We start from the raw sequence: 71,618 nt of genomic DNA on the forward strand, positions 1-71,618 counted from the left end.
AGTAAGCCGAGAGAAGAATGGGGAGAGAGGGAGAGAGGGCGTGTGTGAGTGTGTGTTGAAACTTGATCGCTGTCTTCCTTCGGTAAAGTGAGAGAGAGAAGTTGATATGCCAGGCAGTACAATAGAATATTTGTCTTTATTGTATATTGAGTTATTTTTATAATAACTTTAACTGAAGATAGAAGAAGGATGGTTGTGGAGTAAATTATAAATTTGTGTTTTTAGTTTTGTGAAATAAATTAAATATTTTTTTTAATTTAAGATTAATTGATTTTTTAGATCTATTTATAATTTGATTCTTATGTTATTTTTTATTTTTTAAAAAGAAGTGAATAGTATAAAAAAATTAAAAATATAATTTTTTAGGATAAAATAATATTAAATTAATTAGTATAAATTAAATGCAGTTAATACCAGTCAATAAAATAATTAATTAATTTTTTTAGGTCCCAGTCAACAAATATAAAAACCATATGCCTTGGCAGGGGTTCAGTTATTATCTCTATTTCAATCCTTGTTACTCGAAGCCATCAATGAACCTTTTATGCTGGACTCGGGGAGAGTTGTAGAGATGATACTAGAAGAAAAAAAAAACATATTGTGTGAATATTATCGTGGTGTAAATATTTAAAAAAGAGAATATATTAAAATATTTAATTATTTTTTAAATTATCATATTAAAATCATAAAAAACCATTAAAAAACTAATTTTATATTTTTAAACTAAAATACACTTTTAAAACAATTCTACACACGTGTTTGGTATGGTAATTATTTTTGCAGTTACAATTTTAAAAACATATTTTTAGTTATGATTTTAAAAAATATATGTTTAGTTAAAATTAATGTAAGATAGATTTTTATATGCGAAATGATTTAATAAATTATTTTAATTTTTAAAAAATCAAAATTTAACACCCGAAATACAATATAAAAAAAAACATAAAATATTCAACTTACTAAACAGTTTTTTTTACGCGCTCTATACCAAGAGATCTTTTAATTAACTACCATTACCACTAACTGGTATTTTTAAAAGGGCTTGAAACAACCATCTAGGTGGTGATCCAGTGGTAAAAACTTAGAACCAAGAGATTTGCTCCCTCTGTGGTCTCAGATTCGAGCCCTGTGGTTGCTCATATGATGGCCACTGGAGGCTTACATGGTCGTTAACTTCATGGCCCGTGGGATTAGTCGAGGTACGCGCAAGCTGATCCGAACACCTACATTAAACTAAAAAAAAACAGGACTTGAAACCTTTTCAGTAGCTATTGGATTCTCCTTAACTCGAGTGATGTTGGTAGGTCACCACTTGATTCAATTTAGCTCGTGACAATATTATTAAACCTGGCTGTTTCACGTTTCAATTTCAAATTTAAGGGAATGTTTGGGAACGCGGCTGCGGCTGCGTTCCTAAAAAATTTAAATTTTTTTTTATTAAAATTTAATATGTTTTGTACGTTTTGGATCGTTTTGATGTGCTGATGTCAAAAATAATTTTTAAAAAATGAAAAAACATCATTGGCATGTATTTTGGCACGAAAAGTTATTTGAAAAGCACCCGCAACCACACTGCCAAACACGCTCTAAATCATGGGTTAACATGAATTTAATTATATCAATTTAAAATAATGTTTGATTTGTTAGAAAAAATAAAATGATTTAATTTTAATTTTTTAAAAAATCAAATCAAATTTTAACTAGATTAATTATATAGTATAATTTAATTTAAAATTTTTCCTGGATCTCGTTAATGGATCATTGGGTTAACTTATCGGGTTGGCGAGCCAGGAACAATTTTATCAATATTGGAGAAGAAGGGAGAGGCAAATGAGTGATGTTATTATTGTATAAAAAATATATTTTTATGTTTCTACTTAAAAAAAACAAGACACCGACATGATAAAAGCTTAAAAATATGTTTGGGGACGCGGTGTTAAAAAATTTAATTTTTTTTTATTAAAATTTAATATGGTTTGTACGTTTTGGATCGTTTTGATGTGCTGATGTCAAAAAAAAATTTTTAAAAATATAAAAACATCATTGACATGCATTTCGACATAAAAAATTATTTAAAAACCAACCACTACCACACTGTCAAACACCATCTTAGAATTTGCAGACCGAATAGACACCCTCGTTAAAAACTTGTGAAGACAAACAATAGTTTCAACGTGAAGAGCATGATTGAGCATTGTGATTTTACGATGACTGTAAGAGCTGGTTTATTACTGTGTTTCTAACTATGTATGAGTACTGTGTATTTTAAAAATGTATTTGTTACTGTGTTTCTAATTATGTTTGAGTGTGTGTTTTAAAAAATCATCAAATTATATATTTTAGTAATTAATTTTCAATGATTTTATTGTCCTGATATAAAAAAAATTCTATTTTTTATATATATTTCAAAGTGTAAAGTATTTTGTATCACAATACTAAATATACATTAAAAAGATATTTGAGGTTGCGATTGGATCGTGTTTTTAAAAAATTTTGATTTATTTTGCTTCAAATTGTTATTTTTATATGTTTTTGAATTATTTTGATATGTTGATATTATAATTTTTTTAAAAAATAATATTATTTTAATATATTTTTAAGTAAAAAATACTTTGAAAAATAATTTTTATCATACTTTCAAATATACACTAAGTACTTGTTTGTTTTTTATATTGCATCAAGTGCAAAATATTATTTTTATGTTTATGTGTTTATTTTCTATATTGCATAGCAGATTGAGAGATTTGATGTGTTTGTTTTTGCATTGAAAAAATATTTTAAAAATATATTTGTTTTTTTTGTTTCAAAATTATTTTTTTATGATTTTGAATTATTTTGATGTGTTGATATTAAAAATATTTTTTAAAAAATTAATAATAAAATTATTATTTTAATATATTTACAAAATAAAAATTAAAAAATAACCACAATCATTATTCATAAATTATTTTAATGTTTTCCCGTCTAGATATAAGGCCGCCCCACATATAAAACTTTTAAAACAAACCGTTTCTGAAATATCGCTAAGGATACTTAAAATAATTTATAAAACATTACAAAACAACTGAAACATAAGGTAAAAATATTATAGCTCTCTTCGTTTTTTTTTATTCACCATAGAACGTGGTGATTTTTTTGTCATTCTTAAGAAAATTGAGTGTCTCCAAACCTTGAGTATTTTTATATTGTACATTAATTATTATAAATTTATTTAAAAATATTTCTATCTATTCAATACATTTATGAATAATTAAATATAATTAAAATACATTTGGAATAAAACAAATTAACATTGTGAAGTAAAGATTCTATCTTTTTCCTTTTTAGAATACAATAAAATTATATATATGACTCTAATAACCAAAAAAAAAATGTCATTGATAAGGGCATTGAACTTTTTTTCTCATGAAATCTAATCATGAATTTATCAAAAAAATCATCTCAACCTAATAGTTTGAGTTGTTAGGTAAGGTTCAAAGATATGATTTATATTATTCTATAATACATTCTCTCAAGTGAAAGCTCTTTTAGCTTGAGACATGCATAGGTGCACATTACTTTGTGTTTAATTTTTATGAGATGGTGAGATACGAACTCGTGACCGCTTAGTCATCAAGACTCTGATACCATGTCAAAAAATCAATTCAACTCAAAAACTTGAGCTTTTAAGTAAGATCTCAAGATATAATGTATATTATTCTAAAAAAAAAAATTTTGATCTTTATCTTAGCATGATAAAATTACCATGAAGAAACTAACTCTAAGAAGTTTTATGAATTTTTAATGACTTGTGTTTTCCAGTACTCAAAAACTTAAGCAATATCTATCTTGACTATTTTTTTTACAAAATGGATAAACCCTCCTGACCCACTACTCTGGTTTTGCTCCGGATTGAACCACAAGTTCGGTTTTTAAACAACGCTTTTTATGGCTCAATTTCGAGTCGGGTCTGGCAAATATGCCCCTCAGCCAGGACAACGAGACAACAGAGTCACTCGACTCGAACTCTCAGCTTCCAAGTTCCATCCCTCAGAGAAATGCAGTCTCCTCTTTCGAACTCTTAAATGGCCAAAAAATTGCTGATTCATTCACTATGATGCTCTCTCTCTATACATCTCCAAACCTAATAACCTTAAATTTCAATGCTCAGGCACTCTCCAATCCCTTCCCCTTCTCCCCTCCTCTCCTCTCTCCGCAAATCAATCCACTGGAAACCCCGCCACGAATCCAACCTCTCCCGACCCGAACTCCACGAGCGCATCTCTCGTCTCCTAATCCTACGTCGTTTTGACGCCCTCGAAAACCTCAACTTCCATTTCTCCGATAGCCTTGTAGACTCCATCCTCGTTAAGCTCAAGTTAAATCCTGAAGCTTGTCTTAATTTCTTCCAATTAGCCGCAAAACAACCTAATTTTACACCGAGCGTTAAATCTTACTGTAAACTTGTTCACATTCTATCTCGAGCTCGAATGTACGATGAGACCAGATCGTATTTAAATGAACTGGCTTCTCTTTGTAAGAATAATTACACTTCTTTTCTTGTTCTTGATGAGCTTGTTAGGGTTTATAAAGACTTTAAGTTTTCGCCGTTAGTTTTTGACATGATTTTGAAAGTATATGCAGAAAAAGGAATGGTAAAGAATGCACTCCACGTGTTTGATAATATGGGGAAGTACGGTCGTAAACCGAGTTTACGGTCTTGTAATAGTTTGTTGAGTAATTTAGTTAAAAGGGGCGAAAGTTATAGTGCAGTTCTTGTTTATGATCAAATGAGAAGGTTGGATATTGTGCCTGATGTTTTTACTTGTGCAATTATGGTTAACGCATATTGTAAGGCGGGGAAGGTGGAGAGAGCGGTGGAATTTGTTAGGGAAATGGAGAAGTTAGGGTTTGAATTGAATGCAGTTAGTTACAATAGTTTGGTTGATGGATATGTTAGTCTGGGAGATATAGAGGGGGCGAAAGGGGTTTTGAAGTTTATGAGTGAAAAGGGGGTTATGAGAAATAAGGTTACGTTGACGTTGTTGATCAAGGGTTATTGTAAACAATGTAAGGTGGAGGAAGCAGAGAAGGTGCTTAGAGAAATGGAGAAAGAGGATGGAGTGGTTGTTGATGAGTATGCTTATGGTGCGCTGATAGATGGGTATTGTAAAGTTGGTAAAATGGGTGATGCTATCAGGGTTAGGGATGAGATGCTGAAGGTAGGATTGAAGATGAATTTATTTGTTTGCAATTCTTTGATTAACGGGTATTGTAAAAATGGTCAAGTTCACGAGGGAGAGAGGTTGTTGATGTGTATGAGAAAGTTGGATTTAAAGCCAGATTCTTATAGTTATTGTACTCTTGTGGATGGATATTGTAGAGATGGTCTCAGTAGCAAAGCTTTCAATGTTTGCGATCAGATGCTTCGGAAGGGGATTGAACCAACTGTTGTAACTTATAATACTCTTCTCAAAGGCTTATGTCGTTTTGGTGATTACAAGGATGCTTTGCGCCTTTGGCATTTGATGCTACAGAGAGGGGTCACTCCTAATGAGGTTGGCTATTGTACTCTACTAGACGGACTTTTCAAGATGGGAGATTTTTCGAGGGCTTTAACCCTGTGGGATGATATTCTAGCTAGAGGTATAAACAAAAGCATATACGCTTTCAATACAATGATCAATGGGTTGTGTAAGATGGGTGAAATGGATGGCGCAAAGGAGACTTTTAAAAGAATGGAGGAATTGGGCTGTAAACCTGATGGAATAACATATAGAACCCTAAGTGATGGGTATTGTAAAGTTGGAAACGTGGAAGAAGCTTTTAAAATTAAAGAGAAAATGGAAAAGGAAGAAATTTTTCCTTCCATTGAAATGTATAATTCCCTAATTGTTGGACTTTTTACTTCCAAGAAAATAAGTAAATTGATAGATCTTCTTGCAGAGATGGACACTAGGGGATTGTCCCCTAATGTTGTTACTTATGGAGCCCTTATTGCTGGTTGGTGTGATCAAGGTAGACTGGATAAAGCTTTTAGTGCATATTTTGAGATGATTGGGAAGGGGTTCGCTCCCAATGTAATTATTTGCAGCAAAATTGTCAGTAGCCTCTACAGGCTTGGTAGGATTGATGAAGCAAATATGCTCTTGCAGAAGATGGTGGATTTTGATCTTGTTTTAGATCACAGATGTTTGGAAGATTTTCAGAATGCTGATATTAGAAAACTAGACTGCTGGAAAATTGCTGATACCCTCGATGAAAGTGCTATTAAATTTTCTCTCCCCAACAATGTGGTGTACAATATAGCTATGGCAGGGCTTTGCAAGTCTGGGAAGGTTAATGATGCAAGGAGATTTTTCTTGGGCCTGTCGCACGGAAGCTTTACTCCTGATAACTTCACATACTGCACCTTAATCCATGGCTTTTCAGCTGCTGGTTATGTGAATGAAGCTTTTAACTTGCGTGATGAGATGGTGAATAAGGGTCTTGTTCCAAACATAACTACATACAATGCTCTACTGAATGGCCTTTGTAAGTCGGGATATCTGGATAGAGCACGGAGACTTTTCGATAAACTTCACCTGAAGGGATTAATTCCAAATGTTGTTACTTACAATATATTGATCGATGGCTACTGTAAAAGTGGCAGTCCTAGAGAAGCCTTGGACTTGAGAGGCAAAATGTTAAAAGAAGGGATTTCTCCTTCTATTATTACTTATTCATCCTTGATTAATGGTTTTTGTAAGCAAAGTGATGTGGAAGAAGCTATGAAGCTTTTAAATGAGATGAAAGCATCAAATGTGGACCAAACTATAGCCACATTCTCCAAGTTAGTTGAGGGTTGTATTCAACATGGAGATGTTAAGAAGATGTCCAAGCTTCACAATATGATGCATATGGCATGTCCCTCCGCTGGCATTACTTCTCATAAACAAATGGAGTTATCAGAGCTCTCAAACGCCAAAGAAACGCTAGATTCATATACCATCTCTGAAGCTGCATGTTGATGAATGAGTAAACTAAGATTTTCTATGAGGAAATTGTTTCATTTAATGGGAACAACTTTAACTCAACCTTCTACAAGGGAGGCTTTGGTAATGTGTGTTACAAATACAATAGTTTGTCTCTTGTTTGCAAAAAATCCAGGGTACTGATGGTGGTCTCATGGTGCAGGTTGTAATCCATCTGTTTTATAATGCTTTATAGTTCCAAACGTTGCCTGCTCTGACCATCTTGGTAAGTAATTGCTTGGGGAGCGTTCTGGCTTTACTTTCACATATTTCTAGCCAAAAGCTGGCATTAATTGAGGGAAAGCTGTGGGTGGGCCTTTCATTGATTCAATCAGTCTTTGAAACCAGTTGTATCTTCCCATAATTGTGTCATTGCCCCAGGCTCCCAGCCACATTTATATTTATGATTTTTTGGTTTGCTTTTAACACATGCATTAAGATGCTGATGTTTACTCTTAAAACTTGCATATTGTAATAAAACAGTATCTTCTTTCACAGGATAAACAATGGTATTTTACATGTGGCAATATATCCATCACGATCAGGTCAATTAATGGTTGGACCAATGCTTATTGCAGAAGCAGGAAAGATTGTGCTCAGTGGGAGGGTCTTATGCAGCAGGCTGGAGGCAAAATCTGTCACGCCTTGTGAATATCTCAGTGGTAGCTACTAGCATTCTTTTGCAATGACAGTTAAATGATGATGGAAGTCCAACTTCTGTACATTTTAGTTGAGGTCGGTGAGAAAATTCCTTTGCCATTGTTTTGTGTGCTTTGAGAGGAAGACACAAATAACTACTGAATTAAGTGGGAAAATGGCTTCACACATATTTGTTGTCCTATAAATTGCTGAATCAAACCATACAAGATGTCTATGTATGTATGTATTAGAATAATGCATTATAGAAATTCTTTGTGTTCATGTTATTCATGCATGTTGGTTGGCAGATGCACATAAATGCATGTAGATTACAATGGCAAAGGAGAATTCATTCCTCATCTTTTTGGTTCTAGCAATCAAACTTGTAGCCTGGTAGGAGTGAACTTGAATTAGAAGGATATGGTTTAAAAGTAACTATTTCTGTTTTCATGTCACTGGGCTTCTGCTTTAGCAAGTTTCTTGATATTTTTCCTTTCTTATCATTAGGGTGTGACTCTTATTATAGGTTCTCTTGGAAACCAGAAACCGGAAACCCACCTCCAATGTATCATGAGGTACCCACTATTTTCATAATGGTGGGATTTGCAACTTGGATCATGCCTCAAGGTCAACACCTGAAAATTGAAAATGCCCTCCACTGTCATCTGCCTGGTAACCGGGACAGAAATCATTTGGGATGGACACTATGAAAGTTTATTTCTTGTCTAAAGTTGATGGATCTAAGAGTGCAATTAACGAGGTAAGTCCTTGCAACAAGGAAACACCAAGTGGTTTTGTAAAGAGCACTACCATGAAGTTTAAAGAAAATGAAAGATAGAAATGTAATTATAGCAAAGATATTTTCATCAAATTTTTGCTCTCAAGCTACTTACAATTAGGCTGAGTGGGGTGCATTACAGATATCTATTATAGCTATTGCATCCTTGTATTTGATGGTAGTTACAAACTACAAAGCTTGTGCAAGTAAAATATCAGATCAAAGAGAATATTAGTAAGATGAACTTTGTTGTGGAAGTGAAGGTTTCTTTTTGGTGTTTAATTTATTTATTTATAGTCTATATGCTATGGCCTATCAGAAAAACTCTTCCATGAGATTCACACTTTGCTTATTGAAGAGGAGACGCTACTTCTATGAAATTTTAACGCTTCCGTATATGGAATATGACGCATCCTCTTCCTACACCCGCAAGAGGTCCCCGTAGATTAGCAATTTAATGGACAGTAGCTACAAAATAGGTTCTCGTGATTTTTAAGTAACTTTTCATGCTTTTATCAACATAAATGACGAGATCAGATTTAATGCTGTCGAAATTAATCACTAATTAGGAAGATTACCTTTTTCTATCCTTTCCTCTCTTTTGGAATACAAATTGGGAAGATCTGGTTCTCACTAATGGGAAGATTTGGTTCTCATCTAAAAAACCTTATACAGGGACCATTGCAAGAGAAGGCTAATCAATAGCTCCCAAACCAAAAACTGGCAGCCTCGGCAGAAAGGCAGATTAGGATTGCAAAGCTGCATCAAGATAGATGCGAGGAAACTATGCAACCATGCATCAAGAGATAAAAGCAGGCAGAATGGGGTTGCTCATGTCTAGCTTGGCTGTCATGGATGTCTGTTTCTATTCTTACAAGCAATTCAACTATGGATACAATTCTAATTGTTTGACTTGTGTTCTGTAAGTTTGTTTACTGTCTTTTTTATGTCTAAATTGTTCAAGCCAAGCTAATATTTTCTATGAATGACATGTAGATAAGCACATGTGTTTTTGTGCATGAGATGTATAAATATACAAATTGCACTTTTTTGGCATTGGCAGGATGATGGTGCAGGATCCATTTAATGAATTTCCTGATTAAATTCTTGTGAATATTTTTTCCTACTTGAGTACGAAAGAAGCAGCAGCATCTCAAAGTGGTGGAGATATATGTGGACATTTACTGCTGGAAGTTTGAAGTTTGACGAGTCTAAAACAGCATGTAATCATACTTCTTACTAATGAATTCAGGTCAAAGAGTTCCACCTGGTAAAATGGTCGAACTAATGGGATTTGTCAAGCAGATGAAGTAACCTTGTCTCGGATTATGCATCAGTGTCCAACGACAGGTGAATTAATAATTTGCTATGAACTTGATGAATATTGAGACTTGGACAGGATTTGCATTGAATAGGAGAGTTAAAGGGCTCAAGCTAGACTTGACTCCACTTTGGCGAGGCATCAGCTGGCCTTACACTCTTACAGCTCGGTTTCTTTGTAATCAGTCCACATCCCGTAAGAGCTTCTCCAGTTGACTGGTATGCAAGAGAGACCAAGAGAAGTTGTAGACTAAATTTTTATCTAGTTGTCCATTTTTTGAGATGCTATGTTCAAGAAGCTCACCAATCTTGGCTGACTTCTGGCCCTTCATTGAAGCTGAAACGCCAGGAGATACAAAGCTTGTTCCACTTTGGAATGGATTGAGGTATCTGCGATAAATCTTGTTTCATTTGAAAATTGGAGAAAAGACAAACACTCTTCTTCGCAAACATTGCCAGCATTTGCAGAGCATCTTTTGAGGACTGGTATGGTGGCTTTTCCTCTACTATCTCTAGTTATGTCCCACAATGGTAGAATATCTTACATTAATATTCACTCCAACATTATGTTTATGTAAAAACACATTAAGTTCAGTTTTATTTTTTATCTTTCACAATTTTCTTTCAAATAATATTTAATTTCATTGTTGATTTGTCCAGGACTATATATAAACACCAGCTATGGCGCCTGTCCAAAGTTTCGTAATCCCAGACAATCATTCTCCCATTATCAATAAAATTCTCTTTTTCTTCAATTATCGTAGTTATCATTTTTATAAATGAGGTTGAGTTGGTCAAATCCAACTTTTTTTTATATTGAAACAACTTTTTTTTTATTAATTTAGGCTAGCATGACGACCTGTGACACATTAACGCAAGAAATGTACAGGGAGGATTGTGGCACTCAAAATATGATGAAGATTTCATATTAGCCATAAACTTCCGAGAAATTTTGTTGAAGAGAATGTTTACATTTTCCACCCAAAAAGAAAAATTGTATTATAATAATTTTGACACCCCATTTCTAAAATTCTAATTCCAGCCCCTGGAAATGTATAAAACTGCCGTCTTTTCACTTTGTTTATTTGTGAAAAAATATTATTTATAATGAAGAATTTATTGCATAAGCATGACATTGGTGTGATGGGGTGCGAGCTATAACTATCTCGTTTAAAGCAGTGCTGAAACTGAGAGTGTCCCTGTAGAACGTGATGCCTGAAAGAGATTGTTCAACCCGTACTTGTTTGGAATCTCCCCCTCTCCCACCCTAAGCTAGAGTGACACTAGGCTTGATGTTATCACTTAGATCTGGTTTGTTGTAAGCGGTATAATCATGTTTTTTATAAATTTTAATTTTTTTTTTATGTTTTTAGATTGTTATAATATATTAATGTTAAAAATAAATTTTAAAAAATAAAAAAATATTATTTTAATATATTTTTAAATAAAAAAATATTTTCAAAAATAAAATTTACCACACACCCTCAAATAGACTTTAATAAACCATGTTGTTGATCCAAAACTCATTTAGGGTAAATTCTTAATTAAATAAAACAATATATTAATTTAAAGAAACTTGATTAATTTGATTGAATTTTTAGTAACATAGTTGACCCCATTAAGTCTATCAAGAAAAAAAATAAGATGATATTATTTTAATAAAAATAACTAACCTGGTAGCTCTTGTGTTGGTCCAATAACTCAATGACTTGGGTTTTTTTTTTCTAGATTAGTCTTTAAAATGGATAGGAAAAATAACAATTTTATTGTTGTAATTTTTTGGACCTAATGTCTGAAACTTTAGGGCTCTCTTCTTTAAACGAACCAATTTCAACCTTGATTTAAAAAAAAATCATGAAAAATGGTGCTAGGCGCAAAGACTGAATCAAAGAAATCGATTTACATGGGGTTGATGGAGTTTTTAATTAGTTAATGTTGCTTCCTGAATTACAATATGGGCCTACAAACAAGGCAAAAGAGCCTTGAGAAATCCATTACAAGCCACCTCACGCCAAAAGAGGCATATGAAATTTATGTTATATATAAGCCTCCTTTTTCATCATATATAACATAAATTACGGTAGCAATGGTAATTTTGTAATTTTTAAAATCTTTTACTATAGTCATGGAAAATATATAATTATCTACCTCTATCTTTTTATTTTAGAATTTCATTTTCATTAGCAACTCTATCTCAATTTATCATTCATCTGTTTTATTTTATTTTTGTAAATAATATTTTTACATGTCTCGATTAAGAAAATCAAGTTACAATGAAACGCACTCGCAATATTATTTTACTATGTTAAAAATTAATATGGGATCCTACATGTATTTATTAACATACATGATTTTTGTTTTATTTTACTATATTTACGCATCAGCTTTTTAATTTACAGTTATATTTTTTACTCGATGTCAAAAAATACATTAACAACATCTACGTATTCATTATATATATATATATAAAAAGTATCTCAACTGTAACGAAGAGAGTTAAATAGATATGCCAACTTTTTTTTGTAATTATTGATATAAATAATTATCAGTTTATTTAATTAAATATACAAATATGCTTTTTGATCTATAATTATATTATTTTTTGTCAAAAAAACAAACTTACATGTATCATTTTTTTTGCTGCAAAAAAAATAATCTATTCAATTAACAGTGAAGCATAATCAAATAGACAGTAAAAACTATGATTAAAAGTCTAAAACCCACAGTTATTTCAATTAAAATCCAAAAGATGCCCATAACAAACGCAATAGCTTCTATACAACACAGTTATGAAACTTGAATAGGCCGGTGGGTCAACTCAAAATTCAATTAATTGTGTCACCTAACTCAGATCTAGTTCTATAAAAATAGAAGGATTTACATAATATAATCCGGTCAAAAATTAAGATTGATATAAAATTTCAAAAAATAATTTGTATATTTTAACTTTTTAAAAAATAACAGAGAGTCAATCCATCTCATCTTCCCTGAACTCTGCTGAGGGTCTGACCCCTGCAAGCTGAGCATGTGTGCAGAGCAATTATGGGGGTCATTATTATCTACTTCAATGATTAGAAATAGGAAGAAAAAATCCTAATTTTGGAGGTGGTGAAATTTCTTGGAGAATGGTCATGCTGGCAAGCACGAAGGGCTCTCTACAAACGCGTTGTCAGCGTCATGATTTCATTACTTTCATGGATCACAGGAGCTCCACTGAAAAATTATTTCTCTTTTTTTTTTCTCTTCTTGATCAAGCACTGCTTTTAAAATAAAAACAAGACAACATCATTTCTTAATACAAGTTGATGGCTGTGTACTGACTTTCGTATCGATTTTTTCAGTGCGTCTCCACTCGAGATTAGTAGACTTCGAGCCCGTTTGGTGCTGATATTGTTGTTGTACTGATATTGTTGATGTTGCTGATATTTTTTTAAAAAATATATATTAAAATAATATTTTTTATTTTTTTAAATTTATTTTAATATTATTATATTAGAATAATATAAAATCATTAAAAAATAATTTTATATTTTATATTTTTTTAAACACACTTTTAAAATACAAAAACAAACAACTTTGAAATAGTCTACAACATCTATAAAAATTAATCAAGAATCATAGACTTCATCTTAGGCAACATCTATGAAAACTCAGAGCAAAATCTCTACCAAATCTGGATCACAATTTATAAGTTTTGTGGCGCCCATCTTTGAATTCCACTTTGATCAGCTAATTAATGCTGTATAAAAGTAAGATGGATAGCAAAAACAATAGAGGAAGGACAGGGAAGGGCTTTTTTCTGATTTTTCATAACAATTTCAACACCCTGTGTGTATCTATCTAATCCTACAAGACCATCCTTTCACCTTTTTTTTCCTTTTTTTTTTTTTAACTAGATGAGGTATCTTCAGTTTAATTCTTACCCATAAAGATTAATCCTCTATTGTCCACGCAGAAATAAAAAAAAATCATGAAAATTTATTTTTTGTAATCTAATTTGAGATTCTAATTCCAAGTTGTCTATCTTGAACAAGACAAGACATACGACATGTCAAATCTTTCAACGAAAAACTAGCATCGAAAATCGAAGGGCAGGCAGGTCGTACAGTTTACAAGCAATCCAAGAGAAGTCAGGAGATTTAAGAGCCGAACCCGAAAAGGTTACACAGAGGTAGGGTCCACGTATCCATAGTCTTTGTTACCTGCCCAGTCCGGGATCATATGCCGTACACAGGGCTCGCCGATTTATTTATGCCACGCGTCAGTCAAGCGAAAAGCCGCCAAGATCCAGCTATTTGTGACCTTCCGTAGTCTCTAATTTCTCCACCGACACTTTCCTTTGGACAAATTATTATTCCGATTTAGTATTAATCAAATAAGAAAAAAGAAGAAAAGAAATTCTTACAGAGTGGCGTTTTGAAAGTTGTCAGTTGACGACATGATTATAATTGAAGCCACGATCCTTAACCAATAAGAATAAGATCGTGTTTAATTAATGTTTTAAGTTTATTTTTAAAATAATTTTATATCTTTTTAAAATAAAAAAGTTATATCTTTTTGTGTTTCGTTGTCTATATCTCTGTTCCCATACCAAAATAAAAAAAAATCTACAATGCAATCCATTTTGCTATATAAAATAATAATAAAAGAATTTGAAATTTATTTAATTAGCTTTGTTTCTAAAAAAATTTAAATTTTTTTATTTAAAATTAATTTTTATATATTTTTATATTGTTTTGTTATATACTGATATTAAAAATATTTTTTTAAAAAATAAATAAAAACATTAACTTTAATATATTTTTTAAAAAAAATACTTTAAATTAAACTAACAAACACCCCCAAATCATCTCAGACATAAAATCTTTGTCAACCGGACTGTGTCATGACAGAAGCATGTGCACTGGTTTTTCTACTCGGCAATCATGAGAAATAGCTGGCAAGAGACTATTTTTAAAATGAGAGAGTGATTTCCGAGGAAGGCACTTGGAAGCAAGAGCTTCTACTGGCTATTTCGTTGGCAAATTTGACGTTGCCATATTCGGTAGCTATCAAACCCGCTTGGAATCCAATTTCAAGATAATACGGCATCGCTTCTTCGATCACTACCAAATGCCCAGTGTAGGAAAAGCCGTCTAAATTTGACTCGGTACGTGTAACAACAGGTTTGAAACATTTAGCAGATCGTTGGTGAATCATAATTGACTGGTCATACTTCAATAATAAATTCAAACATGTTAAACTAAAAACTGATTGGATACTTGTCTCCGACTAGAATTTAGACAATAAATTCTACTTGACATCTTTTTAAACCCGGAAGATTTTTCAGATTTTTTTAAAAAATTTTCTACTTATTTTCAGATTTTATTTTTATTTTTCCTGTTATTTTAAGATTTGTTTTCCAACTCATGTGACTTAACAACTATTTAATCAGTTTATAAGTTATTTTCAAAACATTTTTTAAAATGACTGAGTTTAATATATTAAAAAAAAGTTTTTTTTACCGTTTAAGAACTCATTTTCTTTCTCTTGTCATACAGTACTTTACTACATCAAGATTAACCTTTTGTTTGATAATATAAAAACATTTTACCCTACGCGTTCTAATACTTATCCCACTTAATTAACTAAGGACTATATATATATATTAATTTATTTATTTATTTAATAAGTTCTAATAACACATCCCTCCATCTGGTGAAGTAACACGTGTAGGGCAAATCCTTGATATATTTTACCCAAGTATGGACAAAATTATCAGTAGCTATCAATTATTTATCTGAAAATCTATTGCTTAATGGCTGGCCTCGAACTTATTTGTCGTCGGTGAAGAGTCGTATCAGTAGGCAACATGTCTATCCAGCCTAAGCAGTCACCTCCACTTGAAGGAAAAAACCTTACAAAGTACCAGTACTACACTACTACGTACTAAAAGTATATCAAATAGCAAGATTGAAAGGGAAGTTCTTGCTAAGAGTGTATTTTTTTTTTTGGTAAATTTTTTTTTTGTAAATATATTTATTTTAAATTATTATTTTTATATAATTTTAAATCATTTTTATGTTAAAAATTATTTTTAAAAACATTTAAAAACAAAAAAAATATTAAAAAAAAACCATTCCAAACACTAACTTCTTTAGCTTCAAGTTTCCAGAAGAAGAAAAAAACAATTTATTTCATTTATAACAATAATGATGCTTCCAGCCTACCGAACCCGCATTATAAAATCCTTAATGGTGCTTGAAAGGGAGAGGTAGAGACTGCTGAAAGAGATGAGACGTTTCAATCAAATTCTATAACCCCACCAGCATATCTAGTGAGTATTTGTTACTGTAGTGCAAATTGATTTTTAAAAATATTTTGATTTGATATTATTTCTAGATTTTTTATTTATTTTTAATATTAACACATTAAAATTATTAAAATTATTAATTTGATATTTTTAAAGGAGTATAAAACAAGCTCTCTGGCACCGCAAAATTACAGCTTTAAAAAACTAAATTTAAAAAAAATATAAATTACATTTTTTCTCAATCAATATTTTAAATTGAATTTTTAGTGAAATACATGTAAAACTACAGTAAAAAGTTAATTAATGAAATACTTTTAATTTTAAATATATTATTGTAGCAAGACAAAAAAACACATCACACCGCATCACAAAATAAACAGAGCCTTGTCCCAATGGAAAAGAATCACTAACTTAATCAATGATTGGTAAACAATATTAGCCCAGCATGTCCAGGAAATAATTCCCAGTATGAGTCTCTTATCAAGTTATCGCATAGAACATAGATGCAACTTACACAAACATTTATCGACTGAATATTTTAGCTCTTATTAAACAAAATATTGATTCATGAAACCAACAAAAACAGCTCTTTCCCTATACAATTTGATTACAATTAACAACAAATCCGAGATGGATATGCATGAATCCTTCTTCTTTTGTTACATTTCTGGATGTGTATATATCCATCTTGTTATTACCGCACAGTTTAAAAGGGCACTGTTGTTCTGTTTAATACAAGTAAGAATTAAGATATATATTTTCTTGATCAATGTATAGATCCCTCTGTATAATCATCTACAAGAACATACCTAATCCACTTTCGATCCTTGAAACTTGACATCTTCAGAGACGGACTTAGGTTTTTGTCTCTTATAACTCTTCCAAGATCTCTCTCGGGACCGGCATCTTCGAATCCGATGAGAGCATAGCTGAAGAAACAAGGAAGTGAATCGCTGTCTTTTATTATCTCTTTAAGAATCCAAGGCGAATGGAGTCTGCAAGAGATCATAAGGAGCCCAAAGAGCATCCAAAGGACATGGCCGATTCGCGTCAAGTCTAGCCCATGGCTTCCCTTTACCACTCCAATGCAAGAGACTAACAGGACCAGGATGCAAATCTCTACAGAGCCCTCTGAAATTATCCCCACCAAGTCCATGTTGATTCCACTTATGATCAACTGGCACTATATCGCCTGCAAAAACTAGCAGGAATGGTGGCAATGAACCCAACTCGTAAATTCTCATTCTCTTCTGTAGTTCCATCCACTCCTCAATCTTTGTCGTGTAATCTCCTTCTCTCCATCGATCAAGATCTATTACCATAACACCAGTATTGAAGTAACAAGGTCTTCTATCCGCAAATGTTAGCGATAGAGAAGGATTGGACCAGAAAGTTGGAGTGAAATACGATGTAAAATTTGCATTGCAGTATTCGGGTGCTGCAAGAACAGATTTTTCACCAAGTGGAGTAGCCGCTAGTTTGGCAATGTCATCGACAAGAACCAGGTCCGAGTCAAGGTATACAACTCGTCGGACGCAGAGAGGTAGGATATTGGCTAGGTAGCTCCGAGCGTAATTCAGAGGGCAATCCAGAGCTGAACGGATTGATGTGGAGATGAGTCCCGACACTGATGAATCGTCGAAAGTGTAGACCCTGAATTTGAGGTAAGGGAAGGAGGATGAGATGGTGGCGCGTAAGAGTGAAGCGTTAGCGGAGGCGGAGGCGACGAAATGGAAAGCTATGTTTTGGGGACACGAAGTGTGTTGCAAAACCGAGAGAATTGCAGCCATGGATCCACGGATGTAGGCTGCGTCTAATGTCATTGCCACATGGACTGCGTGCTCGGAGCAGAAGATGGTGTTATCACCATCTGGTTCTGCTTCGGAGTCTATTTCATCCTGATCAATTGAAGGGCACTCAGGAGAGTTGTAAAATTGAGGGGCTTCTTTGAATTGTTGAGTGATGGTAGTGGTGGCGGCGGCATTGGTGGTTAAGGAGAGAAAAAGGAAGAGTAAGGTGAAGAGTAGTGCGAGCTTGCGGATCAGTCTAGGCATGAGCATGCTGTGTTTCCAATTTCAGATTTTTTCAAGTTCAGAGAGGGAAATTAAAAATAGCTGGCTAGGTGTTGAGCTGATAATGGGGGGAGGTGTATGTATCTTTGGCTATAGAGTTCAATTATTGTTCTTAAAGAGAAAGGAGCTTGGTCAAGAATTTTGGAGGGGGGGGGGGGGGGGTTGGTTACATTCACATTGGTTCTAGAGGGGGAATTTTAACTTGACTTTTCGGCAATGGGTCCTTTATGAGGTCCTACATCTCTTTCAAGCATTTACTATTTGCTTGCTTCTCGAGTTTGAAAATGACAGCATACATTTTCAGAAAAATCAGAGGTGCTTTTGGTTTGGTAACATTTTGTGACCCATGAAATCTTACCCAAAAGAGAGAGTAATTAGACTACTTTAATTTAAAACGCCCTTTTGTTTATGCCAAATCGTTACTTATAGGGTACAAAAAAATACATATTCAAATTTCTACTTTATTCAGATTAAAAACTGTATTCCAGCGCGGTTATTTTTTCAAAAATAAATATAAGTATATTACAATAATATATTTTTATTTTAAAAATAATTATTTTTAATATCAATATATTAAAACAATAAAAAAATAATTAAATTTTAATCAAATACTATTTAGAATTACGTTCTAAAAAGCGCATAAATTAATGCCTTCAACAACTCGATTTAAAACTAACGGGTATTTTAGATGGAAGAGATTAAAGGCGGGGTTTAATAATTTTAGCTGTCTAAATTTGAAGTTATTAAAGTTCTTGTGCAATCTAATGCAATAACAATTCATTAAATTTAGTGGCATTTGAAAGAAAAGTATATATTGTAATTTTCTACGTAATAAATTGAATAAAAATGTTGATGCTCTTCTTTATGTAAAGAAAAGACTAACGCGGGAGTGATGCATGGTGCTCTTGTGTGGTGTCTCTCAATCTCCATTCTTTTCTCGGCTTTGGGCTCTGCCAGTGAGGAAAAGGGAACAATAATGCTAAAAGAAAAAAGACGCGTTGTTATTCATCTATTCTTTATTATCTTTTCTTGCTTCTCTCCTTTTCTTCTTCTTTTTTTAAAGAAAACCACCAGTAAACATCTTCTTCTTTTTTTTTTCATGAACGGCCTCAAGGCTTGGTTTGTATAGTAGATGGGTAAATACTCGGGTTATTGATTAAACAGGTTAGTACATGTTAATTTAAAATAATATTATTTTTAAATATTTGTATTAATAAAAGTTAAAATTAGGTTGTTTTTTTAAAAAATTAACCCGGGTAAAAATTCTTACATAATATAATTTAATTTGCGAGGTGACATATTCCTCCATGTTAATTGAGATTATTATTCATCTAACCAGACAAGGATATAGAGCATATTACCATGGTTGTTGTCTTGTCGATGCTTCTTCACAATCTTTCCATCAGCAGCTCTCTAAGATATGTTGAACCATCATATTCTAAGAAAACTATGTTTGAGCAAACTCAAAAAAATATGCTTTGAAACCAAGTCTTCGAATGCAAATATAGTTGATAGAATGTTGCTTTGTTTAAGGGTCTCGAAGCCTAGAAAATTCTGTTTCCAAGTGTACTTGTTCGGTTGATATTCAGTGGAGATGATACATGACGTAGCGTGAAAATAAAAATAAAAATTCCTTGTAATTCTATATATATATATATCCTGTGAGCCTTTTTTGATGACATCTCTTGAATAAGTTTTTTCTTATTTTTTTTTTCTTATTCATAGTTTTTTCTTATTTTAAACTATGAATTATATAATGACAAATTCAAGGTGACATTTGTACCAAACTTAAAAATGGTTTTTGTATTGTATTGGTAGAGGTCTTATATGAGTTTTCTTTTAATATATATTTTTTTAAATGCAACTCATACTTGTTATATATATATAGAATACTTGTTTGGTATTTAGATGTAGGGTGCTTTTCAACTAAAATTACATCAAAATTATATTTTTTTAGATTTTTTTTTACATTATCACATTATCATCATTTAAATATATATAAAAATTAATTTAATGATTTTTCAAGTAAAAAAAAATTTGAAAAACAAGTTGTAACACAAAAATAAACACTCACATGATATGAAAGGATTTTGAATTGAATTATGTATTATATATTTACTAGTTTATTTATCTGTGTCCCACTGCAGGCCGAACTATTTTTTTTAAAAAAGTAAGAAAAATAGTCATCAAGAGTGTGAGAATTTTTTTAGAATCTGAAATACTCAAAAAGACCATTTACCATAGTTAAATAATTTTTTGCTTTTAAGAATAACAAAATTATTTTATTGTGCGTAAACACGATAAAAAGACAATAAAACCCCTTAACAATTATCAAATGACAAATTGACCGAGTGAAAATACCATTTTACCCCTAAAAGTAAACATTTTAAGAGTTTTTTCAAAGATAAAATCATCATTTTACTATTTCAATCCAATCCATGATAAATAAAAATATATCTACAATGAAAAACCCTTGCGTTTTAGTTGTTCTTGTAATAGTTAGTTTTAGTTGTTCTTGTAATAGTTTAGGGGTTGATATGAAGGTGCAGTGCAGGTGTCAATAAAAAATACAAATCAGGGACTGTTTTTCAAATTTGCCTTTTTGAAAGAGAGGGGTGTGGAGAACTCTCTTTTCCAATCATTTTTAGGAGGATGTATATGGAGGTAGATGGATTAATTATTTGCATCACCAGCTTTCGTATCCAATTTTTAGTTCTCCTGATTCTACTTCCCTTTTACTTTAAGGCGATGGCTGAATTATTTATACATTCTTGTTAATTGTGGATACAAGAAAGAAAAGGCTATAAGCATATTCATGATGGTATTACCAACTCCCATCAACGCTATTCTTTTTAATATATAAAAGGCTTTCCAACTTAGAAATCACTTTAGAAATTGATAGAAATCTTAATTAAGGTTGAACCGTTTGGATGTCTCTTTTCTAAGCAAGCTATTATAAATTTGTATCGATTAATTTTACTTTTCATGGGCTGTAGAGGTCGAGATGATGCAGATAAACCATCCGGAATGGAGGAGAAATCCCATCCCCAGCATGCACCAGCAGCGTCGAGGACTTGTATAGTGAGAGAGGAGTGTTTTGGCAAGACTGAAAACTCTCACAGGCAATGATACTTTAATGACCTCTCGATCTTGATTTCGGATTTTAAATTAAACTAGTTAGAAGTTGGTTTGGAATGATTTAATTGATTTAGCGCTGAATTTGGTTTTATTTTTTTAAAAAAAATATATCATTTTAATTTTTTATAATTTTTTAAAAATAATGTTATTTTAAACTATTCCAAGTTAATTTACGACTTTAATCTTCGAACAAATCATATATCAAGTCCGAGTTTAATAACTTCTTACTATGCCACCAACCAATTAGGCTCTTTCGATCGCACGTATCCCGAGTACTGTATAAATTATGGGTAACGTAAAGGCAAAGCAGAAGCTAAATTTTCTTCTTCTCTCATGGTCACCGACACCTGGCCCACACCAAAAACGTGTGTAGGTCAAGAGTTAATAAAGTCGAATTAAATGAGGAGCACATCCTTTCTGCCTCTGTCTGCATGCAATTACTCGTCTTAGTTATTACTAGTACTGTTTTTTGGTTGTACTTCTTACGTCAATTGACTGTATTTATTATTTTTCTTATGAAAAAATTCAAAGAATATAGATAAAAAAAATAGCCCTTCTCTAAACATAAAATTAGATTTATAAACCTATTTTATTAAAAAAAAATCCTATCAAATATATAATTGGTATACTAAGCTAGTATATGTAAACTTGTAATATGAAAATAATATATGTGTGTGTGTATATATATATATATAGTTCGTAGTGGCTTGACAGGAATGAACAGAACCATTGAGTTTGAATCTTACCTACCTTGAGTCCCCACGCAGCTGCATTGAAGCTTCTGAATTTCCTTCCTTTTTCACGTTTTCTTTTTTATTCCCATGTGGCAAGGGCATCTTAGATATTTTGAAAGTTTAAATAAATGATTCGATCCGTGTTTTTCTTTTTCTTTTTAGAAGGTGTTTGATATATAGCCTTACTCGGAAGAAAGCTATAGATTATAATATTTATCGAAGTGGTTATTAAATCCGATTTTGTTTAGTTTGATGGGTTAATTTATAATTCGATTATTGTGCCTTCTACGCCAGGACGAGCATAAAACACCACCCTAAGACATGACTGAACTGAGTTTTGCCCATGAATCGATTAACAACACTATTTCTTTTTAGTTTAATGTGGGTAACCGGGCCAGCTTGCGCGTATCTCAACTAATCCCACGGGTCCTAAAGTTAATGACCATGTAAGCCTCCAGTTGTCATCATATGAGCAATCACAGGGCTCGAACCTGAGACCACATAGAGCAAACCTCTTGATTCCAAGTTTTTATCACTGGACTATTTTGCAGGCAAGTGGCGATTGGGGAATAGATCCCTTGTCTTGTCTCCGACTAGAATCCACATATCAAGCAGAGATTTAAGATTTTGGCATTAAATCCATCCCTGTAAAGTACAATAACGATATATATAATATGATATGCATAGGCGTGACCTCATTAAAATAGGAGATTTTACTTTCGCCGAGGGTCAGTTGGTGTCACCAGTCCTCGACAAAGGTGTACCAGTTTTACCTCGATTTTTAAAATATTTTTTATATTAAATTAATATTTTTGTACGTGCGTTCAGTAGTTTTGATGTGTTTTATAAAAATTAATTTACTTTTAAAAAACACTATATTTCATATTCTAAAATAAAAATGATGAAAAAATAATGATGTGTTTAATTAAAAAAATAAAATAATTTTAGACTAAATTTTTATAATTTTAAAAATAAAAAAGACACGAGAATAAATTTTTATTATTATCCCGGTTGACGAAACAGCAACCACACGCTATATTATAAGTCAATTTTGTCTATTATATCTATTAGATGATGTTATTGTCCAGATCAGAAAATAGCCATCACACTGAATAGAAGTTGAGTTAATGGTTTTCCTTCGGCTGGGAAGGAAGGATTGTGAGGCTGGAAAAAAAAAATTATGATGATTGCTAAATTCCAACAAGGAGAAAATTCTCCGAGATTCCACTCCCTTTCATTTTTAATTGCAGACAGGAGCTCCAAGGTCCTGATTATTGGGAGAGTTATGAAATTTTGGCAGAGGCCATGACCGAAAGTTTCTTTACATATCATGCCAGGGTAACCTCTAATCTCAATCAGGCAACCGATGCGATGGAAAGAGAGTCTGGGGGCCACAATCAACAATATCAGTAAACTGGTGGATGAGGCAATTGGCTAATTATGATTGAACACTCAGCTTAAAAATCATCACAGGCACGCATCATTTCTTGATTCAAGTATTCTAAACAAGGACCACTGACTGCAGGGTCACTACCTTTCAATTCAATTGGGATAGATAATCTCCAATGGCTGATGTCCATTCATCTGGAATAAAAACAGATAGCACACCAGCCTAAGATTGGGAAGAAGTTATGGACACCCGCCATGCTTTGTTTCCTCGCTGTGACAAGCACATATGCAGAAGCAGACATTTTTTGGTGGTCGACGAGCTAAGAGAGACTCGTAAGAAAACGAGGATGTCCTGCTTTGCAAATTCTTGTCCTAATGTGACAATGCTATCCAAGTAATTGGAAATATCAATGGAGCAATCAATAGTTATGGCTAGAGAACAGGTGCAGATACAGTGTGAAACATGCTCTACTTCCTCCTCCGTTTAGGAAAAGACAAAAGCTAGTGCAAAGACAATGAAGGAGAGTGATATCTCTAACATCTAGGGTCTCTTAGCGGAGGGTGAAAACTGGTTCTTGGTTTCCAGCAACCAAGGAAAGTTAAACCTAATGAAATTTGCATATTATCAAGAGAGAACAAGTTATCATCATGGACCGAAAACCTTCTCATCTCTTCATGCATTTCCAAGGCTCCAAAAACCATTAACAGAAGGTAAAGCATAACAAAGGTACAAAAATCAGCATATAAACATCATCAAGATTCTACATAAGCACCATATAGACCACCAAAGACATCAAGGAAACCATCAAAAAGATGCTAAGCATCACTAAAGATTTTCTGATATCCCTAGAACACAAACGTAAGCATACAATGTCTGAATAAAGTAGCTCATCTCAAGTGTAATAAGTCCACTAAACTTCCCTCGACAAAACATCCATGTCTGATAACCAAAATCATCCACTAAAATTGCCAAAAAAGGTATCTTCCTATCAACTTTGAAAAAGTTCTCTAGCTTAACTTCCTTCAAAACTCACAAGTCGTATGCACTGTCTATAGATTAAAATCAAGTACATGTAAGACACTCATTCACTTAAAAATCACAATTCACAGGAAATTGACAAGCAAGAATCCAGCAGCATTGCTAATTCTACAACTCAGACCTAGCAAAGCAAAACAAGAACAGGGTTGCTACCAAACTCAGTGAGTCATCCGCAAAGCTGTCTATATTTGTAACATGCTTCTATTAAGCAAGCATAAAAGAAAGTTTTCAGAGTTATGTAAAGAACATACACAAATGGAACTCAAAATAAATGTTTCATTAACTGCAAAATAAAGAAATATTTGCAGAATACCCCTGATGAGAAGTTAATGCTTGCACTGAGAACAGACAATTTAGCATGTATCAGTGAAATCCAAGAAAAACTCGTTGATTGAATTGGCACTGGTTAACAGGCTCAGACTAACAGGCAAATCAAAGCCAGATGAGGCTCAACCAGTCAACAAATATTGGAAAAGAAAGGGACAAAAACTTAAATCACTTAGCAGGGGACCAACATTTTGAAATCAACCACGGATTTGTGGCTCCTGTGAACCTTTTGGCTACATCTATATCACCTGATAGTTTGAGCAAATCCTGGTGGACGATCTATAACCACTTTAAAGCAGATGTGTTTAGACCTGTTTAAGACAAGCTGCAAGAGAATGTACCATATATAAGCTAATATACCATATTACAAGAGGACTGAAACCCTTTTGGAAAAAAAAAGTGGTAAATACAATGACAGCAACATCGTTTTACTCCTAAGTCTGGCAGTACAAGAAGAAAAACATGTGAGTTGCATTCCATGTACTTGTGACACACAAAAGAAGCTACAAGACACTGGTTATGGACAATTTCCTCAATATGAGAAAAGGGAAAAGGAAAAAAGAAACACAGAGTGCACTAGCAGAAGATGGCCAGCCATAAGCATCTGTTAGCAGTTTAAGCTCTGAAAGAAGATTTGCTCTCATTGCCAAACAAGAGCAAGCAAAACACAAAAACCAATGAACAAAAGCAGCCTCTTCAGATAATAATCTTGTTGTCCTTGACCTTGGTGCCGATGATATCCACGTGGATGCCCACCATGAAATGAATGAAATCCATAAGGAAAGCCAGCAGCCGGACCATACATGGCAGCATTAGGAAATCCATGCACTTGAAGGTTAAAAAGTGAAGGAATTAGACCACCAAAAGCAGCAGAAAATGTGAAATTCCCAGACCTAGCAGTTGCCGTTGGTGCAAAACCTCCCAATCCTCCCGTTAATCCAAATCCATGTTGGCCAAAATGATTTGGTTCTGGAGGAGGAGCAGTTTCAGGTCGCTGCCCTGCAGGACGGTTAGGAATGTTACCACCAGGAATGGACTTCGATCTTGGGTCAGTCGATGTTTTCCCTCTACCATACAAAGGAACCAACTTCTCCTCTTCCACTAGAGCCTTGCAAACCGGACATTCTCGGGACTTCGAGTGAAAGTGAAGCCATTTGTAGAGACAAGGCCAGCAGAAAAGATGGCCACATAATGTCACAATCGGATCCTGAGCTAAGTCAAAGCAAATATTGCATTCAAAATCACCAGCATCACCATTTCCATTGCTGCTAGTAAATGAAGGGTTTTGAGGAACCCCGCTTGTTGATTCCCCAAAGCCACTTCCCATCTCTGAAAACCCAGCAAAATCCCTATAAATCACATAAAAATTAAAAACATTAATCAACACCAACAACAATATCAAATTCCCTACACAACACAGTTTTCCCAGACTTGAAACCTTAACATAGCAAAATCAGGATGCTGAAGTATATGAACAAATCATAACTGTTGAAAGACTCTATCTTTACACGACAAAAGGTCCAAGAATTTAGAAAAGATCAAAGGGTTCTGTGTTGGAGTCCAGATTTTTATGCAATTTTAATTTTACTATGGCATCATTTTCAATTAACCACACAAAAAGTAAAATATAATTCAAGCCCCCGTATTATAATCAGGACAGGACAAAAAACCTGATAAATTCAAACACTAGATCATCAGATCTCTATCTTAAAATATTAATTCCTGGTCACTTTAAACAACATCTAGATTATAAGACTAATGCCATAATTCTAGAAGATCAATACAATCACAAATCAGCAAAAGGGCAAGAGGGAAAATCTGATTAGAAGAGATTCAGAGACCGAGACTGACCTTTTTGGATAGAGATGCGTATCAATTGATTCAAGATGGAGAATGCTGAAGGCTATTCGTATCAATTGATTTTTCTTTTTATCTACTTTTCTTTTACGCTAAAATAGTGGACTTGTTATTATGACCGGAGTTAAGCATTTATTACTGTGTTAGTTGTTATTTTTTTTAAATATATTTAAACAATATTTTTTAATTTTTAAAATTTATTTATAATATGATTTGAAAATATCAAAAAATAATTTAAATTTAATTTTTATATATGGGATATAATCAAACGATAAGTGACCACCACTCACGATAATTAACGAAAAGAAATAATAATTACATAAATAAGAAGTTGAAGAATGATATTAGGATAAAATCCGTACCAGGACTAAACAAAGACATGATCGAGAGTGGGTGGACCAAATGCACCGTCCAAGTTCCAACCCTTCAGCCCAGAGGTGTTTGGAATTTTCTATTCTCCACTTGGCAAATATCTAATGGTTTATGTTGAGTTTCTTATATGAACCGTTGGATATAGACGCTTTGACGTCGATGATTTGTTTTGACCGTTAGATGATGACTTTGGAGGTCATTCAATACGGTGCATATATTTCCGTGTCCTGGCAGTAATAATTTAAGTCGAAATTTATTATATATATATAAAAAGTCGTTTTTGGCTACTGCTAGCATACTGCCATCCTCGTCCTAGGAATCTCTTTACTACGTCATTCAAGGATAAATTTAAGACTGGGTCGTTAGATTCAATGTTTATGTTATTTTGATGTTTTTTTAAAAGTATTTTTTATTTATAAATTTATTAAAATAATTTTTTTATTTATTTTTTATATTAACACATAAAAATTATTAAAAAAACATTAAAAAAACTAATTTAATGTTTTTAAAACAAAACATTTTTTAAAACGCGTCAAAAAATATAAATCATCACGCTTCTAAACACTTGATGTGTTTTGTGATACAAAATGTTTTTTAAAAGTATTTTTTAATTAAAAATATATTAAAATAATATTTTTTATATTATTTATTTATTTTTAACATCAATATATAAAACCATAAAAAAGATTTCAAAAAATTAATCTGGTGTTTTTTAATAAAAAAACATGAAAAAAATAAGTTGAGCTCAAAAACTAACACATACTTAAAAGATTATAAATAAAGAATCATAAAATAATATAATTTTAAGTCTTTAAAAAAATTTGAGATGAGAGAATTCACGAATTAACAAGTTCACCTGACCATTAGGAAACTGTCTTCGTACAAAAAAAAAAAAAACGAAAAAGTATCAATTTTTTATTATTCACCAGGATAAGAATTAATGTGGATTGGAGAAGTGTAAGGATAATTTTGCACGTGTCCAAAAAATGACGAAGCATGCAACTGGAGGTTAGAGATGTTTTTTCCATGGGATATATTCGGGGCTGTTTTAGATAAAAAGAAAAGAAAAGTAAGACTACGACCATACTCTTTGAAGGGGAAAAAATATACATGCATGGAGGGACTTATTCGATTTTTCATTTTATTAAAACAGTTAAATGAGAGAATTACCCCTGGAATTTAAAAAATCAAAGGTTAATTGCGGAGGTGTTTTGGTCTTTTTAGACTGGATTTTTCTTATTCTTGGATTTTGATAGGGGTGTCTTCGTAATTTTAGATTTAAGAACAATATTTAAAAAAAAAAACAATTGATGCATGCAACACACCCTTCAGCGCGTGATGGCCTTCGCACCATTCAAGTGGCGCGTGAGAGCCCATACAACAACCAAAAATTTGTTCGATTTTGGTTTTTCTTTTTTTAATTAATGTTTATTTGACTTTTAAATCTTTTTTAAGTTTGGATTTTTTTTCAATTTTATCCCTGACATTTTATTCAATTTGATTTTTTTTATTCGGTTTGGTCCCTATACCTTTAATTGCTCTATTTGTATGCGTTTATACTTCTTGATTATTATTTTTCTTGCAATTTCATCCCTTTTCGTTATATTGCATTTGTTTTTTAGTTTATTTTTAATCCTTATTCTTTGATTGCTATATTCTTATCATTTTCTTGATTTATCTTTTTTTCAATTTTATCCTCAATATTTAATTTTATTTGGTTTTTTATCCAGTTTTGATCCTTGTTCTTTCAATAACTTTTTTTTTAATCCTTTTTTTATTTTTATTTTTGTTTTACAATTTAGCCCTTGATTATCTACTTTCATTTTTCTATACCATAGCATTGTTTGGGTTTTAAATTTTTTTATGGTGAAATATTTTACCTTGTTATTTTTTTTTCTGGTTGCCTTCTATCAAAGTGGTCCTTTATTAAAATTTGATTTTTTTAAAAAAAAAATCATCATTTGTCACTTGGTTATTAAGCTCTTAGCTTCATTGTTTGTTGCGCTTTTTTTTTTGTCGAGTTATCACGGTCTCGTATCCCAGGTAATAGCTTAGTCAAGTTAACCATGGTTGCTTTATAATTTTTTCCTCAAGGTTTTCTCATGAAATTTATTTATTTTTTACAATTTCATACTTTGGCGTTAAATTACTGGCCCCTGAGCTGTGATTTTTTTTATTTTTCTTTCTTTTGGGTTATCTTGGGTGCATGTTAATCAAGTTAACTCGGGTTAGTTTGTATTTTCTTACTCGATATTTTTTTATTTAATTTTGATATTTTTTGTTGGGTCTTTCTCTTGAAAGTCTATTTTTTTTATCCTAATTTCATATTATGAGTGATGGACTAGTCGAGTTAACCTGTGTTGACTTAATTTTTTTTCTAAATTCTTTTTATGACTTTATTTTTGTTTTCAATTTTATCATTTTGCATCAAATTATTTGTCTTTAAACCTTGTCATTTTTTCACTTCTCTTTCTACTTTGTTATTTCGAGAGCGGGTTGATCAAGCTAACTTGGGTTAGCTTGCGTTTTCATTCAAAGTATTTTTTTTATTTAGCCTTGACCTTTTTTGCCGGGTCCTTTAATTGGAAGCCTATTTTTTTTTTTATCATGATCTCGTGTCATGAGTGTGGGTTAGTCGAGTTAACTCAAGTTGACTCAGATTTTTTTACCTCCATTTTCTATGACTTTTTTAAAGAAAATTTATCATTTTGCAATAAATTACCATCCCTTGAGCTTTTTTATTTTTCCAAATTTTTTTGTTTTGTTATTCTAAGAGTGGTTTGGTAAAATTAATTCTAGTTTACTCGGTGTTTTTTAAATTTTTTTTAATTAAACTTTGTTTTTTTTACTAGGTCATTTGCTTAATATTCTTTTTTTAATCTTGATCTCATACTATGAATTGTTGGTTTGTTAAATTACCCTGAGTTTATTAGGATTTTTTTATTCGATGTTATAATTTTTATGTTTTTTTTTTCATATTTGATATTAATTTATTAAACCTTGAATTTTATAATTTATTTTTGTTTTTTCTTTTTACAAGTTATTTCAGTTTTATATCTCACATCACATTTTTAGTTAATTTAAGTTATCTCGAATTATCTTCGCACCTGAATATTCTTTTTTTAATATTGAAAAAAGTTTGCATCGCAGCGCATGCCACGTATATTAGTAACTATGCTATTTATAGTTCTTAAAAGGTAGGATTGTCAGATTCGTCTTGTTTTTTCCCCTCTTAAAAAGAGTGAAACCAGAGAGGGAGTCCACATCTTTTTTTCTTTATAAAATTAGACATCTTGACAGAGATTTGAGGATTGAAAGGGAAATTAGCGTATTTTGGCATTTCGGTAAAAATATAGTTTTTTTTATTTCAATATGTTGATTTTAAAAAAACATTAAAAAAAATTATATTTTTACACAAAAAATATTTTAAAAAATAATCATTACAATAATGTTATTGAGAATTGTTATTGATTTAAGGCAATTCATTTCATTGAATCTATTTTGTACTCAACGGATATATATATATATATATATATATATATATATATATATTCATGCTCTCTGTGTTGTTTTTTTTTTTTGCAATTTGTCGAGAAATAAAACCAAAAAATACTGCTTAATCTTGGAAACATCGAGTGAATTTTTCCAGGCGAACAAATAAACATCAAGCGAGGCACCTTTTGATTCGTGCGAAAGCTTAGGTTATTGAGATAAATAAATCACATTATGTTAATGTATCAATCTCAATCGCAATCAATATGTTAATATATGTTTACTTTTCTTGATAGAATAATAAATATGCTAATGCATCAATCGCATTCACTTGACTATGAACATGACTATTATGTAAGCTGGGATTGTTACAGATATTTCAGGACATTATATTATGTAATAAATTATTAAATATTTTTATTTATCATGTCATGACAATTTATCTTATTATTTTATTATATTTTAATTATCCTATATTAATATTGATTACTAATGTTGGTATATTGTTACTTTTAAAGTAAAATAAATGCTGTTCAATTCGTGAGAAGTAATTAATAATCACGAATTGTTTAATGAATTTACTAAATAAACTGTAAGAAACTATTTTATCCTCTTGTAATTTAACTAATTCCTCGTAATGTAATGGTTACAAACAATTAGATACAAATTTAATAGTAAAAAATCCTTGTTATTTCAGAGAAAAAAAATTGTTTTAGTTATAAACAAACATACTAGTGTGATTAAAGACAATAAATACTTATATTTGTTATGTTACAAATATTATCTTATTATTTTTTAACTTTAAAAGTATGTTTCAATGTAATTAAGATATATAAATTGCAATCACAACAAAAGGATTATATATGTAAATTATAATATGCACATTAAACTTGTAATCGGTGTCAAAATAATGTCCTAACCTGCATATTAATCATACAGTATATTATTGTATAAATTAAAGCATAACAAAATAAAAATATTTACTCATTGAAACACTTTAAAATTGATAAAATTTTATTGTTGTCAGTAATTATTTATTGTCTTAATTTTAAGCCTTAATGCTCATCGTTTAGTGTAAATAGATTTTTTTCAATGAGTTTTTCAAGATTTTAATAATTTCTTCTTGGTTGGATGTACTCTTAAATAAGATCCAACAAACCTAGATAAATAATACAAAATCTTTCTCTACAAAAATATAATAAAATACCTCAATAATCTCAATACCTCTCCACATATACATAAACTCAAGCGTTAGAGAAGAAAGACATAATGGAAAAACAAGTTTTCTTTCGATGAAAACCAATAACAATAGAGAAATTTTTTTAAATTTTAAATTATTTATAATTCATTAAATAGTTAATGAATATTCAAATTCATGAAACATGTTCGTGAATACTTTCATCCCTATCACATAATTAATATTTGCTTCATGTACCAAGACATTCCATGTCATAAAAATAAATTATTAATTAAATAGGGTTTTAATAGCTTTCATTAACCAAACTCCAGCCTAAACTCATAAATATGTAGACTTGTAGCCCAATCTATAAAACTATTTTAGGTTTAAAACTAAGAATAATTTTTTATTTATCTTTAATTAATTTTTAAAACATGTTAATATTTCGTATTAAAATAACCATATTGAATTGTTTTCATCAGTGGGTCTCACGTGTATTTTGACCTTAAAAATCACGGTATATATTTTATAAACCAATTTTTTTTTTAGTTTAACGTGGGTGTCTGGGCCAGCTTGTGCGCACCTCGACTAATCCCACGAGCCCTGAAGTTAACGACCATGTAAGCCTTCAGTGGCCATCATATGAGCAACCACAGGGCTCGAACCTGAGACCACAGAGGAAGCAAACCTCTTGATCCCAAGCTTTTACCACTGGGCCACCACCTAGATGGTTATTACAAACCAATTTTAATAGTATTTTAAAGGTTAATTGTTGGAGTAATGGTTTCAAATGTGACAGACGGATATCATGTTTTTAAAAACAGTTCAAATTCAATTAAATACAGCTTAAAATGGGTTGAAAAAAACACACACAAAGAAATAAGTTTTTTGTTTCCATTTCGAATTTGGTGTTTGAAAATAAAAATATGAAATGAAAAGCGATACCGAATATTCTTTTAATTTTCAAACCCATGCCTCTGTTTCTTCTAGTATAGTTGTTAGGGTATCTCCATGAGCAATAACCACAAAAATGGCTGGTCCTCAACAGTGTTTTGATATTCAACAGGATAGCCACAAGAGATGCTAAAATAGCTTTAGTCAAAATAAAAAAAGTCATTATTGTATGTAAATATATTTCAAATGTGACTGCATCTCTTGAACCGACTTTATTTATGGGAAACCTTCTAGATATTATTAAATAAGTAGTTGGTCAGTTCTATAGAACCTTCAGCAAGTTTAGACTTATTTGAAAATGTAATTATAGTTACGGTTGCTTTTATATATATATATATATATATATATATATATATATATATATATATATATATATATATATATATTAAAAAAAAACTCTATCACCATCAATTTTTTAATCCTAATTGACTCCGAATTGAAAAAAAATAAAAATGATTATAGTTAGAAAAAAATAATAATATATGTTTGAACATGCAAGAAAAATTGCATTTCTACAAATTTTATTTTATTTGAAATAAAAACACAACATGGATGATAATAATTTTTTTCAAGAGAGTTGTTTTTCTTATCCTTATATAAACATCATATCTATCAGAAAAATTATTTATGCATCCTATCTTTATGTAAAAGAAAATAATACATACAAACAATTCCTTTTTCTTCTTCTTGCTATTATATCTTAAACTTGCTGAAGGTTCTATAGGGTTGACCAACTACTTATTTAATAATATCTAGAAGGTTTCCCATATATATATATAGGTTGCTTTCCGAACAATATACTTTAGAGAAACAGGGAAATCCATAACATAAACACAAATCTCGACGACCCAGGATCACCATGCCAATAATTGAGAAAAGTCTGTGTTAAGAAATCTCCCAACTTTTCTTTTTCGGTCATCACTGTATATATCATACGCCGCCGAATGACGGTGTCGAGATTTCAGTAGCCGTTGTCCAAATATTTGTAACCGTTGTTCATCTCCACCTTCCATCTTCGCTGCCAGTAAATGTAGCAACACATAAAGCTCAACCCAATTGTCTTCTTCTTTCTCCATTTCGATTTATGACCGGTCTCCAACAATACCAAGAAAATTCTCAGCTTGAAAAAACCATACTTTCCCGTCACCAGGTTCACAATTTTCCAGGGTTTTCTAACAGCACAAGTTTTCATGTCATCTGATTGACAATTCTCCAGGGTTGTAATCGAACATGAGACTATCTATAATACAGAGCACCAAATATTGGCTATCAGAGCACCCATCGATTGTTAACTTCCGATGGAGCCCAACCGAATCATGGGGTTCCACGTGGTCTTTTCTCTTCTCCGCCATCACCATCTACCTCATTTCTGCCGTCATCCTCCACCTTGTGGTCTCCTTAATTCTCCGCACTAACCGCCGTGTCCCACTCGGCCCAATCCCAGCAATACACAGCCTGGCAGTGGCGATGGCATCGGTTGTGATTTTTGTTGGCACTCTTCTTTCAACCGCTGCTGAGATTCGTGACACGCGCTGGTTCTGGCGGCGCACCAAGACCACCACGGCTTTCCAGTGGCTCCTCTGTTTCCCTCTCGGCACCCGACCCTCTGGCCGCGTCTTCTTCTGGTCCTACATTTTCTACCTCTCTCGATTCCTTCATTTATTACGTACTTTTTTAACAGTCCTCGAACACCGTAAACTCACTTTCTTCACCTTGTTCAATCAATCCATACTTTTGTTCATGTCATTTCTTTGGCTTGAATTTTCTCAGTCTTTTCAAGTCTTGGCTATCCTTTTAACAACGTTGTTGTACTCTGTCGTTTATGGGTACCGGTTTTGGACAGCAATTGGGCTTCCAAGTGCTTGTTTCCCTTTTGTAGTGAGTTGTCAGGTTGTGTTGTTGGGTTGCAATTTGGTTTGCCATTTTGGGGTGCTTTCGTTGCATATATTGAAAGGAGGGTGCAATGGAATTGGAGCTTGGGGGTTTAATTCTATGCTGAATGCTATGATTTTGTTGTTGTTTTTGAAGTTTTATCTGAAGATGTATTCGAACAAGAGAAAGGGCGATTCCTTGAGTGAACTTAAGGGTTCTTCAAGGCATTTGCATTCTAGCTTGGAGAAGCTGGACAGTAAGGGTAGTTGATGGATTGAGATTAACGAGTCTCCCATTAGCTTACTTTTTGCTTCTCTCTTTTTTTTTCTAATATTTTTTTATTATGATTTTTCTTGTTTCAGTTCTTGAGTTATTGCTTATTTGTTATCTGATTATTCAGACAAAAGTGTAATTGTGTTAAGTACTAAAGTGTACGTGATCGGATTCATGTTAGAGGTTTTTTCTTGTAATTGCTTATTTCTATTTAGTCTAGTTGTTACTTTTTAGTTGCAGAGAAAAGATTGTGATTCGAGCAAGGTCAGCTATTTAAATTGGTCGGCCATGGAAAAAGCAAGACTTGTTTGACTCGATCCCCTCTATAAACTATTTTTTATTCGATGGTGATGTCCCTTTCTTTATTCAATCCCTTGAAGATGCTTTATCGTTTCCAAATGCAGGGAAGCTTCTTCTGTCCGAGACAAGCTCAAAGTCCAACTTCTCGATCTTGCTTTAGAAATTGCTGTGGTCAATGTCATGCTTTGTCCTTACGGGAGCACAGTAGAAAATGAGCCAATTGTTAGCCACAATTAATCCACCTTAGGTGCTATTCGTCTGGTTCTCAAATGGTGATTCCATGACTGAAATCTATTGCTTTCACAATGAGGTGTGAATTAGAAAACTAAAAAAAAATCATCGTGATTTCACACTAAGAGACAGCTTAGATGTGTTGTAATGGATTTTTTTTAACAAAATGTTTTTTTTTTTGGAAATATATTAAAATAATATATTTTTTATTTTTTAAAATTAATTTCTGACATCAAAACTATTAAAAAATAATTAAAAAAAAAGATTTTGTGAACTTTCGTTTGGGATGCATTTCCAAATAGGACGAAATGCATAAATGATTTTGAATTTTATGTGACCATTTTAACTTAAATCAAACGGTAGATGAAATGTGACAAGACAATGTATATGACAAGCCCACGCCTGCCATCTTTTTTGAGCCCAAGCTATGCACACGCAAGGGTCCGGTATTGGGCCCGATATTAAGATGGTCAACCTCTACATCCAAGACTTCCACGCCCGGATAGGGAAATGACAGAGCCCATAAGGAACGCATAAACCCCAAGGAGACTCGAAGAGGCCCAAATAGTATTCCTTTCTTGGAGGCCCAATTTACCCAAGAGACTTAAGAGTAGCATTGCACTTGTGTGGGAACTCGACTCGGATCTAGCATCCGGGTAAGCCTAGCCTAATGAATGGTCTCGCACGATGGTGGTTGTCACGCTTACACTTGGCAAGCTGTTAGCATAGCAAGATTTTTATCTTAAATAAAAAACCACCATCATTACGGGTTAATATCTCATATAATTACCCATAGATTAGGATATTTGAGAGATTCGTGTCTGATCCCTTGCCTCGGGTGGATTGAGCGACTGACCGACTGATTGACCGAACTTCCTGCCTGCCTGGTGATTGGTGTGTTGACTTTTTTTTTTTTTTAATTTACAATCCCTTTAATATATAAAAAGCCATCATCAAAAATAAGTTTTACATGCTTTTTTTTTTTATCTCATAAAAAAAAAGAAGGAAATCACACATAAGCACACCTTTATCCTAAACACACAAGCTGTCAATTCCTAAAAAAAAATATTATGTTGTCTTGCATTCATGTCTCTATTTATAAAAGTTTACATTTATCCTATAGTTTTACTTACTTAAATATTAAAAAATCCCTATCATAACATAAGATTACCAACCAACCTCGTCGGTTGGATATGAAAAAGGCCTAAAATAGTAAAATCTATAAAATTCTTCTCCAAACCTCGTCGGTACACATCATTCTTTAAATTGACTAAGCAACCTGCAGATTTTTTTTTGGTTTTTAGCACTTTTGAGAAAAAATTTTGGATAAACCAATACAATACAAAAAACATATAGAAAATCACATATGATATATGGATCCACAAGTTGTAAATATTATTTGCGACTATTTCAAACTCTAAAAATAAACTGGCATAATTAACAATAAAAAAGGAGAAAATTATAAGGAAATAAAAAAATTATATAAACACATCGAAACTTTGACGATGACACCATCTATATCATTTGAAAGATATCGACGAGACAAATTCAACGACATTAAAAAAAGATCACAAACGATTACCGGAGTGAACTACACGAGTAATCCAAATGTATTGAGACTCATTTACCTTTGAATGACTTGTGTGACACACTCTAGTTACCGTTAATATCCTTTTTATGGTGTTTTGGGATTTGTCCCGTCAAGATTTTTTTAATAGTACTAGTGGTTTTACTATCAGAGCTTCAACATGCCTTCAAGATATATTTTTTTGTCACTCCTCTCTACCCTTCTTGGAACTCCTAATGAGATAAAAGAGAGAAAAAAAGTAAAAAAAAAAGTAAAAAAACATCTTGGAGGCATATCAAAACTCTAGTAACGACACTATTGATATTGTTAAAAAGATCTCGACGAGACGAATAAAAAAAATCAAAGAAGCTCACCAACAGTGACCCAAAGTGTGTCACATGAGCTATTTGAAAGACAAATGAGTTCCGATACATTTGGACGGCTTGTGTGACCCACATCGATTATCGTTCATGACCTTTCTTATCATTGTTGGGTTCATCTCGTTAATATACTTTCAATGGTAAACTATGTCAATCTATTTTTAGCAGCCGAGAGAGTCATGAATGATATTTGTGACTCGCGAGTTGAATATATGATTTGCGACTCTCTAAAATGTTCTACTTTTCTATATATTTTTTTGTATTTTGTTATATTTTTGTATTTTTTTAAGTGCTGAATTACAAAAGTACTCGCAACTTGCATAGTGTCTGGGAGAATTCAAACAAGAAAATAGGAGGCTTCTAGATTTTTTTTTTTCATGTCTGGAAAGATCGAGGAAAAGACTACCTTGGAAAGATCGATAAGAAATTAAGAACACGAAATGGGAAGAAAATCTTTGAACCCAACATTTTTACTCACCTCGAAACTGAAGATTCATTTAAGCATGTGGTATTAATTTACTAACACCGTATCTGCTGCATAAATCTGCTGAGCTGTAAAATCATATTTAGCTGTAAAAACCACATAATTTATCTATTGCTATCTTTCTCCTTTATTTACCTTTACAAAACACTTCTTTCGTTTCATTTTCGATCCTTCCAAAGCTCCCTTGTTTATTTATTCATTATCATTCCATTCATTTTCTATTTTTCTTTGTTCTTGGTATTTTTATTTTTACAATGCAATTATATTTTTATTTTTTAAAAATTAAAATTTTTAAATTATTTTAATATGCTGATATTAAAAATAAAATTATTATTTTAATATATTTTAAAACAAAAGGAAATCTGGAGGCAGGGACTCGTCACCTATGAGATTAGCTAATTCAAATGAAGCCCATCCTGGAAGCAAATCAGAGTAGGAATCAGGAAATCTCTGGCGGCTGCCTGACCATCCGTACCATTATACAAACCGAAATTCGTAGCCATAGGATAAAATGGTCCATAAAATAAAGCACGCTTAGTTGACTCGTTGCCGTTTCTAGAAACAGAAACACAAATATCTGCCTGGACAATTTAATTACCACGCAAGCTCTTTGGTTGGTAATTAACCCCCGACACAATTTGTTTTTTATGTTCCGAAACGAAACTGCTGGAGTTGGAATACTAGCTGCTAATTACTATATTTATAATTAATTTTATTTATGAAAATAATTAATAATATTTTATCAGTTATCATCTGAAATTTATCTCAAGAAAAAGATAGACAATCACAAAGATAAAAAAGAATATAAAATTCACATCTCATCTAAAATAATCAATATATATCTTACTATAATTTTTATCTTCTAGTTATTCTATTTATTTTAAAAAAAACTAATATAATATTACTAATTAAACTTTAAACATTCTAAAATTACTCATCGTAATCAGATCAACTTAATTTAATTTTTTTTTAAACAAGATTTTTTCTTAAAAAAATTAAAATAGATTGACATCTACCTAACATTAAATTGAATTAAAAAAACAAGAACATCTAAAACTTCTATAAGTGAGGTTTGTGCATAAAGATAAATTGTAATTAATATCCTTAATTTTTACTATATTTTTAAACAAACCTTATTTAATATTGTGCTTGGATTGTGTAAAATTTAATTTTTTTGTTTAATTTTTGTTTAATTTTTAAATTATTTTAATAGGTTAACATAAAAAACAATAAAAAAAATATTATTTTAATATATTTTAAAATAAAAAAAACTTTAAAAATACCGCACACCTCTTTAATAAACTGATGCGATGCGGTGGGATTATCCTCTGGCCGATCTTTACGAATCTAGATGCCAAAATTCTTCCTATTTTATTGGCTCTGCCCTCTCTGTTTCGCGTGCACTTCTCTTATTTTTATCTTCTTCTCGATAACAACTCAGTCTAGTTAAAACTCTTTGACTCTGTCTCTCTCTATCCAGAGACCAGGTAACTCATCGTTCAATTCAGTTTTACTTCAATTCACAGATCGTTTTCTTAATTTTATGCTGCTCTTTCAGATTCGAACTATTTAAGCTTAGAATGGGGTGTCTTCGTGTTTGAATTGATGGAATTTATGATTTTTGATGTTTAGGTTCCAATTTAATTATGAACGATATTGTCTTAGTCTTAGGAATGTGAATCTATCGGTTTTGAGGTTTAGAGAATGAGTAGGTGCTTGCTTAGCTTAACCAAAAAGGCAATGGTGTTGTTTATGAAAATCAGGACTGGATAGAATGTCTTACACTGGAATTGTTAATATAATTGCCCATGCTAATTGTAGTTTTAATTGAAGGACTATAGCTTGATGGCCGAGATTAACTTATGAATGTCATACAGTGGGAATTGTAGGTAATTACTACTTAGGATGTTTAGTGTCAACCATTATTTGTTATGTATAGCAACCTTTACTTCTATGAAATCCTCACACAGTGGGGCTGAATCGCATTAAGTCTTCCATTTTTTGGGGATAGGATGGGTGCGCCACCCAAATTTGCGATCACTAGATTAAGGATCAATTTCCTGCTGAGGGAGCTTGGTTATCAACTGGCCTCAACGGGATGATCTCCGTCATTTTTGCAGCACATGAATTTCTGTTTCACTGACATTCAAGAGCCTCAGTAGCCATGGTTTATTCACACGAGAAGGTTTTTATTGAAGAAAGCATGCAATCTTGTTTGTGACTTTACCATGGATTGACCTGTGAACTGGAGTTCTTGTGTTCATTTTTTAATTCCAGTTGGCTGTTTGACAATGATTAGCAGCATGGTATTATGTGCTCGTGCATTTTTTTCTATATTTTGTTCTCATTTGGATTTTTAGCTTGTTCTTTGTAAAATAACGAGGTTGAGGAATATCTCAAATGATTCTTCAGGCACATTGTATTGCAGATGGCATTGGAGGAGGTGGTTGCTATTGAATCTGGAAAGGAGATGGAAGAAACTTTCAAGCCTCTCAAATCCGATGATAGACTAAAGCATTACCCTTTAACTCCTTATAGGTTGATAAGGGGTCTTATATGTTTGTTGGTGTATCTTTCTACTGCTTTTATGTTTGTAGTGTATTTTGCACCTGTTGCAGCTGTCTTGATGCGATTTTTCAGCATACACTATTGTAGAAAAGCAACATCCTTCCTCTTTGCTCTTTGGCTAGCTTTGTGGCCCTTTCTATTTGAAAAGATAAATGGGACCAAAGTTGTATTTTCTGGAGACTTAGTTCCGCCTAAGGAACGTGTTTTGATAATTGCTAATCACAGAACTGAGGTTGATTGGATGTACTTGTGGAACTTAGCATTGCGTAAGGGGTGCCTGGGCTACATCAAGTATATCCTCAAGAGCAGCTTGATGAAACTACCTGTCTTTGGGTGGGGATTCCATATTTTGGAGTTCATTTCAGTTGAGAGGAAGTGGGAAGTTGATGAACCTGCCATGCGTGAAATGCTTTCGACTTTCAAGGATTCTCGAGATCCCTTGTGGCTAGCACTTTTCCCCGAAGGAACTGATTTTAGGTACTTTAATCTCCTATGTATTCTTTATGCAGGCATATTTACTCATAACATTAAGCTTAATTTTTATCAAAGATATTTGGCTACTAAAATCAGATATCTTACATAGAGTAATTGGTGGGATCTCCCTTTTTTAATATTTGGCAGTGAAGAGAAATGCCAGAAGAGCCAAAGGTTTGCCAGTGAAGTTGGACTTCCTGTGCTGGCAAATGTTCTACTTCCTAAAACAAGGGGTTTTGGCGTATGCTTGGAAGTTCTACAGAATTCCTTGGATGCAGGTTCTTTTCATATAATTTTTTTTCCTGTCAGTGCGGTGGTCATAAGCTTTTGATAATATAATGTGTGGCTTACACTCTCTCAAGAAAATATTATACATATTTGATTTGATTCCATACTGTTTTAAAAAGCAGCCTGTCTCACTATCAGTGCATCACTGCTGCTAAGTATTACCTCATCAGTTCTGGAATTCTATTAAGTTCATCCCAACATCATGACCTTTATTGCTTGATGAGAAGAATTCAGTTTTTTCCTCTCTTTTTATGGCTCCTTCTGCAAGTTACTATATACTTAATCATGTTTCCTATGCTGCAGTTTATGATGTCAGTATCGCATATAAGGACCAATTGCCTACCTTTCTGGACAACGTATTCGGGACAGATCCTTCAGAAGTTCACATTCATGTCCAGCGTATCCCTGTTAAGGATATCCCAGCTTCTAATGCCGAGGCTGCTAAATGGTTAATGGATAGGTTCCAGCTCAAAGATCAGTTGCTTTTAGACTTCAAAGCTCGAGGCCATTTCCCTAATGAAGGAACTGAACAAGAACTTTCTACACTGAAATGCTTGGTAAATTTCACTGTGGTAATTTTATTGACTGCATTGTTCATTTATCTTACATTTTTTTCATCCGTTTGGTTCAAAACATATGCGAGTTTAGCATGTGCCTACCTTGCTTCAGCTACTCACTTTAAATTCCGGCCATTACCCATTACGAATTTGATATAGCATTGCCTAGTGCAAGAAATTAATAGTTTTGCTATAGAAGATGGTCAGACTTACAGTTAAGGTCTCTTGTGAACATAGAAGCAATATGATCAAATGTTCTATTTCAGTATACTGTTCTGATATATTATTTGAGCACCATGACGGAACTGTTTGCTGCCTAGGTTTTAAAGAATGCAAGTTTACCGCCAAAATGTTTTGACATGAAGCATAGAAATGCTTCATCACTTGAATGCCCTGAAAACCATGGTGTTATGCGATGTAAAATGTAAAGATGGAGCATAGCAACCCTTGCTATTAGGCTGGGTTAACTGTCAGCTCTAGTCCCCACCAAGAGTCAGCTCTCAAGTTCTATGCTAGCTTGCACTTCCGTGCTGTAAAGAACCAGCCCTATCCGCTCTAGTTCTCACTAAGAGTCAGCTCGCTAGCGCTTTTGTGGGCTGTGTAACTTGATTTCATACACTCAGGTTCTCTTTCTACTTCCTAGGTGTCAGTTCTCAGTCAGGTTACGTTCCCTGTCTATGTCTCATACTCGCTTTCTGCATTAGAGTTCTAAGAATAGGATCTCATCTCAGTGACAACCATCCTACTCCGAAGTTGCTAGCTTGCAGCTTCTGTGCTATAAAGAATCACCAATACATCGGATTCGTTGGGCTGGATTTGGGCTATCTTAGATTCACACGCAAGATGTGGATTCAAGTCTTGTCTAGCCCAATACTAGGTATGCTGTCTTTCACCCAGGTCCAGCAAGAATTAACAAAGCCCTGATCTCTCCAGCGCAGCCCAGCCCATTATCGGAAAAATTAACTGATTTGCACTGGAGGGCCCAGCCCATCATCGGAAAAATTAACTGATTTGCACTGGAGGGTTTGAAGCTTAGAGAAGATGAATTTTTTGTTGTGCAATTCAATCCATTGATTGTTGAAACTAAAATGGGAAAAAAAGTGGTGACATTACTAGGATTTGCTTCAATAGAGAAGCAAGTGGGCACAGCTTAGGATGCCTGTGTTATCATGACGATTCAATGCTGCATTACCTGCCCATATCTTGTGATTACCGTTTCTCTACTCATCTTCTACCCCTTATCCCAATTTGACAATTCCTTACCATCTGCATATTGAATAGACATGAAAACATTCCAAAAAAATGGGTCCTTGATGCCATCGCTGTACATGATAAAAACAGTTGCAGACTTGCAGTCGATATGCCTTTTGTCATTTGTAGATCAACAACATTTGATCTTGTCAACAGAAGTAAGCAAAAAGAGAAGGGAAGTGGTTAAGAGTCACCAGATTCACCTGAATGACAAATCAATATCTGGTAAATTCGAAACATTTGGTTGGAACTATTTCAACCATATAAAATTTGTGTCCGTGTGTTAGGTTTCATATGAAACTGTGATGCGACGCGACCTTTCAACAAGAATTTCTAACCTGTTAGGTGACGAGCCATCTTCTCTCTAACTAATCACATTATATTGGTTCATGCATAGGCTGTCTTTTTTCATGCTTTAGACTTATAGCTGAAGCTCTCTAATTAATAGATCAAAAACCAAAATCATTTTAAAAATACAATTGTTTGCCTGATTAAGCTGTGGATACACGTTTTTGGTGGGCAAAGGTCTATCGTGTGATGAAATAGCTAGTATGTGACAGTCACAAGGTTACGTGTTGTTGTGTCTTTGTGTCAAAGCAAGCAAGCAGCAAACATTACATTGATGTTGTGTGAACTGAAAGGCTTTATGATCTCTTGGCCGACAAGATAGTTCATTCCATTCAAGCTACCACGTGCAGGTTTTTTTATCATTACGTTGAAGGGAAAAGAACGGAGAGATTTATTGCTGACCATATCTTGTGAGTGGAATGTGGACATTGAGCGATTATGAAGGTCGATACCGGCTTGTCCTTGCTTGATATTGACGGGGTCGTGTTACAATGACGAGTTTCGAGCTCCAAGCCTATTTAGAACATGAAAACTACAAATTGAGTGTGACCATGGAATCAAAGATAATAAAACAGGTTAGTTTATACACTAATTGTCAAGTAATTTCTAGTATAGACGATAGTGTTTCAATCCTCAGCTGGGACCATCCAGAAACATTTTATTTTACGTTTTTTCAATCAAAACACATTTTTATTTTATTTTTTATATGAAGTTGGTAAATAATCTAGCAGAGCTTGAATAAAATATGGGGAGGGATGATTTAGTGAGCTTGTTCCTGGGATGAAGTGGAAGCTAGCACATGCATGTTAACTGCCTTGGCCTTAGGACGTGTGAGAGTGGGAAGTAGTGCTGATGTTTGCCACGTGAAGGGTTAACCTTCAGCAATTTTTATGCTTCGATGTTCAAAACGAGCCAAATATTTCTGATCTGATTCTTTTTGTCTAGGGGTGATACCAGGTTCTCATGTGACTCGATACTCTTTCAGCTTCAGCCAAAGCAATGGTTTCTTATTTTCTGAATCATTTTTCTACTGCCCCTCTTCGAGACCCGTTGCCAGTCAGGCTTCCCTTATTGCCAGTGAACATTTGCTTCTTTCCAGTCAATTAGTAGCTCTAGCTAGCTTCATTGTTCGTGTGCTTTGATCATGTTTTAATGGAGCAAGGCCCTAGCTCCTTTGGCTGAATTAGAAGTGGATGACGTGAAATTAGCATAAACTGTAAAAACTAGACGCATAGAAGAGGCAAATCACTTCTATTCATACAAGGCAGGCAAGCAAGTTGACTATGGATATCTTTTATCATTTTTTTTTTAAAAAAAGCAATTTGACTGTACATCCGAATATTTAGAGTACATTTAGTATTTTGTATTATGATAATGATTGATTTTTAAAATGTTTTTGTTTTGAAATGTAATAAAATAATATATATATTTTTTATTTTTTAAAATTTATTTTGATATCTGCACTTCAAAACAATCTAAAAATACTCAAAAATTAATAATTTAAAACAAAAATATTTTTTAATTTTTTTCAAAAATATTTTTCTACCATAAAAACAAACAGGTTCTCCAACGTCAAAGAAATTATAACTTAGCATGCCAATAACAAAACATAGATTCATTAAAATAAAACAATTTGAGTTGTGCCTAGTACTTTGTAATTAGTGTTTGATTCTGCAAATTCTTTAAATCTAATTTCTGTTCTGAAATAATTTTTATTTTTATTTCTTAGGGACTATATATATATTTTGCTGTCAGATTGATCAATGAGTTGTCTAACAATTTAATTTCTCATCAAACCATATTGCATGCACCTGGTTGATCACTTGACTCAACATGGATTTATTTATTTATTCATGAATTGCTCGGCATGGATGTTAATTAGTTAAAAGCTTCAGCAGATCGAGAATCAGTTCTACCAAAAAAGAACCCATTACCCCACGTTAGACCATGATCTCGAAGAGAAATGGGCGGTCTTACTGGGGAAAAAGACTAACCATGCAACAAACTAAATTACTGCAAATGTAATTATAAATACGTACGTGGAGCATGATCTAATTAAAATCTTATTATGTATTTCACCTAAATTTAGAGAGCACGATTGAGTGGGAAAACAAACCTTATTTTAATTACGTATATAATTAGTGCTGGAAAAAAACTAATTATGGAAATTTAACTATTAAATTGGAAGCATAATTAAGAGATCTAGTGTACTCCACGATCCAGTTTAAGGTTTGGATTACATGTTAATGAGTCAATCTAAATAAAAAATAAATAAAATGATATCATATCTTTTTTTAATTGAAATAATTTTTTTTAATATTTTTATTTCTAAAACTAAAACAATCTCTTTTTATAAATATAAAAATTGTAATTGAGATATCAAGTTATTAAAGCTTTTCTAAGTCAATTACTTGGCCGGTCCAAAAAAACCTTAATTAAGGTTCAGGTCATTATATCATCGGATAAATCTATCGGATCAATACACGAGGAGTTTCAAAATAGTATTTGGGAATGCATAGTATAATTAATTAGTGACTCTTCCCATCCAATTATCTCATGTATAATATATGTGAAATGATTGGTATTTCATAGCATTACATTACACAACTAGTTCACACACACAAAGAGTTTCTCCAAAAACAAAAACAAAAAAAATTCATAATGTGAAGTCACGAAAAGAAAGGACGAAATAGAAAAGGCAATCAAATCTAAATTAGTACTTTGATTGGGTAATAACAGCACATGCCATCAATGGGGAAAAGAACCTAAAATCTTGAAATCGAGGCACGAAAAGAAAGGACGAAACAGAAAAGGCAATCAAATCTAAATTAGTACTTTGATTGGGTAAAATAATAGCACATGCCATCGATGAGGAAAAGAACCTAAAATCTTGAAATTTGATCACGAAAAGATTGGAACGAATTAAAATTTTCAGCTCAGAAAGATAAGGGTATGGACACAGATATAAAATTCAAAGCCTTCTACAATAAATTCCACGATCCCAACTACAACCACTCTAACCTTCCCATTAGTATTTTCTATATATTTACACACAACTGTTTGTTCTCTTCATCCCCATCTTCTTCTTTCCTCTCAGAAACCAATGGCGATTTCCTCAATCTCTTTGTGTTATCTTCTGCTCCTTCTCTTCGTAACAGGTAAAGCATTTGCTCTCAAATATCTCATGACATCTCTATGTTGGGACTAGAGTCTTGTTTTTTGAAGAAAAAAAATCATGTTGAAAGATCATATATATGCATGTATTTAGAGATTGTCAGTGATAAAAAAATCTTGGATTCTTGATTGATATTGTGGTTATTAGATTGCAGCTAAATTAATTAGCAAATTAAACCATTCCAAGTTGTAATTAACTAAGAGATGATTATATATATATATATATATGTATAAGTTGCCGTATTTACAAGAACTGATCTCCACATGTCTATGGCTGATTTCTTGCAGGCAACGTAGGTAATGCTACCGTGTTTACTCTCCAAAACCAGTGCAGCTACACCTTATGGCCAGGAACTCTCTCTGGGAATGGAGCTGCCACTCTTGGTGATGGTGGTTTTACGTTGGCACCTGGTGCCTCAATCCAGTTCCAGGCTCCACCCGGTTGGTCAGGCCGATTTTGGGCCAGAACTGGGTGCGTATTTGATGAATCAGGCAGTGGAAAGTGCGTAACTGGTGACTGTGGTGGCACTCTAAACTGTATTGGTGGTGGTGCTCCTCCCGTCAGTCTTGTGGAATTTACTATTGGGACAAACCCTAATGACAAGGACTTTTATGATGTTAGTCTCGTGGATGGCTACAATGTTGGCTTAGGCGTCAAGGCATTGGGTGGCTACGGTGATTGTCAATATGCGGGTTGTGTTTCGGATCTTAATGGGAACTGCCCCGCGGAGCTCCGAGTCGTGGATTCTGGCTCAACAGTTGCTTGCAAGAGTGCTTGCGCAGCCTTTAACGCCCCCGAGTTTTGCTGTACTGCCGATCATGCCACGCCACAGACTTGCTCGCCAACGCAATACTCGGTGATGTTCAAAAATGCTTGCCCGACAGCATATAGTTATGCTTATGATGATGCCTCAAGTACTTGTACTTGCACGGGTTCTGATTACTTGATCACATTTTGTCCGAGTGGTTCTGGATAATTTCCTGTCATGTTTCTTGGTAGATGATTATTTTATAAAGAATACAATCTTATTTATAGATCTATTTCTATGTGGGAATTCATACATTTGCAAGCAAGCAATTTTCTCAAGATTATCATATGACCATATTTAGCATTTTTCTTTCTTGTATTATTGGTTGTTATAATTAATTTGTTGATAATATTATGTGTTAGTATTATAGTTTTCTTAAATGTTCTAAAGGTTCCTTTGGCTCAAGGCTGGCTTCTCTGGTTGGAATGGAAGTGCTCAACACCATTCAATTAATAAAATTTTTTATTAAAATTTACTTGACTAGATCTTGACCGCGATGTTTGACAAGGTCAAATAAGTCATTGTTTAACCCATTAAATTATTTGTTATTAGCATAGTCAATATTCAAAACACCTTGAAAGAAAACCAACTCAAATGATCATTTGAAAGTTGAGTTCATTATTAGTGTTTAATAACTATGGTGAAAGCTGCTAAAAAGCCTGTAGGAGGCTAATCGGTTCTACTTAAAAAGCCTATAGTTCAAGCCATTAGCCCATGATTTCATAGTCAGCCACCAAAACCCAGCTAAACAAGAAGCATAAACGCACCCAAACCCATTTTTTTATAGTCAAAGAGAGACAGTCCCTGCTACAAAGCAAAAGAAAGAAGGGAACAAGCCACAAGAGTGCCTAGATAGTGCAAATAGACCGAAAACAAACTAAACAAGGATTAGCTATAGCATTTGAACAAGGAGGATTGAGAAGTCTAGTCCGAGTCCAAGGCTTGTGTACGGTTAGAGCTTGTATTGGCGGGCCACCGTACGTTCCTTTCTCTTCAAACGAATGAAGTATGATTTACGAACAAGCGTATCAGGGCAATCTTAAGAGAGCACAGACGGTTTTTCTTCTGCAGATTTGTTTAACCTCTTGGAATCACAAAGACCAATCACCAGACTGCCTAGTTGGATTCAATTTTAGAAGAATTTGCTACTGTGTAGTTTTTATACAAGAACAATAAAAAAAACAAGTAATTTCTACCTCACCACCAAAGCCACAAATACCACCTTAAGACTCTCCAGCAGTGGAAGCAAGAACCGAGTTTCTGAAGCATTTAGAATACAGGTGGAGCTTCAATGGTGAAGGTAGACGGGTCTACTGACAGTCAACAGACTGCATCATAAAACTTGCAGTTTCACAAATCAGAACCATATTGCTAGCCAAACGAACAGGGAATCCACCAAGTTCAGATCAAGAAAGCAGGTTACAGGCAGGCAACGTGTAATTTGAGATATGGGTTCGATTGGCATAACCACCATTTTCATCTGACGCGTTAACTTTCAAAACCCTGTATCCGACTGAACATTAGGTGACACCTCGCAAAATTATAAAGAAAAAACTGGGGGAAGAAACAAAGTAGACAAGGCTTTTCTATAAAGGCCTTCGGCCAATCCTCTAATCACTCGTCAACAAAGCTTTTTACCTTCCTTTCTTTTTTTTTCTTTTTTGTTGTTTTCTTTCTACATACATTTCCAAATTTCTCTACAAGCGGCTTCATTTTCGAAAGCCAATGCCAATGCCAATGCCACCCAATTTCTTTAAACGAGGGTGAAGCACAAGACCAAACCTACATCCAGGGCACGTGCTCTTCGTGCCACCTTTCCTACAATTGAGCCCTGGAAAAATTAAGAAAAAATCGAAGGGGAAATAAACTACAGCTGCCTATATTTTACAGACATTCCTCTGGACGAAGTATTACTTGAAAACAAACTACTCCGCAGACGACTAAACCATGATACTTTCATCTCACCAGAGCCCGTGCACTGACCCTCCCCTTCCCCCTCACTGCTAAAGAGGGTTTGGTCCGAGCAGTCAAGTGATGCTCCACAAGCTAAATTATAGGACTGACATGCTGAATGACATACCCGGAGCCTGTTGTCACCATCCATGTCACACTTTTGGATAGAGATCTGGTCATTCATGTGGACAAATTTTAGCCCATGCAATAAATCATCATCATGCATGACAAATATTTTATAAATTGATGGGAAGGAGATTGATGAAGAAAGAGGTGGGTGACTTACCCAGCAGGCTAGTCGCTTGGCAGCTGCATCACAGTAATTGCTGCCAAAGATATTAAATAATTTCCGAGCACCACCTGGGAACAATCGGTGATAGTTGGGCATGACAACAACTTCTTCTAGCTGCTGAAGTATGCTTGATTCACTGGGTGCACAGTGTTGGCTGTCACTCCCCAGTACATTTTTGCAAACTGAAAGACTGGACAGCAGAGTTGAGCTGTTCAGACATGTGTAGCCTGCATAGTCTGAGCAACGGAATTCACAAACTCCGTTGTCACAGACCCCACCATGTAGGCTGCATTGTTCATCACAAACAGCTGCATATCATAGCAAAGAGCAAAATTAGAAAGATAATAATTGGAAGGAACATTATCAGGCTTCTCCGAGAAAGATCACATCACCAGTAGAGCAGTCAATGCCAGTGTAACCATTTTCACATTGACAGATCCCATTTGAAAGGCACTTGCCCTGGCCATTGCAATTCCCTGGACAGGAGCCTGCAAAAGAATGAAAGAAATGCTTTATAGAATTGCAAAAATAGAAGTCAATGAAACCAAGATTCCAATCCACTGATTTCAAACTGGTATATTGAAACCTTTATAGGAGCTTACGTTTACTACAATCATGACCATGAAACCCTACAAAACAGTGACACTTTCCATCTACACAGTCTCCATTAAAATCACAAGAACTGGGGCACTGTCCAGGTACAGAAATGGAACCTGTGCTGCAGAGCTCATGGTAAGCAGGACAAATCAGCTCCCCTACAGGCAAGAACAAAACAACAGAAAATACAATGATGAATAGGCTTCACAATTCAATGTGATCAATCAGCTTAAAAACAAATAAATAACTACCGTTAAATCCAGGGAATTGAACTGGTCCTCCAGCTTCTGGACACGCTTTCCAAATACCATCCACAGCAACCTAAAAGGAGGGTCATCAGAATTACATTGAAAAACACACCGTGCTTTTTAGTAGCAGCACAAAAGTACCAATTATTTTCAAAATCCTAAAAATAGACATTCAAGTCTCGTTCAGACCATCCCCTTAGTAAACAACAGCGCCATGTAAGAGGCAAGAAGCTCGTGTTGTGCAATATGGTGCCTTATTCCATGTTCAAGAGGGAAATTAGATGGATAGGTATGTTCAATGGACATCCTACAGACTCACACACCTCCATAGTGAAAGTTTGCTAAACCCTGTGACTGAATTCCTCGACACAAATGTTATTTTCTGGAAAGTTTAGGAAAACTTAAAAGTTCATAGGTCATAAGAACAGAGATTGAATACTTGCAAATATCCAAATCATCACAAGTCGATAACAGCTTACACAATTGCACAAATTTCATTAATTCATCTTTTCAACCCTCTCAAAAACTCATAATTTGTTGAGAAAATTACAGTTTATATGTAAAGTTAGAAGCTCAGAAGCTTCCACAGACAACTGAACAGATCACACTAGCATCTATTAAACTACAGCATGGCATGCAGGAAAATATTAACTGTATCAGAGCTCTGATGCATACCTCAAGAGAGTTATTGACACATCTGTGCTGATAACAACCATTTCCTTGGGTCACTGAGCCCCGGACAAACCCAGAACGTACTAATGATGAGGTCATACACCTACATGCATTATTTTAAAACAGATGATCAGTATATTGTTGCTTAAACTCTTCAACTAGACCCTAGAAAAGGCTCTAATCTAAAATCTCACCTGGACCTACTTCCTCGCACTTCACCTAACATTCTATCTGGCTCTCTTGCACTGTTAGAGTCTGTACAGGATCCATCGGAGTATGCCACAAAATAAGTACAGTAGTCGGCCAGTGAGGACTGCCCGCCTGTGATGACCAATTAAAGAAAGTAAAACAAATTATCAAATTAAGGACCAATCCAACCTGCTTAAGGATATTGATTTATTGAAAAAATCACAGCCTCGTTCAAATGCATATATGTTGAAGCATGGCCAGCTGTTACAAGCAGCTTATGACACCCAAAGACTTGTGTAGAAATAATTGAGGGAAAAAAACATTATCTTGACAAGATTTTGAATCAAAGCAAAGTCTCCATAAGTTGAAGCCACTAAATGAGGATCTCAGATGAAATATGGAATAATGGGAGAAACATGTGGTTAAGGAGATGATCTCCTGGATCTCAACGATTAATCACAGACACGACATGAAATCTAGGCTTAGTTTGATGAGAGAATCTTGAAGGACAGACTGCCATTCCAATTTATATAGGAAAAAAAAAAAACAGGGGTTAAAAATATTTGACCTCCAAAAAACATCAATTTACAATAACATATATAAGAGCAGGAAATTTTATAACTGCATATTCATAGACTAGCAGAGTTGGAACACGGAGCATAAATAAAGTGCTAGAAATAGCAAGCTCAAGAACAAACCTTTATTTGCCTGCGGGAAGTAGCGAGCCCACTGGGGGAGATCTCCACTGTAACTTACAATTGGGCAATAACCTTCTGCCTCCCTGTTGTATGTACAGCCTGACAACTGGGTAGTGTTGCAATGATATGCCCCCTTCCAGAGGTTGCAAGGGGAAGTAAGAAAATCAGTTCCTTGATTTCGACCCCAATCAAGATGATCTGCCATGCTATAGTTAGCTCGGTACCAACCACTATCCTCCAATAGAGCTAGTGTCATTTTTGAAACTACCGATCTTGTATCCACGGATCCTGTCATTATCTCGTTCATCAGAAGCCTCTTTTCCCAATGTGACCCTGCAGCCAAGTTCCCAGATAACTAACAATCACTAAATTGCTAAGAATTACCACATTTTTAGCTAGAATACGGCACGCGTCAGATAGTAACAATAGATTATTGCTCCTCAAACTGGTATAAACATTTTCCACATGTCATTCATTCAGTATTTCTGTTTCCCTAAAATAACATCCTGTCATTTACTGCAGATTGATTTTCAGAGATAGGTGTTGATGCAAGTGCTTCAAAGACAACCAAGATGTCTACAATCTATTTATAGCGAAATTAAATATAAAAAGTAAACACTGCTTGAAATTGAAAAGCATTCACAGAATATAAAAAGAATACCTGATGTGCCACGTCCTCCCCCATCTTCAAGCTCTAAACCTGTAAAATTTTCAGAGAATGCCTGCTAGAAGGAAAACTTATCAAACCTTTGTTGGCTTTTGGGTTGTGATAATCGGAAAGGAGAGTATTTTGACGATGCAAGCATATCCTTGGAAAACTGGTAAGCTGCACAGCACTTACCCCATAATGATGTCGTGAGTGCATGACAACACGGGGAAGAACTACACGTGTTACCATCCGGCCAAGCTTTTCATCCATGAGTTGTTCAGTGACCTGAAACGGCAACATGCAATGTGAGCTTACTGTAGATGTGAAATTCCCATGAAAGAACACAAATATACCACGAAATCTTTTCAAAATAACATTTTTATGGAAGAAAACATAAATAGTTCCCTTGCAAAGTTTTAAGAATTGATCCAGCAGTATATTTGCTATTTACCTTACTGCGCCTTCTCTTTCTGTCATCCCTGAAATGGGCAAAGGCATGAGGATCAAAACCAAGGACATGCATCACCTGGACAAGATTAAACATGATAATCAGTAAAGATAGATCATTCCACAGGTTGCCAATCTTGTTAATTTAATTACGAAATCACCTCATGAATGAGGGTAGCAGAAAGTAAAGTCTCTGCTTCAGCTGTCAAATGGCGAGGGGCAACATTCACATGTCCTGCAAAAGAAATGAACAGCTCAGAATATTTATCACGTGAACAGGGAGATATTGCTCAATGCAAAAAATTGCAGAACTAAGAAATTACCAGCAATTGCACGACCCCATTGATCACGTTCACATGCCACTGCCCATGCAAGAGTGTTGCCGGTGGTAGGTCTTGTAGTCACCAATAGAACCAAGTCCGCATCAGCAACACCCTCTGAACAATTTAAACAAATATGAAAGTTGCCTCAAAATTCAACAAGTGCCACAAAAGCCGGAACAGCAATCTGAGTAGATCACTAAGCAAAAGGGCAACTGAAATTATGATACCTTCAACATATCCATGTGGAAGTTGTACACCTCCATCTTGCCCACATGCAGAATATCCACTCAACCGCAAGTTACCCTTGACAGGCTCAACAGCCAATGCTCCCCTAAACCAATCAGCTGTCTGCCCTAGAGCCTTCACGAAAATAAGTTCTTCAGCTTTATCAAGCTTTTTGGCTGATAGAAATGCAAATTACAGTTTCATGCCTCATGAAGTTTTAATAGTCATCTCAAAACATGCTTCACAGAGTAGACGTCTTGAATTAATTTTATAATGGCTAACCTTGCGAAGACGATGCCTTTTGTCCTCCCCGGAAATATCATCAACAGTGCAATTGTACCAGCAATCACCATAAATTGGAGGATCACCATGGGGATTGCAAGGAGTGCCAGGAAGAGAAGCCACTGGAGGCTCCCCAAGCTGATAAGAAACAAAGAACAGACAATATTACTTCCACAGCTGAAAGTAGTGCACCTAACTGAGCTTACTAAATCAGATATGACACCCACCTTCACAATATCACCAACTTTCCGACAATCTCTATCAGGAGAGTGACCAACAGCGTCATAATTCAAAAATATCCTAATTGGTTTCTTTGCACCTTTTTGCTGTAACGATGATTCTGAGATTCCAAGCAAGGCCCTACCTTTGCCATTAAGGGGTTTAGAGTTACCGGACTGACCATAAACCTGGGGCGTAACAGAGTACACCTGGCGACCAGGTCGTTTCCTCTCTTCAATTATCTGGTCATGAATGCATGAATGTGATACAATATTTTCACTTCCCCTTTCTGCACTTTGCCCTTGCAATTGCTGGCCATGACTTTCAGCATTTATAGCTTGAAAGCATAACAATATCAACGCAATCTGTTTCAAAGTCAATAACAAGCACATATTATTGAAATTACTTATCAAACACAAACAAGTAAATCTGACAGGTATGAACATGAACAGAAAGCTTCCAATTTCAAACACAGATAGTAATAATATTAAAACGAGCAAATTTGCAACAAAAATTGGCCAAAACAAAAAAAAAAAGAATCAACAGATCTTGCAACTCCAAATTCAGAGTAACAATACCAGAACAAAGACCCAAGCTTTGAACTCCATGAGCTCAATTAAGCTTTAGCTCCAAACTAATAAAGCAGCTAATTATAATACTTTTTACTTGAAAATCCTCGAACCCTTAACCGACCCAGCTTATTCGTACAGGCTAAGTAATCCAAATTCTATAACGAAGCTTATGTCCAAAGAAAATCAGGTAACCGTGAACAGTTTCAGAAAAGTGTTTTCCACAAACAAAAGGGAAAACTAAGAAAGAAACAAAGAAAGCGACTGGAGGAAAAAAAACTCTAAACTAGAAAACAAAATCTTTGGCATCTGGCAATCACTTAAGGGTTACAGTTCAGTAATAAAACCCAGAAATTTCCTCTCTTTTCCCTCGAATTCTCAGTAAACAAACAAAGCCGGTGAACTAAAACCCTAAATCCCACATTTCACAGAAGAAAAGCAAACAAGAAGACAGCATTAATATTTACCAAAAAGAAAAGGAACAGCATACCTCGAAAACAATGAGTGTGAATCTGAACTTGGTGTCAACTCTAGTCACCGAACATGAACTAAACTTGTTTATAAAACCCTCCATGAAATGTCTAAAACTGTACAACAAAACAGTGTGGATTCCATCAAATCGCCGGCGATTTCCCGATCCGCCCGAAAAACCGCTGGCTAATCCGCATTTCAGCCGCCCAGACGATAAAAAGCAAATTTTGATAGAATCAAAGAGAAAATAAAATTTTATTCTGATTATAATTAAGTACTAAGATTTTGAATGGTCCATAGTAGTACGCGGGACAAAAGAAAGAAGAACAAGGAGTAGAGTAGAAGGGTGTTTGGTTTTTTTCCTTTTTATGGACTGATTCAAAAACGATGTGGTGGTGTTGAATGCAAGAGGAGGAGGAAGACCACTTGAACTGGCTTGAAATTGAAGCTTTGTACACAGAAGAGGAAAAACTGTGACAGTGAAAAGAGAGAGAGGGGACGAAGTAAAGGAGAAAAGGTAGAGAGAGAAAGAGATGCTTGAAAATCAAATGGATTAGGTAGGGGTGGGTATAGTTGATATAATAATATCGTTGTTTTTTCAATTTTTATATTCATTAATTACTAATTAAATTATTGTTATCGATCTGGTTTAAAGATTTATCCTAAAAAACAAGTGTGGGTTGTTTAATTATAAAAATAATGTTATTTTATTTCTGAAAAAAATAATATTTACCTAGTCAGGTTAAAGTGATGTTTGGCTGGTGTTCCCAGTTAGAAAGAATAAGTTTAGAAAAAATAAAAATATATTTACTAAAGATATAAATAAAGACAAAAAAAATATGTATTTGGCATAATTTTTAAGTAATTTTCTATAATAAAATGAATTGAGTTTTTTAATATTTTAACAAAAAAAACTTGAGAATCCAACTTTAATCTTGAATTTTTCAAATCAGCTTCTCGAATCAAATTTAACTATCATCATACTAGAATTAATTATTTATAATATTAAATTCAATTATAATAATTAATTTAAATTAAATAAATTAATTAATTAAATTTACATATCTAAAAAAATAAAATTTATTTTATTTTATTTTTTATATTACTCTTATTATTTTTATCTTTATCTTTTTTAAAAGTCTTTAAAAAAGAGATTGGTAGATAATTTATTTCTTTTAATGTAGTAAATGAGATAGGTTAGCCTTTCATTTATTTTTTTTATTTTTAAAATTTAATTTAATTTAGAAAATTCCAAACATGTTATACGGGTATAGTAATTTTTTATTATTTTTTGGGGGCAGTGAGCTTTAAAAAGTTGTAAAATTCGTTAGCATTAAATATTGTGATGTTAAAAATATTTTATAATTAAAAATATATAAAAATAATATTTTTTATTTTTAATATCACCAAAATCAAAACCATAAAAAAATAGTGCTAGTAATTTTATTTTACTCGGTGGACGAGGCAACGGCGGCCCATGACCGCAACTGGGAGGGAATAGTGGTGAAAAAAAATATACTAGTAATAAACCTAACTACTCATGTTGTCGATTCTAGTGTTTATCCAGGAAGCGGCGTGTTGGCGTTGTGAATTGTAGTGGCGGTCCGGCGAGTATTTTTGAGTAGATTTTACGTTTTTAAATTTTATTTAAGCTGTCACGTATTCAAAAAGATATTGTGTTTTCAACCCCTCGATAATTAACACATTGGCGTTAATGATTGCATGGAAATTCTAGAGATTTTCTATTTATAGCATTTAACGTACACTTGCTATCAACAATCAATCCCTTGATTGGTTGAAGACACCATTGGCTTTTCCACTCGATTTATAACAACTCTCGAGTCCACGTCCAATACATTTTTTTTCTTTTTTCTTTATATATATATATATATATATATTGATTGCTAGGAAAAAAATACAAGAAACCTTCCTTCGGTGTCGAAAGAATAAGTAAATACAAGTTTTATAGGTCGTTGTTAATTAATAATATTATAAAATTAAACAAAATATTTTTAAGCAAGACGGCATTATCAAACTGTATCAGTTCAGTAATTTGTTGTAATTTAAAATTTAATACAAGTCGAGTTTTATATTAAATCAAATGAAATTAAGTCAATTCAGTTTAAACAAGAGTGAAACTCAATATAATTTATTTTTTAATTCAAAACAGTACAGCCTTCCTTTCATTTTCAAAAGAATAAGTAAATATAGGTTTTCATGGTCATTTTTAATTGATAATATTGCAAAATTAAATAAAATATTTCAAAGCAAATTAGTATTAATAAACCGTGCATGGCCTAGCATATCAATTCGGTAACTTGTTATAATATTAAATTTAACATGAGGTGTGCGCAAGCTGACCCGGACACCCATATTAAACTAAAAAAAAAATATATATATATATATAACATCAGCCGGGTTTTATATTAAATTAAATGAGAGCTTGTATTGTCAAACTCGTTAATTAAGCTAAAACAATCTAAATTAATTTATTTTCTAATTCAAGACAATGCAACCATCCTTTTAGTCCCGAAAGAATAAGCAAATACAAGTTTTCAAGGTCTTTGCTAATTGATAATGTTGCAAAATTAAACAATATATTTTTAAGCAAACTAGTATATATTATTAAACCGTGCCTGGCATGAGACAAAATTCAATATAAGCCGAGTTTTATATTAAAGTTTTAAACTATCAAACTCAATTAATCTAGTTAAAACACAAGCGAGATCCAATTTAATTTATTTTTTAATTCAAAACAGCACAACCCTCCTTTAAGTGTCTATAGAACAAGTAAACACAAGTTTTCAAGGTCTTTGTTAACTGATAAAATTGCAAACCTAAACAAAAAAATTTAAAGCAAATTAGTACTATTAAACTTAATCCAATAAATGAGTGTCATATTAAATTAGATGAGAGTTTATGCTATCAAACTAATTCAATCAAATTAGAATACAAGATAATTTAATTTATTTTTTAATTTAAAATAATAATATTTTAATATATATATATATATATATATATATATATATATATATATAATTGTTTTAGATCCCTGACTTCAATTAAAGATAATGCACTCAAATGAGTTAGGCTGGGTTAATTTTTTAAATTAACAAGCTATGCTGTAAAATCAATTGAAATTGGTTTTTGTAGTGTTGATGTAGTTGTTTTTTAAAGTTTTTTTATTTAGAAATATATTAAAATAATTTTTTTTTATTTTTTAAAAATTATTTTTGATAAAATAATCTAAAAACATAAAAAAATAATTTAAAATAAAAAAATAATTAAATAAAAAATAAAAAAATTTAAATTTTTTAAAAACATTTTTAAAATACAAAAACAAAACAAATATAGCGTGTTTTCTCAATTATGTTTTTTTTGGGTGAGGTTACTAATTAAAATCAATCATGCCGTGCATGACACTTTTTTCAAAAAACATTTTTGAGGTTTTTTTTTTTATTTTTTTATTTGTGGTTAAAAGTTCAACCTGTTAGCATTGGTTCACTGATCAAATAAATGCTGATGGGCCCACATATAAACGGCTCCGGTGTCAGTGCTTCCACGGCACCATAGTTGAAGGCATTTGGTCCAACGCACCACGTAACATTAATAAATTCGACGAAGGTATGAAATTGCGTTACAAATTATTTTTTTAAAATGTTTTTTTTAATATATATTAAAATAATATTTTTATTCTATAAAAAAACAATTTAAAACAAGAAAAAAATTAATTTTTTTAAATACAGCTGTACCACAAAAACAAATATCATCTAAGAGGTGAATTGTTTTTTCATTTGAAATTGTGTCTAGGTTTATTTTGAAAGTGTACTTTAGTTTAAAAAATTATTAAATTGATGTTTTTTTAAATATTTTATGGTTTTAATATATTAATATTAAAGTACAAATATCTATAAAAAAATTAATGCATTAAAAAAAACATTTCTTAAAAAATACCTTATTTCACAACAACCGAACATACTGTAAAGACCGAGTGGCAATTTAATTGTAGATATAAGCAATCAATTGAGTTAATATATATTTTTAATTGTTTTATGACAGTTTCATGCGTAGATTAGTTAGTTAAAGTATGAAAGGAGGAGGCTGAGGACGTGGATATGATTCTCACCGGCAACAATAAAATCCTTTCAAGCAATTAACGACTTATCATATGTATTTTTAAAATAAAAAAAAGAACAGACGATATTATTTGACAACAACTTTTTATTGTAGCTCAATTAATTAAAACGCGCGGAATCAAATTTTGCTGGCAACAACAAAATTCTTTTAGGCTATTTCAAAGGAAAAGATATTGGTCTTTTAGTCCATGCGCACAAGCTTCGGTGTAACAAACCTTTGGGGTTTTTTTAAAAAAAATTATTATTTAATGTAGGATAATTTTTATTTTTTAATATTAAATTTATGATAAATTTATTTTTTATCTTTTAATAAAAAAATCATTTGATCCAATAAATTTTATAAACTGTATCATGAATTTGATAGGTTAAATAAGATGAACCTCACCTTTGTTTTTTTTTTTTTTTGCTTTGATTTTGTTTTTTCAAAGCTTAATTAATTGACAAGGTCATTTTATGTAACTTTCATACAATTAATTTATTATCTGTTGTGATCTTTTAAGTTTGACTTATTATTGTATCACATTTAATAATGATGATACCAAAATATTTTTGACAATCTTTGATATTAGTTTTTTACATTCTAAAAAGATGTTGGTCCAAACTATATAGCCATGGAAAATAAACTAATATAGCACCATGCAACTTGACTGGTCCGAGTTTTTTATATAAATGCTCCCAAGTTTGATACAGACGTTGCCGATGTTCATAGCGGTGATTAGAGTCTGGCCGTGTGGGTTCGGAGCAATTCCTGTTTGAATAGGGTAGCTAGGTTAGAGAAAATCCAGGAGAGGAAAAGGACCAAAAACCATGAAGGTTGTTTTGTAATGGATTAGATTAGATTAGATGAGCTGTTCGGTTTGGTATTTTGCTAACCCACAATGCAAGCTTCAATAATTATCTTTCTAATTTGACATTTAATCCTTCTGTCTCATTTTTTTAGTCTCGAGATATATTGTAATAGGGACAGGTAATCTAAGAGTATTATTCATCCCTCACTGTCTCCGAGCGTCCCTGCTCACCAATAGTAGCAAGATTACAACCCATCTATTTAAAAAAATCAATGTAATCATGCCTTTTTTTATTTGGGTAATTGTTACCTATCCTAACGAACACTGTTCTTGACACTTTCGATACATTAAAAAAAAGAAGAAGAAGCCCAGGTGGTCCCTACACTGTTCAGCAACGTAGCACGAGCACGACTCCAAGTTCAAATTTCACAGGAGCACAAAGAGAAGTCGAGTGTAATTGATTGGATTCTAGCTGAAAGATAATTCAAAAAAGCTATACCAAAGTTACCAGAGGATAGAGAGCCCGGTTGAGTAATTGATTGGAATTTTTTTAGGAAGGTCGTGATTGTTTTTTAAAATGGTTTTAAAATATATTAAAATAATATTTTTTAATTTTTTAAAATTTATTTTTGACATCAAAATAATAAAAAAATAATTTAAAATAAAAATATAATCATATTTTAATAATAAACAGGTTGAAACTTACTATCAAACAGTGTTGATATCTAGTCTGAGAGTTAGTTCAAAATAGATACACTAAAGTTACAAGAGGATATGAAGCACGGTTTTTACCTGCTCGTGAGTTTAATAACTTTTATTTTTAGTTATTTTTTTTAAGTATATTTATCTTAAAAAAATATTAAATTAATTTTTATAATATTTTTCAATAATTTTGATATATTAATATAACAAATAAAAAATATTTTAAAAAAAACATACTATATAACAATACTAAACACTTTTCCAAAGTAGCAACGTGAGAATCTTATGGACTCGTCAATGCTTCCACTGTTTAAACCCTAACATTATCCTTTTAGATTTCAAAAAATTGTTTTGAAAGCTAGGAGATGATCTCTTTTTTCGGTCCTTTCCTTTTTCTTTAATTTCTTTTATTTTTTGCTCTCGAATCACAACATATGCGATGATATCTCAGGGAAAAATTCTAAAACCCAAAACGGAAATTCCAAAAAGTGGAGGTGCCCTGGTAGTAATATTTAATTAGATATTTAATGACGGGCTAACATTAAACTTTCGAGAAAATTATAAAAGTAATATCTCGAAATTATAAAATGCATCGAGAGAAGTGAAGCCTTGACGAGTCCATATAGGACAAACATAGCTCGAGAAAAATAAAAATTCAGCAATTATAGCATCAGAATTTAAAAGAGAAATTCAACGGCAAGTAACAACCTCAGACAAACTAGGTGAGTTCTGGTGAAGGATTTCGAGCTCCTTTCCACATCCCATGCGTGTGTTCCAGAGCTTTTTTGCACACGACACGAACACTAAACTGTTTTCAATGTATTTGGACATGTGAAGTCTGTCAGATTTTTTTCCTTTTCAATGGCAAGGCCACCAGCCACGACTTCCATCATCCCTCGGTTGGTAAATGCCACCTAAATGCACACTAGGCAGCTGTCGAAGTACACATTGCTATTGCCACCCCACGTATGACAATATGTTCACTGTTCAATATTACTCTTACCCCAACCATATTATACGTGGTCCAGTGATAAAAATTTAAAATCAAGAGATTTGCTCTTTCTGTGATTTCAAGTTCGAGCCTTATAATTATTAATATGATGGTCATTAGAGGCTTACATGGTCGTTAACTTCAGGGCCCGTGGGATTAGTCGAGGTACACGCAAACTGACCCAGACACCAACATTAATAAAAAAAAATTATATTACTCTTACCTATTTAAATTATAGCTATTAAACCCTATCTATTCCAGTAAATTAACAAGCGATTTATCGATTTAAAATATGATTTAATTTGAGTTTGTTTTAAAATTGTTTTAAATATAAATTTGATTAAACTTGAATAATTGATGACCGGTAAAACTTTTATAAAACTTGATATAATCAATTTTTTTAAAAAAAATACTTTCATAGTAAATAAATGTTATTTTAAGATTAATCTATATTAAGATGGTGATGTGAAGTTGACTGCAACCCGAAAAGTCAATAGATAGAGGGATCTATGAAAACTATGTTTAAATGAGTTAATGGAGTGCTATTATATCAACGTAAAGTGGTATTATCAGCATCCATTGCCGTCATCTTTATAGTTTGATAAATAATTCAAACTTGAGAGCACTAAATTGGTTATTACGTCTCTTTTTTTTTCAATTGAACAGAATTTTGCAAATTAATTATTAGTTTAACTAAAAATAGTTCGTGTGACAAAGAATTGATTAGAAAAAAAAGATATTTTTATATTATATTTTATTATTGTTAATATTCCATGTTCACAGACACACACACACATATATATATATTAGCACTGTTTTATCTTTCCTTTGATTTTTGCCTGGATATGGTTTGGTTGCATGTTGACATACTAGCACGGTAGCACCACTTCCGCCTAGTCGCTTTCTCGAAAAAGGTTAGGTGATAAAATCGGAGCTGGATATGATTATGCTATGTTTTAGTGGGGACGGTAAAGGTTAGTTCGTGCCAGGGAAATAATTAATTTCACAACTTTGACCTTCCGACTAACCATCGTCACCCCCAACGCCTCTGTACATCTGAGCAGTAGGGTTTGACATCAATTCAAAATTCCTTTATGATTTATTTAGGCTCTTTAATCATTTGGTTTTCTGGTTGATATAACTTTTTAATACAATAACACAACTTTAATGATCAACGGAATAAGAGTTTTTTCATCAATTAAAAAATAATACAAAAATATTTTTGGAATCCAATCAATGTTTAATAAACGTCATTAAAAAACAAATCATGGAACAGTATGGGTTGCTGTTCTGTGCGCCCAACCAAAACTTCCAAGGAAAAGCAACATCAAAATTACGCGAGAGATTTTTCAAGAAAACAATGATACTATTGCTTGCCGAGGCTGGTCCATTCACGTGAGAATTATTTCGATGGAGGTCCTGACTAATCTATCTGCATAGATGGTGTCCTGGATGCATGGACGGCTTCCACCCTTCGTCTTCTCTATTATCTAAAAGGGAAACAAGGAGGCTAGCTAGGGTCAAGCATGGTCACGTCTAGGGACCGACACGGGAAGAATTCAAGTGGAAGCGACCCATGCATGCTTTCTAACCACTGATCAACGTGGAAAGTTTCCTCATGGCAATTAATAATTTGACTGTTTTGATCTAGCTTGTTATAGGGAAAACCAAAATTAATATTCACGGGCTCCCCGCTCAAACAAAACACGATTAGGGCCTTTCTCTCGACATCAAAATTTATAACGAGGGAAACTCCAGCCTTTCGTTTTCTCCGTCTCGCAGGGCAAAGGAGTGAATAATACTACTGTAAGTCCCACCTATGCATCATGCCGACATCATTTATCACGGTCCATGGAACACTACAAGTCTACAACCTTGTTTTTTCCTACAAAAGACATGAAAATTACACGATGGACATTAATTAATGGTTTCTGCCACTAAACACAGTGAAATATCGGTTTCCTTAGTTTATTTATCTTGACTTTCAAAAGAACGTAGTCTAGCACGAGGATAGATAGTGTTTAGTGTCTGCGAGGTGGAAAATATTTTTTAAAATTAATTTTTACTTGAAAATATATTATTTATTAATAATATCAACATATTAAAATTATTAAAAAAATTAATTTAATATTTTTTCAAAATAAATATAAACGGAAACTATTGCATTCCCTAACATGTTTTCACTTCAAAAAACCAAGCATATAATGAATTAAAACTTGTTTAAGATTGTTGTGAATATTGTTTTTTAAATTGTTTTTTATTTAAAAATATTTTAAAATAATATTTTTTAAAATTTTATTTTTAAATTAGCATATTAAAATAATAATAATAATATTAATTTAATAATATCCTGATCTTCCCTCCAGGAATGATTTCTTGAGCCACTTCCTATTTTTTAAATATCAGGGCTTGAAAAAGCCAGTGGTAGCCAGCCAACAAACACGTGATTACAGCTATGTATTTTTAACAGTTCAAGTTAAACAAGCAAATTGCTAATTATGTGGGAATCTCAGTGAGTTTATGATCGGACAGCCATTAATTAAGAAGCTTGTATCTTAATGTGGAGTATTGTTCAAATGCACCAAGCATCGCCATTAATACAGTAATTTCATAAATCCTAGATTTTTAATTAAATCCGCTCTTCTCTGTCTTCTCGTGGTACGGCAGTTCAAATAGATCTGTAATAAATACAGCAACAACACCGAGAGAAAATATTCTAATATTTTAAGAGGGATTTTAGTACTGTGGCTGGATCATGTCTTAAAATTTTTTGAAATTTTTTTAGTTTTTTAATTAATTTTATATTTTTTTAATATTAAAAATAAATTTCAAAAATAAAAAATATTATTATAATATATTCCTAAACAACAAACATTTTAAAAAACAAATTAAAAAAACACTAAACACAGACATGCTAAAGCCTGTCAATTATGAGATCTCAAACGGGATTGTCTTACAAAAATCCGATGATTAGATAAATAAATTAACCAGTGAATTGCCAAATTGGTCGATTATTTTTATTGAAACAATCTAGTTTTGCTGATTAAAAAAATTAGTGGACCTGATCATAACCATTAATTAACTTAACGAGTGAGTCTCAAATTATATATATATTTTTTTAAAATCAGTTCGCTAAACCAAATTAGATTCAAAAACAGCCTTACATAGAGTTTTGATTTATGAATCAACATCAATTATCAATTACTATATTTAGAATAGTCAGCAGGCGTACTCATGGGGCCTTTCTAAATAAATGTTTTTGATCTAATTATTCAATTATATTTTGTACGGCAAATAATAAAACTTCTTTTTCTTATCCTTTCTCCTCCCTTGATTTTTCCACTTACAGAAGGGGTCCATGGCTATTGGGCTGGAGGAGGGAGTATACCAGGTGCTATGTTTAATACACAGCCGAAGATCTAATCGGGAGAGAGAGGGAGAGAGAGAGAGAGGGAGAGAGGGTAGTGGTTCGGCGAGTGGTTGGGCTAACTTCAATTTGGATGTAGGCTATTCCTGCCCCTCCAGTTGCACCAATCACGAGGTGATTATATATATATTTTAAACATAAGGCAATGTTTGTTTTTGTATTTAAAAATTATTTTTGTATTTTTTAATTGTTTTGATGTGTTCATATTAAAATTATTTTTTTAAAAAAATAAAAAATATTATTTTGATATAATTCTAAACAAAAAATATTTTAAAAAGTAATTGTTATCACACTTTCAAACACTTCACAAGTATTTAAGAAAGCAGTTGAATCTATGTTTTTTAATTTTTTTTAAAAAATATTTTGATTTAAAATTATTTTTTAATGTTTTCAGATTATTTTGATGTATTTATATTAAAAATAATTTTTTTAAAATAAAAAATATTATTTTAATATATTACACAATAAAAAATACTGTCAACTATAACCACCAGTGCGCTCTTAAACAGCTTCAGTAAATCAGGGAAAGGAATAAAAAGAAGAAAGGACCTTAATTTAGTGGTTGTTTCTCCTACAAGAACGGCTCATTCAGTCCCTTGTGTTGTAATTGGCTGTGCAAGTGAGCTGATTGAGACGTGCTGTGCCCCTTTAGCAACTTTTTTAGGTAACCGAGTGCAGATTTGTTCAACTCATCATGGAAAATTAAAAGATATAATCCATTGCTGGTTTGCTACCAAAACTATACACAACAATCCTTGTTCGGTGGGTCATTGTTTGTTGTTATGTATCCTTTCAGGGTGAAGTGGAATGGGAAGCCTTCCTTTTAATGATATTCCTTTTCCACTCGAATTGAGATGATGGCCCAGAGAATTGAGCTGGAGCATCATTTGCATTTCTCTTCGAAAAGAAGCACCGGGAAAGTTGTTGAAAACTCCCTGTGAAATTCTGCTTAAAGAGGCATCGTTCCAATGATGCAAATGAAAGTCGGCTCGAGGAGATTTGTCGAGTAACTGGGCTTTCTTTGTGTTTTTTAGCCCACTGGATAATCTTCACCGTTGCCATTCTCGTGGACACAGCTACAGATTCCAAATGTTTGGTACTTTGATAGACTGTGATCGGTGCATCGAGAACATAATAATATCAACAAGATTAACTTTCCATAGCCTGGTGAACCTCATCATACAGCTAAATTCAGTGAATGATTAAAAAATTAAACTAGTATTATAAAAAAAATCTATTGCTTTTCCCTCGTACATTATAGCATAATCTCTTAAGTTCATAACATAATTACCATGCCTAATCAACCTATGGATCAATAAGTTAATTTATAATGATGTCATTTTAAATAATATTAAAATAAAAACTAAAACAATATCATCTTAAATAAAAAAAATATATACTTGAATTGATCTAGTCGAGTTTGTCCGGGTTGTGGGTTGATTTATCAAGTCACCTCCACTCTAGTTCAAAAGCAACCCCAACCCATACCAGGCTCATAATTTGCAGGTCATCTAATTGATCTACTGGGTAATTCTACCATGTTTTTTTTTTCTTTTTACGTGTAATGAAAATGTGGGTCAATTTGGGAGGCCTTAACAACAACGTACATTAGAGAAGCGCGGTAATCTACCTATCAAAGCATATGTTGGCAAATAAACTCACATCTTGTTTGTTTTTTAAAAAATAATTTTTTTATTGTTTTAAATAATTTTTTTATATGTTCAGATCGTTTTGATTATCTAATATTGAAAATAAATTTAAAAAATAAAAAAATATTATTTTAATATATTTTTAAATAAAAAATATTTTTAAACATAACCCTATCATAACACTGCTGCTTGTTTTTCTGTCCTTAACGTTCATGGGCCAACGTTTTCTCAAAGGTTCTTCTTATAAATAAAAAGTGTGACTGTGCAGAACCCAGCAGCCCTTTTGCACTAGGCCCAGGTTTGTTCACGTGCTTGTTACCCCCAAGTTGGGCCCAACAACCCATCACTGAAGCCTCCGCCAATTCTTGACATGGGCTATTTACGAGTGCATAAGGACCCGTGTTGTCAAAAAAACAAATCATCAAGGAAAATCTTTTCTCCTAGCTCGGAGCGTTAGACCGTTCCTGCAATATTATACGAGATAATTATTTTTATTAATCACATGAAAAGTCAAAAAATTAATTTCTCTTGAAATCATTTTTTAAATTGTAGCATTATTATTATTTATGAAAAAATATTATTTTAACTATTTGATTTCAACATAAATAAATAAATAAATAAATAAAAGAGAAGAAAGTAAAAGGCAAAGCTATCCAAGCCTAGGGGGGCCTGTTCTAGAAAATAAAAAATAACATGCGTGGTCCACTGTAATTTCCACTTGACCGTGCTTGTAGTTTTCTCATTTTCGTGACATCAAAAGAGAACTAGTGGAGTATAAAACTAATCCTGCTTACAGATCCATCAGCCATGGCAGTTTAATTAAAAAAGAAGAAGGATATCTCTATAAAACGGTAAGTATTGTACAAGTATTATAGTTTGAAAATCCGGTACATGTCTGGGTCACTGAGAGAGTTAATATGAATTAACTTCAAATTTTTTTAAAAATAAAATAATTTTATTTTAATTATTTTTATTTTTTTAAAAAATCAACGAGTTTTGATAAGATTTTACCCTATAACAAGCTAACTCGACAACAAGTTAATCTAGATTTTTAATTGAGTTGAACAGTGCTATTTTTTTTTTAAATAGTCTAAATTAATTTAGATCCTGAAAATTATCAATTCCTGAATTGATGTTTGAATTTATTAACAGTGACAAGTACTCATCAATGGATCTTAATTTCAAAAGTGCACATCTCCTTTTCGAGTACAGTGAATGACTGCAGTTTCGGTCGGAAGAAAAGAAGAGCATGCGAACAAAATTAATTTTCCCTTCCACAATTCGGAGCACATGCTTTCCACGTGATTACGTGAATAAACAGTTACGTAAGAAAAAGACCATCCTGGGAGGCTGTAGGCACATGAAAACCGGCGAGCCCTCGTCGCCATCAGAAAAAAAGTCGAAGTTAAATGCATCAATATCGCTAATTAAAATTACGTGCACGCTCAAACCTCTTGAGACCTTCATTTTTTTTAATTTTTTTTACACAGGAGAATTAAGCCTAAATGTTTAATGAGCTTGATATATGCATCTATTAAAGTAACAAGAACATTTCTTAGAACTGCAAATTCAACCGACCAGGTGGAGATGCCTCCATATATAAGCATAAAAAATAAAATAAGTTATAAATAGAAAAAATAGATGAAACAAGGGGACTAATTAATTTATTTATAGAGGGACTAATTTATAATTTACTCCACAAAATAACCACCATGGACACGAAAGCAAGTGTATACCTATAGCATCTACCCATTTGATAAATAATTATTTAATTTGTACTTGAGGTCGTGGCCTTGCGATTATGATAGGGATTTGTTTTTTTTTTTTTCTGCACCCGGGTTCGATTCTCTTTGTGCATGCCTATCACCCCCGCGGTGTCTTACCTGTTTACTGGGCTTGCAGGGTGTTCAGTGGGTCCGGAGATTAGTCGTGGTGCGCGTATAAGTTGGCCTAGACAACCCATGTTATATATATAAAAAGAATTATTTAATTTATTTTATAAAAATAAAGCTACTCATTTAGAACTTATATACTCCTTGAAACTACACAATATATCCGTTAAAGGGGTACTTTTTTTTTCAAAAAAATAATATTTTTGAGCTAGTTTTAGCGTAAACAAAACCGAGTCTCTCTATAATTGCATTCTAGACAAGTCATCCATACTTATGAAGCAGTGCCTTCACATTTTATTTTTCAATATCTCCTTGAATAATTCATATCGGAGATAAAAAATAAAAAAATAAATTCACTCACACTACTTGAGAGTGAATACTAAATGACAAGCAAACTTAAGCTAGCGTCCTTCGAATTAATTGAATCTGAAAACATTGCTGGTACAAGAAGCTACAGCAAGATTAGGATTCCCCAAATCTCAGGCCGGCATAATTTTATCGCCACTAGTTGAATGAAGTAACATGCATGGATTCTCAAGGATGGCTGCTTTTCATATCTAGGGAAAATGTCAAACCACCTCCCCCAAGAATATATGTGCAACTTTCATTAATAATCAATTTGTCAAATGTCAATTGTTCTCTTTTATTTTTATTTATTTTTATTTGTTGTCTTTAAATATTTAAAAAGATGAAAGAAAACAGTCCGATTAAACTATATTAAAATCGACTTGGAATTAATCATGACGGTGTAACTCAACTAGTCAGATTCAGTGCTTACTTCTCAGAATTCATCAGTTCGAGTCCCACAAACCTCAGGCCTACTGGAAACTTATATGATCGTTAACTTCAGAGCCCGAGTCGAGTTGCCGGACACCCACGTTAATCTAAAAAAAAAACCAACTTGGAATTAATTAATTACAAGTGTGCAATTTTTAAATCTACATGCTCTCGACTCATAACTCAAATTACTTTGTTAAAACTTAGATGAAACCGATTTATTTTATATTTTTGTTAAAGATTATTTTACCCAATCCGAGTCAATTCAATGAGCACTCATCTAAGTCATGATACGGAGTTTGGCCAAACTACAATTAAGAATAAAGTAATTAAAGTTAAAAGTTGAGAGTAACTAATGCTATATATATAACACTAGCTATTAGCATTAAAACAAAATTAATCACCCTATCAATGCTGGATGATTTTTATCCTCCTTACTGAGGTGCAGTGGATATTTTGGTCATTTAAGTATAAAAACTGTTCAGATCCGTGCCAGGAGCAATTCCCCTTTAATTATTTTGCTTTCTATATCTTTTCCCCGCTTTTACTTTTAGGAAGCTTTCTTTTACTTTTGAAGCACTAGAGATTAATATAGACTTCCATGTCCTTTGGAAATTTATATTTGATTATTTTCATATCTAAATTCATGTCGTTTTTCAAATTTGGGCTTTCTTTTTCCTTTTTACTTTTCCTTTTCGTTTTCTTTTAGCATTAGGAGATTAGCTTGATTTTTCTAGCGACCAGAATGTTATGGTGTCGCCCTCTCCTCTTCCTTCGGAATAATTAATTTTAGATGGCCCACCTTTAGCATGAATAGTCATAAGTCATCTTGCTTAATCATTTAGGATGTGATTAAAATGCATACGTACGGTGTTTATATATATAAATCAAAGAACTATATATCATAAACAAACATGGACCGACAATTATAAGCTTGGCTATTAAATTTGGATCATCCTCGCGGGTCTACTCAAATCCTGGTATAGTCAGAGTTTATAGAGAAATTTACATGGTTAATAAAAATTTAGTTAATTCATGATCTGATAGTTTTGGGTTAAACTATTCAAAATTTTATTTTTTTTTAATTTTAAAATGATATTATTTTGATTTTTTTAAAATAATTTAATCCAGATTAACTTGTTTAGATATAGTTTTAGAGTTCTAGATGAATCAAGTTTCATATTTTGATTAGATGTGATGTGAAGAAATTATAACCGCATATAAATATTGGTGCATTTCTCGTCAAGCAGATCCTGAAGTGATTGGAGGAGCTTTTCCCTGTTTATATTCTAATTCTCCAAACCCATGAATTCCGTAATTCAAATAATGTCTAGTGGCTAAGTGGGCCTCGTAGGAAGAATGCTTGTTTTTGTCACCAGAATGCCGTCACTATATCAACTAGGTCAGGCTCCATAGTTTCAAAAGCAAACACTACTGATCAGTGGACATACGCAGAAACAATTCATTAGTAAAGTAAAGATTTTATAAAACTTTATGACGTGATAGTAATTATCAAGAAAATGAAGTAGGAAGATTGAAAATCATAAGCATTCACAAATTATTGATGTGTCAAATGAAGGAAATGGATCCGTGCCATGGCGGATTCCAACTAAGGGAGACCCCTTGGTTTGGGAAGTTATGGTAATGGTGCCGGTGTTCCCACGCCAACTGCACCAACAATTCTTGCACGGGATCCTATCTGTTTCAGTGCAAGGAAAGAGGGGGAACCGAGAAAACATGGATTTATGGATTGATGTGATGCAGAGTCCACCTGTTGTCCCGTAGAATTAAGAATTTGATGGTGGCCAACATCTACCATGCACGAGGGAAAAAGTTGCAAGTAGACTTCTCACTAGGTTGTAAAGAATCTCTTGCGCACACACGCAAATGGAATCGACTGCCTAACATGATTCCTAGCCCCCAATTTGCTGGGATTCTTTAATTCTTATTCAGTTAACAAACAAGGATTCTTGGAGTGAAATTTTCTCATTCTTTGATGGATTCTTCTGATGTTTTCTTCGTTACAAGACACTCATCGTTTCGGGATAAAAGTCTTAACCTTTTTTATAGGGCTAGGAATCGCTGCCTTGATTGATTGATTTAAGAATCCTAAAATCCCTGGTCACCAGTTATCGTTCAAAGCCAATGGAACTGTTATCTTAGAGTCAGTCATATCTCCAATAGCCGAGGAGTTGAGTTCCTTCTATAAAGATGCAGTTCCGTTTCGTTTCCTGCTGCTTTAGTTAGGTCGTCTGTAACTCCCGACGGAGTTCA

At 33.0% G+C, this 71,618-nt stretch overlaps 7 protein-coding genes across 16 annotated transcripts; 4 read left to right on the forward strand and 3 right to left on the reverse strand.

Annotated features, from left to right (window-relative positions):
* Positions 1-3,951: 3,951 nt before the first annotated feature.
* LOC18104994 (putative pentatricopeptide repeat-containing protein At1g19290) lies at positions 3,952-11,091 on the forward strand. 9 transcript variants are annotated; one of them, XM_052447179.1, is made up of 7 exons: positions 3,952-7,076; positions 7,156-7,218; positions 7,571-7,727; positions 8,139-8,391; positions 9,085-9,331; positions 9,473-10,260; positions 10,390-11,091. In XM_052447179.1, exon 1 carries the CDS (start codon positions 4,143-4,145, stop codon positions 6,987-6,989), a length of 2,847 nt encoding a protein of 948 aa, XP_052303139.1. In that variant the 5' UTR covers positions 3,952-4,142; the 3' UTR covers positions 6,990-7,076; positions 7,156-7,218; positions 7,571-7,727; positions 8,139-8,391; positions 9,085-9,331; positions 9,473-10,260; positions 10,390-11,091. The 9 variants fall into 9 exon arrangements, with proteins under 9 accessions (XP_052303139.1, XP_024441503.2, XP_052303141.1 ...); XM_024585735.2 differs by having other exon boundaries at positions 9,473-10,215; XM_052447181.1 differs by lacking the exon at positions 10,390-11,091 and having other exon boundaries at positions 9,473-9,948; positions 10,067-10,388.
* Positions 11,092-16,542: 5,451 nt separating this feature from the next.
* Positions 16,543-18,241, reverse strand: LOC18104995 (probable galacturonosyltransferase-like 1). Its single transcript, XM_006374993.3, has one exon. It carries the CDS (start codon positions 18,079-18,081, stop codon positions 16,993-16,995), a length of 1,089 nt encoding a protein of 362 aa, XP_006375055.2. The 5' UTR covers positions 18,082-18,241; the 3' UTR covers positions 16,543-16,992.
* A 6,793-nt stretch (positions 18,242-25,034) lies between these two features.
* Positions 25,035-26,737, reverse strand: LOC18104996 (uncharacterized). The gene is made up of 2 exons (XM_006374994.3): positions 26,572-26,737; positions 25,035-26,069 (listed from the first exon to the last, which is right to left on the reverse strand). The coding sequence occupies exon 2, from the start codon at positions 26,045-26,047 to the stop codon at positions 25,361-25,363; it is 687 nt and encodes a 228-aa protein (XP_006375056.2). The 5' UTR covers positions 26,048-26,069; positions 26,572-26,737; the 3' UTR covers positions 25,035-25,360.
* A 6,617-nt stretch (positions 26,738-33,354) lies between these two features.
* Positions 33,355-35,060, forward strand: LOC18104997 (elongation of fatty acids protein 3-like). The gene has a single exon (XM_006374995.3). The coding sequence runs from the start codon at positions 33,803-33,805 to the stop codon at positions 34,712-34,714; it is 912 nt and encodes a 303-aa protein (XP_006375057.1). The 5' UTR covers positions 33,355-33,802; the 3' UTR covers positions 34,715-35,060.
* Positions 35,061-38,984: 3,924 nt separating this feature from the next.
* LOC18104998 (probable 1-acyl-sn-glycerol-3-phosphate acyltransferase 4) lies at positions 38,985-41,834 on the forward strand. 2 transcript variants are annotated; one of them, XM_024584344.2, is made up of 4 exons: positions 38,985-39,166; positions 40,092-40,724; positions 40,869-40,999; positions 41,313-41,834. In XM_024584344.2, exons 2-4 carry the CDS (start codon positions 40,108-40,110, stop codon positions 41,723-41,725), a joined length of 1,161 nt encoding a protein of 386 aa, XP_024440112.1. In that variant the 5' UTR covers positions 38,985-39,166; positions 40,092-40,107; the 3' UTR covers positions 41,726-41,834. The 2 variants fall into 2 exon arrangements, with proteins under 2 accessions (XP_024440112.1, XP_024440113.1); XM_024584345.2 differs by having other exon boundaries at positions 40,108-40,724.
* Positions 41,835-46,153: 4,319 nt separating this feature from the next.
* LOC18104999 (pathogenesis-related thaumatin-like protein 3.5) lies at positions 46,154-47,374 on the forward strand. The gene is made up of 2 exons (XM_006374997.3): positions 46,154-46,323; positions 46,628-47,374. The coding sequence occupies exons 1-2, from the start codon at positions 46,269-46,271 to the stop codon at positions 47,314-47,316; spliced, it is 744 nt and encodes a 247-aa protein (XP_006375059.1). The 5' UTR covers positions 46,154-46,268; the 3' UTR covers positions 47,317-47,374.
* Positions 47,375-48,711: 1,337 nt separating this feature from the next.
* On the reverse strand, positions 48,712-55,534 carry LOC18105000 (uncharacterized). Its single transcript, XM_024585375.2, has 17 exons — positions 55,002-55,534; positions 53,951-54,307; positions 53,724-53,861; positions 53,444-53,576; positions 53,217-53,330; positions 53,055-53,128; positions 52,898-52,972; positions 52,639-52,731; positions 52,459-52,519; positions 51,798-52,130; positions 51,105-51,231; positions 50,914-51,013; positions 50,242-50,311; positions 49,996-50,148; positions 49,786-49,881; positions 49,388-49,701; positions 48,712-49,273 (listed from the first exon to the last, which is right to left on the reverse strand). The coding sequence occupies exons 1-17, from the start codon at positions 55,083-55,085 to the stop codon at positions 49,016-49,018; spliced, it is 2,580 nt and encodes an 859-aa protein (XP_024441143.1). The 5' UTR covers positions 55,086-55,534; the 3' UTR covers positions 48,712-49,015.
* Positions 55,535-71,618: the final 16,084 nt, after the last annotated feature.

The sequence above is a fragment of the Populus trichocarpa genome, chromosome 14 (assembly GCF_000002775.5).
Source record: "Populus trichocarpa isolate Nisqually-1 chromosome 14, P.trichocarpa_v4.1, whole genome shotgun sequence".
NCBI classification, from domain to species: domain Eukaryota; kingdom Viridiplantae; phylum Streptophyta; class Magnoliopsida; order Malpighiales; family Salicaceae; genus Populus; species Populus trichocarpa.

Coding starts and splice junctions, on each gene's coding strand:
- LOC18104994 (XM_052447179.1), top strand. CDS start 4,143: ATGCTCAGGCACTCTCCAATCCCTTCCCCTTCTCCCCTCCTCTCCTCT.
- LOC18104995 (XM_006374993.3), bottom strand. CDS start 18,081: ATGCTCATGCCTAGACTGATCCGCAAGCTCGCACTACTCTTCACCTTA.
- LOC18104996 (XM_006374994.3), bottom strand. CDS start 26,047: ATGGGAAGTGGCTTTGGGGAATCAACAAGCGGGGTTCCTCAAAACCCT.
- LOC18104997 (XM_006374995.3), top strand. CDS start 33,803: ATGAGACTATCTATAATACAGAGCACCAAATATTGGCTATCAGAGCAC.
- LOC18104998 (XM_024584344.2), top strand. CDS start 40,108: ATGGCATTGGAGGAGGTGGTTGCTATTGAATCTGGAAAGGAGATGGAA. Junction 40,725..40,868: donor CCCGAAGGAACTGATTTTAG/GTACTTTAATCT, acceptor AATATTTGGCAG/TGAAGAGAAATGCCAGAAGA. Junction 41,000..41,312: donor ACAGAATTCCTTGGATGCAG/GTTCTTTTCATA, acceptor CCTATGCTGCAG/TTTATGATGTCAGTATCGCA.
- LOC18104999 (XM_006374997.3), top strand. CDS start 46,269: ATGGCGATTTCCTCAATCTCTTTGTGTTATCTTCTGCTCCTTCTCTTC. Junction 46,324..46,627: donor GCTCCTTCTCTTCGTAACAG/GTAAAGCATTTG, acceptor GATTTCTTGCAG/GCAACGTAGGTAATGCTACC.
- LOC18105000 (XM_024585375.2), bottom strand. CDS start 55,085: ATGGAGGGTTTTATAAACAAGTTTAGTTCATGTTCGGTGACTAGAGTT. Junction 52,732..52,897: donor GAAAGAGAAGGCGCAGTAAG/GTAAATAGCAAA, acceptor TTGCCGTTTCAG/GTCACTGAACAACTCATGGA. Junction 49,882..49,995: donor TGGTCATGATTGTAGTAAAC/GTAAGCTCCTAT, acceptor ATTCTTTTGCAG/GCTCCTGTCCAGGGAATTGC.